The sequence below is a fragment of the Oryx dammah genome, unplaced genomic scaffold (assembly GCF_014754425.2).
Source record: "Oryx dammah isolate SB20612 unplaced genomic scaffold, SCBI_Odam_1.1 HiC_scaffold_15, whole genome shotgun sequence".
Lineage (NCBI taxonomy): Eukaryota > Metazoa > Chordata > Mammalia > Artiodactyla > Bovidae > Oryx > Oryx dammah.
In genome coordinates, this window is record NW_024070199.1 from 37,750,451 (window position 1) to 37,811,398 (window position 60,948).

Genomic DNA, 60,948 nt, shown 5'->3' on the forward strand with positions numbered 1-60,948 from the left:
TAGGCTGGACCTGGCATTGGGTAGTTGATGCCGTTGATTGTGAAGATAATAGAGGGCAGGGTATTGACCGCAGAACATGAAACGTAGTACTGTTAGAGAGAGAGAGATGGTTGGCCATGGTGATCCTTGTTGTGTGTGGAGACCGGGAGTGACCCTGGGGCATGACCCTTCACCTTGTTATGCCGTCGCCTGGCACCGATGAGCTTCTGTATGTTATTGACCAGTGTTCTTGGGCCTTCGATAAATGCTGCCCCAGTGTCAACAACGGCCTCGCAGCCTCCAGAACAAGCAATAACCTTTCTTTCAACGGAGATGCTGAGAGACAATGGAAGAAAGCGGGCATCAAGGTCAGTGTGAGTCTGCCCAGAGTTGTCCCCTTCCTGACTGTCTCATAGACAGCCCTATGTCTCTCACCCTCTTTTCCTTTGCTCTCAATACAGCACCTTTTTTGACATCCTCTAATGCAGTACTTGAATACACCAGGATATTTTGTACCTTGACACAAGCTGGTCTTCCTTCCTAGAAGACTCCATTCCACTTTGACTAGCAAATTTCTTCTCATCATCCAGATTTCACCTTAATTGTATTGTTTTCGGGAAGTCTTTCCCCTGGTGGTTATCAGTCTCCTGTCTTGGTAACTCTCTGTAGACCCTTTCTCATGTCTGCTGCTACTGCTCCTAACTCACTTCAGTTGTGTCCGACTCTGTGCGACCTCATAGAGGGCAGACCACCAGGCTCTGCAGTCCCTGGGATTTTCCAGGCAAGAGTACTGGAGTAGGTTGCCATTGCCTTCTCCTCCTCATGTTTAGCATGTACCAAAGTCACAATTCACTATGTGAGCGAGTCACTTCTTGTACATCTGCCTTCTTAGATGTGAGGGCGAGTTTTATTTTCCTTGCCTCCCTAAAGTGCCTGGCACACAGTGGATGCCCGGTGCTTGTCTGTTCAATGAATGAAAGAAGACTGAGAAAACAATAAGAAACATCCAGAAAGCTGTATCTGGTGGGAAACAAATAACAGGTCTCACACAGAGTGAAGATTGAGATTCACAAGGGCAGCAGATTCTAATAGTAGGGGGAGAGAGGGGCTGCTCTGGGAGAGGGTGTCTCCCAGTACTGCTCCTACAACCAGCTCAGAACTTGAGACCCTAGCCAGGAAATACATGACTAGCCCACAGAAACTCCAAAGGACAGGTCAGCTTTTGTCTGAGGGTATCACACAGAATCCTATCAATTATGCCTCTTGTCCTCAGGTCACTCCTGGATCCCATCTTCTTGATTCTCTGTTATATCCCCTGTCCCACTGTGTGCCCAAGAATGTGGGGTGTCTTTTTTATTAGTTGCTTTTGCATCTTAAGACTGCAGCATTCATCTCTCCACTGCTGGGTAGCTGCTCCCTAAGGCCAGTTTTCCCCATTTTCTCAGGACTGTCCCTGTTTTTTAACTGACATTTATCTGTACTGAGAACTTCCTATGTCCTAGGTAGCCCTGGATTGTTGGTCATCTTATCATAACTCTGTTCTGGCTGGAGAAATTTTCCCTGATCCTCTGTTCACCACACTGCAGGGTCCTCTAACCATGCTCCCCTCCTCAAAGGGCAGTGGGTACAGCCCTTTCCCAGCTGCACAGACCTCTGTGGTGCCTTTTAGGACCCTGGTCAGAGCCATGCTCAGAAGGCCTGCGGATTATGAACCCATGGCTTGTTTGTGTATCTATGTGCTTGTGTATTTGTTTGTATGTGTATTTGTTTGCATGTCTGTGTGTGCTTGTGTGTCTCTGACTAGCTATGCATGTATTTATGTGTTGCTGTGTATGTTAATATGTGTCCTCATGTGTGTTTCCATGTGTCTGTGTGTCTGTCTCTGTCGTTGAAGGTGGTGTATATGTCTGTGTGACTGTGTTTCTGAGAATGTATTTATGTGTGTCTGCCTGTGTCCATGTACAGTAGTGGGAGAATCACTTGGGCTGATCTCAGAGGGAGAGGCTTACCGGTCCAGGCGTACAATCCAGTCACCTGCTTTGATCAGTGGTATCCAGTTGAGCTCTCCCTTGTAGTAGCGGTGGTCCACCCCACCAAACATCACCACACTGCCCTCCTGCTCATCTCTGTAGAGAGAAGAGAGGGTGGGATCCTTGGAGGACAGTAACAACAGCACTACCTGAGAGCTGTGCTTGTCCACCCATCAAGGCCCTAATAAGGTCCCATGTACAGATGCAGAAATCAAATCTAGGAGAGATTGAGATCCAGACTGACGCCTGTTACTGGCATATGGGTGGCACAGAGGAGGTTAGAAGCTGAGTCACCTGGCTGGGCTCTACCCACTATGTCTTCTGAGACGCCCTGGACCTCCAGTGACCTGAGTGCTCAGACACCCTCAAAGGACAGGGTTTTGAAACGTTTGGCTTTCCCCTTGTCCACCTTGTCATTTTTCAGGAAAATCAAGGCCTGGGAGTTCTAAAGGTGTGGGTTCAGGTCACCCAGAGTTCGCTCCAATGGCCTGTGACCTCTACTGTCCAAAGAACCCCACAATCAGAAGGGACCCCACCTCTGCTCTCCCTGTCTTGAAATACCTCATATTTCTTGAACAATGGGTCCCACACTTTTGTGTCCCACACTTTCGTGTCCCAAACTTTCGTTTCCCACTGGTTTCTACAAATTGGGTAGCTGGTCCTGGGCTCCCTGTGAAATGCTAACAAGGAAGGAAATATATCCACCATCCTTCTTCTTCCTTCCTGATCAAATTGATAAGCAAATCCTAATGCCTTTCCTTCAACTTGTTTCCTGTTGCCTTCCATCAGCCTTCTTCCTCACTCACCCCCCCCCCAGACCAAGTTACTGGTCTTGAGCCCAGGAGTAGGGTTGTGTTCCAGAAATTTTTATATATAAAAGCCAAGGGTGAAGCCGGGTAGGGTCCTGGGGCCATAGTTATCCTGGATTAAATTATCCCTCAGGATACTTCTTTATCAAAATTTCTATAATTTTTGTGCACGTCAAATCATCTTACAGCTAATTCAGAGAAAGGGATTGTCCATCTCAGACTTACTTGCTCATGTAGAAGGCAAAAACAGGCTCAGAAATGGCACCTTCATTCTTCAGCTTGTCAAAGATGGGTAAGGCTCCAGAGAGGGATACGTTGGGGTAGTTCAAGCCCAAGACGCCATCAAAAGTTATATCATCAAACCCGTATTCCTTCACGCTTAGACCAAACGGCTGGTCAGTACTTACAAGATTCCCAATCTGTGGAAGAGAAAAGTATTCCCACTTACAGATACATGAAGTAGGGCTAGGACTGGGCTGGGGTGCATTGACATTAGATCCTCAGAGAAGCATTGAGGCTGGGATCTGTCTTCAGTGGCCCACAGATGGTTTGACCAAGTTGGGAGGGAAATTTGGGTTCTATTTGAGATAGGCTGTGAATTTTATAACATCTGTCCCTCTGAAAAACACCACCTGAGTGAGTCAAATTGGCCTTGTGGCTTCTGTTCAGGTGGGGCAACCAAGAGTCAGGACAGGTCCCATTGGTGCCACCTTATGGACAAAATGATCGAGAGCAAGATAGCCTCTTTGGCATCACTGTGACCTAATGACAGGAATGGACTGCATTCTCTGTAATGTACTGTGGATCCTGCATCTGTCCAGGAATACAGGAGCTGAAAACACAATATTGCTTGCAGGGTTCTATGAAATTGCTGACTGGGGAATTCACTTTTGGGGATATGTGTATATTTCTGTGATTGTGTATGAAAGAGAAGGGAACTACTCAAGTATTTTGGAGGAGGCAGGTCATTGGTTTCTTAGACTCTCAAGGGTCCTCTAGAGTGAGAACTCATTTATCAGGCCCTTTGCCTTCTCAGGCCCCCAGTTTCCCACTCTGGATACCTGAAGCCTTTGACTGACCCCAGGGTCCCCAGATCAGTCTTATCCTGTCCCCAATCACCCCACAGCAACTTCAGTCCTGAAAAACCAGCCTAACTCCACCTTTTCCCACGTGTGTGCCCTCAGCAAGGCCCTTGCTGTCTGCACCTCAGTTTCCTCATATGTCTCATGAGCTAGTCAGAGTATCTGCTGTGTGGGGTTGTTTCAGGATTAAACCAATTATCACCTGAAAGTGCTTGGAACAGTGATTTTAAAAGTGGGTGCTTTTTTCCCTTCTTCTCGCTCCCAGTAAAATGAATCATGAACTGCTCATGGGCAGAGCAGCATCAAGTCCATACCTCAAACCACTCTCTAGATTAGCTAATTTGTTTTCTCATGTGTCACCATGGCACTGCCTCCCCAGAGACATGACCCTGTGGATAAGATGGCCAATATCTATGGGAGTTAGGCTGGAAGGGTCCTTCCAGATGGTCCTGCATCTGTTTTGCAAGCAGTGGTCACTCCATAGCCAGTCCTGACAGCATTTGTTACACTGTTACCCGAACTGTGTCATAAGCAACAACTCCTTTCAGGCCCCCAGATCCATAGGTGATGTGGAAGGTCCTATTGGTAAGCTGGAAGGTGGAAGACTGACGATGTCTGAACCTAGCCTGTGTACCTGCAGACACAAGAGATGAGTGTCACCAGGTGCCAAGGGTCGAAACAGGGCAGCAGGGCAAGTGAAGGATGCTCTGGGCACAGGGTGTCTATACTCACAACAGGCTGGTCTGGTGCAAAAGTCGGAGGGCACCCACAAGTCAGATGAGCCTGTGTCAAAGATAACATGGAATTTCTGAGGGGGTGTTCCAATGGTGATTTTACCCATGTAGAGTATCTACAGGGAGAAGCAGAGAGTAGGTTAGTGCAGAACTGGCTACCATCTATTCCCACACTGATGCCTCCCTCTGGTGTCACATGTCTCTTGAGATCACTTTCTAACCACCGTGAAGCTCACAGACTTTGGTCACAGAGGTATCTGCATTTCATATATTTGTCCTGTGCTACATTGTATGCAGGATATTGATTCTATGACCAGGCTTTGAAGTGGTACCTCCTGCATGGGAAGCCCAGAGGCAAAACCACTGGACCTCCAGGACCGCTGGACACCAAGGAAGTCCTGGTGCCTTCTTTTGAGAAGCTCTGGAGTCTCTTCAAACTCAGCCTTAGCACACACTTCTCCAGGAGGTCCTTCTTGATCAACCCCAGCCACTCCCTCTAAACTCAGAGGACACCCAATAAACACCACACAAGTGACCCTTTCATTTGACATGTATTTACTCTTTGCCTATCTCTCAGGTTGGCATGGGCATTCTTGAAGACAAAATAAGCCCTTTGTCTAATCTAAAAACAGTAACCACAGTGATTCTTATGGCCCTACATGGAATACAGGTTCAGTAACTTTTTACTGCTGTCATTCTTGCATCTGTGTAAACTGAGTTCCTCTGCCTGGGGTTTCACAATTGTTTTGCAGTTGGTTCTACTTTTTGATCAGTGATGGTTTACTCTTCATCTATAATTGAGTGGCTCACTTCACTTAGAAGGAACAATCACTCTCAAACAAATGACACATCTTTGACACAGAAGTGGATATTTACCTGCCACCTGGTAATTGACGGGCCCAGTCACAAAGACCAACAGTTGAGAATGAGAGTGCCTTCTCCTCTGGTTGGGGGTCCCTGTTTTCCAGTGTCTCTGCCTCCTGCAGGAACCCCAACCCCAACATCCCACCTGCACCTCCAGATGAGCCCCAGTGCTAGGCTAGAGCACCAGGGGGCTCTGTGGAGCACCATCCTCCCAAAATACTCACATCCATGTAGTTGCTAAGTGGATGAGTTAGATTTGAGCCACGAAAAGAAATCTGGGACAGTCTGTAAGCATGCTCCTTCAGGAAATTGTTCAGCATGTTTTTTCCACTGGGGTTTTTTCTCATGGTCCTCACTCTCCTTAGAGGTATTCTTTCACCATGCATTTGACAAAGAAAACAAAGAAGATGTCACAATTAGCTGTCAGTGTTAAAGTATAATGGTCATTGTAATGGCACTGTGTATTTTCTAATCATTTTTATGAGGCACATTATTATCAGAATTTTATGTATATACCATGGCAAATACATAGATTGGAATACAGGTTCTGTTCTTCAATCTTGTGTAAACAATATGACCATGTGGTGTCTCAGGCTCCCCTTCGGTAAAATGGTGGAATGTAACATTACAAACCCTCCAAATAGAATATCTTGGGTATAAGTGAAGTGATGGATATAAGGTACCTGATAAATAAGAATTCTCAACAATGACAGCCATTAGCATTCCTGTTGCCATGACACTCATTCCTTCTCATAGAACCTCAAGGAAGGAGTTGGAAGGGGGACTCATCCTCTTTTACAAGGGAGCGATTTGAAATGCAAGAGGATTCTGAGTTGGCTGTGGTCACACTGCTTGTCAGATATAAAACAGTGTATATAAAACAGTGTATCTTTCTCCAAGTTGACAGAGAGGAGAGAGTTGAAAAAAGAATCCAAGATATAGGGTACAAGTAAGGGAAATTCAGTGGCTTGAGAAGGAAGTAAGAATCAAATGAAAAATTAACAGAAATCAACACAGAGAGAAATACACACCCAGTGACTTCCAAAGAGATGGAGAGATAAATGACAGTGATACAGAGATGCAGACATAGACATATACACACTGAAGTAGACAGGGAAAAAAGAGGACATGTTGAATAAAATGTAGAAAAGTGCTATTCCACAGGACCATATTGACATCTGCATAGACTGTGCACTTAACAGTTCCAAGGAGTTGCATTTTCAACAAGTCATGACATGACTGGACCCCAAGATTTGTGAAACCCAAATCTACACCAAGACCTTGGAATCCACAGTTCCTATAGCAAGTTACGTATCAATAAGTAAGAGTGGAGCTTTAAGACTCAGGAAAATATTCCATTCCCTTCTAAACCTGATGGGTGGAAGAATAATCAGATGAAAAGAAAAGTCCAAGAAAGGAATATGATGTGACTTACAGTCCCCATACTTACTTGACTATACACTCTGAGAAGGCCACCAGCCCAAGGAGCACAAGCCACTTCATGTTTCTTTCCTGGCTCCAAGCACTCAGGGAAGTTTGGTTTCTTAGCATGTAGTGGTGACCAGGAGCCCCTAGTTATATATGCTCTGAACTACCCAACTTTTCCCCTTTAGGCCACTAAAAGATATGAAAAAAACACAAAGCTCTTGATAAGATCTTTACTTTCATCAGTGTCCTTGGTGAGTAGCCTTTGATGCTTCTCAGAATACAGAGAATTGAACTGTAATGTCTTCCTTGAAGCTTGGCTGGAAAATCAAACTAATCTGCATGGACATCTAAGAAGACAGAGAACCTTGCCTACTTGAAGAAAAAACTGCTAAGAACATCATGAAAATGGATACTATGGGCCATGCTCGACATTCATGGTTTAATATCATCTTCCTAGGCACTTCATGAGATATGTAATGCAGTCTTCATTGGAGAGGAGATTGCTAGGAGGATAAATTGTCTAATGGCAAAGTGAAGACTCCAGGGACAGCCCAGGGACATACAACTGGCTTTAGCTAATTAATGGTCTAATGGCAGACATCAGGGACACCTATGATACCAGGCTGCGTCAAAGATTTAGGGCAGAGCAGTACTTCAATTGCATGGTTTCAGTATTGGAAGAAATGCCATATGCATCCATAAGATATTGTATAGCATCCAAAAACAACACAAGGAAAAACTGTGTGCTATGTTCTGGGTTAAAGGCTTCAAGGCCAAAGTTGATCAAGGCAAAAGTAGTCTTTATCTTTAGAGAGCTAGAAGTCTAGTTCTCACAAACTCATGGCCCCAGGAGGCAGGAGATATGATGGTAGGACTAGGTGGCCATGTTGGAATCTGGGCAGCACAGGCCTTACACCCTGGAGCAGCCTTTCCTCCACTTCACCCATGGTGGAAAGTAGGCCAGTTGGCCATGTTTTCAAGAGAATCAGAATTTTGGATATTTATGTACAGTCTACTGATTTTAATGTTAGCAACTATTTTTTTTTTCCTCCCAGAAAAAAAGTGGCAATGAAATATCCACAGTGATGTGCTGGAATCAGCCTTCAGTTTCTGCAATTTTTTGTTTCTGGCCTAGAGTTGGGAGTACATTAGGGACAGAGAGGAACTTAATTCATGTTGGCTGATTTAAAAAGAGACTGAATGCATACTAAACATGCTGATTCATTGGAAAAGACCCTGATATAGGGTCTTAGGAAAGATTGAAGGCAGGAGGAGAAGCAGAAGACAGGATGAGATGTTTGGTTGGCATCACCAAGTCAATGGACATGAGCTTCAGCAAGCTCTGGGAGTGGTGATGGATAGGGAAGACGGGCATGCTGCAGTCTATGGTGTTGCAAAGAGACGGACACAACTGAAGGACTGAACTGAACCGAACAAATTGAGAACAAAGACTAATAAATCTAATTTCATCAGGTTGTTGACTAGCTACCTATAAAAACACATTACTTAAGTGGCTTTAAAATTCAGACTTATGACTCTACATTCAGAGTGGAGTATCTTCTAAGGAAAAACAAAAATACTGCCCATCAAAAACAAAACAAAAGAAAACCAAAAGAAAAAAAGGAAAGAAATCTGACACTATATTCAAAACCTTCAGTTCAGTTCAGTTGCTCAGTCGTGTCTAACTCTGTGAGCCCGTGAACAGCAACTCGCAAGGTGTCCTTGTCCATCACCAACTCCTGGAGTCCACATGTACTCATGTCCATTGAGTTGGTGATGCCATGCAACCATCTCATCCTCTGTCATCCCCTTCTCCTCCTGCCCTCAATCTTTCCCAACATCCGGGTCTTTTGAAATGAGTCAGCTCTTTGCATCAGGTGGCCAAAGCATTGGAGTTGCAGCTTCAGAATCAGTCCTTCCAGTGAACATTCAGGAATGATTTCCTTTAGGATGGACTGGTTGGATCTCCTTCTCCAACACCACAGCTCAAAAGCATCAATTCTTTGGGGCTCAGCTTTCTTTATAGTCCAACTCTCACATCCATACATGTCGACTGGAAAAACAATAGCCTTGACTACATGGACCTTTGTTGACAGAGTAATGTCTCTTCTTTTCAATATGCTGTCTAGATTGGTCTCAACTTTCCTTCCAGATGTGTCTTTTAATTTCATGGCTGCAATCACCATCTGCAGTGATTTTGGAGCCCAGAAAAATGAAGTCAACTACTGTCTCCACTGTTTCCCCATCTATTAGCCATGAAGTGATGGGACCAGATGCCATGATCTTACTTTTCTAAATATTGAGCTTAAAGCCAACTTTTTCACTCTCCTCTTTCACCTTCATCAAGAGGTTCTTTATTCTTCTTCACTTTCTGCAATAGGGTTGTGTCATCTGCATATCTGAGGCTATGGATATTTCTCCCAGCAATCTTGATTCCAGCCTGTGCTTCTTCCAGCCCAGCGTTTTCATGCTGTACACTGCATATAAGTTAAATAAGCAGGGTGACAATATAAAGCCTTGGCATACTCCTTTCCTATTTGGAACCAGTCTGTTGTTCCATGTCCAGTTCTAACTGTTACTTCCTGACCTGCATACAGGTTTATCAAGAGGCAGGTCAGGTGGTCTGGTATTCCCATCTCTTTCAGAATTTTCCACATTTAATGTGATCCACATAATCAAAGGCTTTGGCATAGTCAGTAAAGCAGAAGTAGGTGTTTTTCTGGAATTCTTTTGCTGTTTTGAGAATCCATCCGATGTTGGTAATATGATCTCTGGTTCCTCTGCCTTTTCTAAAACCAGGTTGATCATCTGGAAGTTCATGTTCATGTATTGCTGAAGCCTGGCTTGGAGAATTTTAAGCATTACTTTACTAGCACGTGTGATGAGTGCAATTTTGCGGTAGTTTGAGCATTGTTCGGCACTGCCTTTCTTTGCAATTGGAATGAAAAGTGACCTTTTCCAGTCCTGTGGCCACTGCTGTTTTCCAAATTTGCTGACATATTGAGTGCAGCACTTTCACAGCATCATCTTTCAGGATTTGAAATAGCTCAACTAGAATTCCATCACCTCCACTAGCTTTGTTCGTAGTGATGCTTCATAAGGCCCATTTGACTTCACATTCCAGGAAGTCTGGCTCTAGGTGAGTGATCACACCATCGTGATTATCTGGGTCGTGAAGATCTTTTTCGTACAGTTCCTCTGTGTATTCTTGCCACCTCTTTTTAATATCTTTTGCTTCTGTTAGATCCATATCATTTCTGTCCTTTACTGAGCTCATCTTTGCATGAAATATTCCCTTGGTATCTCAAATTTTCTTGAAGAGATCTCTAGTCTTTCCCATTCTATTGTTTCCCTCTATTTCTTTGCATTGATCACTGAGGAAGGCTTTCTTATCTATCTTTGGAAGTCTGCATTCAAATGGGTATATCATTGCTTTTCTCCTTTGCTTTTTGCTTCCCTTCTTTTCACAGCTCTCTGTAAGGCCTCCTCAGACAGCCATTTTGCTTTTTTGCATTTCTTTTTCTTGGGGATGGTCTTGATTCCCATCTCCTGTACAATGTCATGAACTTCTGTCCATCATTCACCAGGCACTCTGTCTATTAGATTTAGTCCCGTAAATCTATTTCTCACTTCCACTGTATAGTCATAAGGGATTTAATTTAGGTCATACCTGAATGGTCTAGTGCTTTTCTCCACTTTCTTCAATTTCACTCTGAATTTGGCCAAAAGGAGTTCATGATATGAGCCACTGTAAGCTCCCCATCTTGTTTTTGCTGACTGTATAGAGCTTCTCTATCTTTGGCTGCAAAGAATATAATCAGTCTTATTTTGGTTCCAACTATCTGGTGATATCCATGTGTAGAGTCTTCTCTTGTGTTGTCGGAAGAGGGTGTTTGCTATGACCAGTGCATTCTCTTGGCAGAACTCTATTAGCTGTTGCCCTGCTTCATTCTGTACTCCAAGGCCAAATTTGTGTGTTACTCCTGGTGTTTCTTGACTCCTTCTTTGGGATTCCAGTCCCCTATAATGAAAATGACATCTTTTGGGGGTGTTTTCTAGAAGGTCTTTTAGGTCTTCATAGAACTGTTCAGCTTCTTCAGTGTTACTGATGGAGGCATAGACTTGGATTACCATGATATTGAATGGTTTCCCTTGGAAACAAACAGAGGTCATACTGTCATTTTTGAGATTGCATCCAAGTACTGCATTTCAGACTCTTTCGTTGACTATGATGTCTACTCCATTTCTTCTAAGGGAGTCTTGCCCAAAGTTGTAGATATAATGGTCATGTGAGTTAAATTCACCCATTCTAGTCCATCTTAGTTCACTGATTCCTAGAATGTCTATGTTCACTCTTGTCCTCTCCTGTTTGACCACTTCCAATTTACCTTGATTCATGGACCTAACAATCCAGGTTCCTATGCAATATTGCTCTCTACAGCATGAAATCTTGCTTCTATCACCAGTCCCATCCACAGCTGGGTGTTGTCTTTGCTTTGGCCCCATCACTTCATTATTTCTGGAGTTATTTCTCCACTGATCTCCAGTAGCATATTGGGCACCTACTGACCTGGGAAGTTCATCTTTCAGTGTCCTATCTTTTTGCCTTATCATACTGTTCATGGGGTTCTCAAGGCAAGAATACTGAAGTGGTTTGCCATTCCCTTCTCCACTGGACCACATTCGGTCAGATCTCTCCACCATGACCCATCCATCTTGGGGGGCCCCACATGGCATGGCTTAGTTTCACTGAGTTAGACAAGGCTGTATTCCATGTGACAGACTGGCTAGTTGCCTGTGACTGTGGTTTCTGTCTGTCTGCCCTCTGATGACCTCTCTCAGTGCCTACCATCTTACTTGGGTTTCTCTTACCTTGGACGTGGGGTATCTCTTCATGGCTCTTCCAGCAACGCACAGCCGCTGCTCCTTACCTTGGAAGTAGGGTAGCTCCTCTCGGGTGCCTCCCCTGATTTGGACGTGGGGTAGTTCCTCTCCACCATGCTTCTGGGCTGCCGTTGCAGCCGCCATGCATCTGCACCGCCATTGCAGCTGATGCGAGCAATAATTCAAAAACTTATTGTTCCTCCTATTGTTTCTGTTATTGTGAAAGAATTGTATGTATGTTAAGAGGTAAAAGCAAGACAATAATTAAAACTAACGTTCTGAAGTATGCCTTTCAGTGGTTAGAAAAAGTGGTTCACACATAACATATAGAAGTTTAATTCAGACCCTGCTGTTTTAAATCTTGAACTGCAAGCATAAGTTTGTACCAACTAATTATATTTCTTTTTATTTTAATTTATAAGGACAATGTGTACTTCCTCCTCCAACCACTGTAAAGCCTAGAAGTAGTGACAACTTGATAACAGTGACTTATCTGAGGTCTAACATCTAGCTTCTAAAAACATTTCTCATCAAACGATCTTAAAGAGATGGCTATTTCAGGGCTGGGTAAAGAAGTGCACAAAATAATCTTGGGAATCGTGAAGGACCAGAAAGCTGAGGGAATTCAAAGACCAATGGGGACTGGACAGAAAGTTTAGGAATCCAAATGAAAAGGCCAACATCTATCAGTTTTTTGGGCAGAATGATGTTTCTGCTTCTCAACACACTGTTTATGTTTCTCCTAGCTTTCCTGACAAGAAGCAAATGCCTTCTGATTTCATGGCTGCAGGAACATCTCCTTCTATTTGCCATGAAGGATGAGGCTGGATCCCATGATCTTAGTTTTTTAATATTTAAATTTAAGCTGGCCGAATGTCTCCAAATGTTAATAGGCAACATCTAATTTGTCACTGTGTTAGACTGCTAGGGCACCAACTCACCATTCTGAGTACTGAGAAAGGAAAATAATCATCAATATTTATGCTATTTTTGTTTCTATTAAGCATAAGTTATGTAACTACAAACAGTTCCAGAAAAACAAGCTAGACTGTCCCTTCTGGGGGTGATGAGAGAGTGATGGGGAGCAGCAATAATACAAATGAAGCCTCACTCACTGGCCTGCAGCTCACCTACTGCTGTGGAGGTTTGGTTCCTAATAGACCAAGGACTGATTCTGGGCTTGACCTACTGTGCTGGTATTGTGGACTCGTCTAAAACCAATACTGGGGCATTCTGTAGGAAAAACCACCCTGCTTCCTCCCTGTTTCTGAACAAATAAATATCATTAAAATTGGGAGAGAAACAGTTATTTAGTCCTAAAGGAGAACAAGCAAGTGCAACATATGACTACATTCTTTCAATAAACTGTGAAAAGACATTTCCTTTTTGAGAATCAGGGAAATTTGTACATGGACTGGATAGTAAATGTTCATTTTATTGGGAACAAAAGGGCATTTTTTTTCATATCCTATCATTCTACCATGAATACTTGTTATGTACATTTTGTGAAATGTTCGTCTTGTTCCTAAAATACCTCAGGAAAAATGAATAAGGAATAAAAGAGAGAATAAAGTGATGGTCTGTTTTGATTTAAAAACAGATAGTTGCTATGCTATACATAGCTGCTATGGATTCAATTGTGTCCACCTTTGACTCCCAATGTGATGGTATTAGGAAGTAGGCCCTTTGGGAGGTACCCAGGTTGACACAGGGTTTTGATGGTCATTCCTCATGATGGGATTAGCCTCTTGCTCTTTTCCTCTTTTATTCTCCCTCTTCTCCTTCCTTTTGACCACCACGTGAGAACATAGCAAGAAGAGAAAGCCTGAGGCAAATCAAGAATGTCTTTGCTGGGAACTCAATTGGCCACCACTTTGATGTTGCATAGTCTCCAGCCTATGACAACCTGTGGCACTAAGACGTTAGTTTTGTAGTTATTGATGCCAAATAATGAAATATAGGGTTCATGACACTCGTCTTTCTTATATTTGTTATGTTTGAAATTGTTTTGCAGGAAGAAGTTTATAGAAAGTCAGTTTTGAAGCTTGTATTAGTAATACCCTGAGAAGCCCAAGATAACAGATTCAGGCAGGTCACCTATGAATGAGTGTTTGGAGGACCACATGCTCCTTCATCCACCTCATCACTTGTCATCTAAAAACTGTCGCCCACATATGACACCCTTATCGCCCCCCTCCCCCATGTGCATCTCCATTCTTCTGCTAAGCTGAGTCATCTAGCTGGAGCTATTGATGATTCAGGACAGGGTCTGGAAGTAGAAAATGCAGACATTTTTTAGAAAGAATGAACTTGGAAGACCCGTCTTGGTTTTCCCTTCTTTAGTGCAATCTGCAGGTGAGGGATTGGGCCTTGGTAGGGAGGAAGCCACAAATGGAACTGCACGGATATTTGCAGAAGGGAGGAGGAATTCAGAACCCAATAACCAGGAGGTGGGCAGCTTGCACAGGACCCAGGAAGGAAGGAAGAAGCACTGGGAAAGGAATAGTGCCTACCTGAGTCCCAGACCTTCTTAAGTTTTCCAGTTAAACTTGAAGGTCACGTCCTTCATGCTGGAATTCCTGCTCCAGAGGTGGAGGGGAGAGAGCTGTCCTCACTGCTAATGAGTCACAGGGAGAGTGACAGCCTCCCCTAGAGGCCCTTTGATTCCACTCTAAGTGTGGGTATCATCCCAAGCCAGAGAAAAAATGACAGATCATCCAAAAGATGACCTACTTTAAATGATATTTAAAATATGCCAAAATTTGTCCAAGAGTCCTGGCATATCTAGTTCACAGAGTTTTTCTTGAGAGATGGTTCATCAGCCTAATTTGGGTTTCTGATGAGGAATCTACAAGCTTCCCCATTGGTAACTTCTGACTTATAACTACCTGATCTCATCCCACAGAACTCAAATGATGGTAAGTTCCAGTGCTCAAGACCTGTAAGGTCCTCAGTGTCACAGCAGCTGTGTGCAGTGGTCTACCACGCCCAGTCCTGAGCCCAGGACCCATGAACATCACCAGACAGTTACATCCCCCCGCCCACCAGAGGCAACCTCAGCATCCTCAGCAATACGCACGTCTGAGTTGCTTGTCTACTGATTGGCATTGAGCCTCAGTCTGGAACAAGTGTACTGGAGCAAGTATAGTCTCCCTCATCCAAGAGATTGGAAACTAAACCCTGGCGTGTATGACTCACCTTAGATGCAGGTACGTTAGTCAACACTTGGGACCCAGGAACTCTGGTTACCAGGCTAGGAGACTTCCAGGAAGGGAAAGATGAAGAAAGCTCAATTGCATCCACTGCTCAGTAACTGTCAGATGTCGCAAGCACCAGAGTGGAAGTTTCTTTCCCTTTGCCCGTCAAGTCTGTTTCCAATTTTATCAGCAGACCTGCCTCCATGTAGCAGCAAGAAAGCAATATTCAGTGCTGTTTCTTCTGGGTTCCAGGCACAGTGGGGGAGCCCCAGTTGTAGTGACCCTTGGAGGCAGTCGTGCAGGCAGTGATTGACTCACTGCAAACTCAGATCCCCAGAGCTTCTGCTCCTCATTCACACAAGACAGACCCTTGGCTGACTGGGTAACATGAACCTGTATTCACAGCGAGAAGCATTCTCTTCTCAGCCTTCTGGCAACTTAGATATGTGCTTATGTTTCCTCAGGGAACCACTGGCTGAGCGAGTTTGGGGTCTGAGACTAGCCTGGATTCATGGGATGTGTTCCCTCTTTGATGCTCCAATTAGACCTTGGAGATTCAAAGGCCTTGAGAGAATTACAATCACCCTTATTTATTTTAGGGACTTTGCTTTATGAATCTGGTTGGAGAAAAAGGACAGAAACACAGGACAGGGTTGGACATCTCTGAGTCCCAGCTGATGGTGAGTTGAATTCCAGCCACCAGGCTTCACAGTCAGGTGCTGATGTAATTCACAAGCCACCTTTGAAGAAGGAATAGAGGAAAGAGTTTTTGGTCAGAGAGCAGTGTGGTCAAAGGGCCGTGGGAATCACATGGGGCAAGATGAAACAAGAGTCATTACTTGTTTCTTTGCTCTATCACTTTCTTGGCATTTCTACTTCTGAGAACAAGTACATGGAGATAGTCAGAGGCATTGGTGGTGCCCCTGGCACCTGATACTCCTGGTGATACTCTGAACCAGTTTGTCCAGAATATATTCAGTCTTGTGATAGCCCCAGGTCCTCCCTTCTTGGGAAGGCTGACATGGCTCATTGCTGCTAACTCACAACTGAAGCATGGGGTGAGGTCATGGTGATTGATCTGTAGGCCAAGTTCCAAGAAAGGAAGGAATATTGGCAGTTGAAGGGTAGCCATTTATTAAACTTTGTTACCTTGGTCCTTAGCAGGGTCTACTTCCCACATCTACAATATTTTTCTCCCAACATCTTGCATGGCAAGGTCCTTCTCAACATTTACCATCATCGCAAATGAGTCTCTCTCAGGCTTGCTTTCCCTGGCCTCTGCACTCTCACAAGCACAGACTCTCATCCAAAAAATGCCTAGACCCTTACCTCTGGGAAAACAATAATTATAGTTAGCAAAGTGGAAAGGTGGGAGAGGGATAAATTGAGAGTTTCAGATTAATATATGTACACTACTTTATTTAATAGATAAGCAACAAAAACCTACTGTACAGCACTGGAATTCTGCTCAATAGTCTGTAATATCCTGTATGGGAAAAGAATCTAAGAAACAATGGATATATGATGTATAAGGGAATTAATTTCCCATACAACTAATATTAATACAATGCTGTAAATCAACTATGCTCCTATACAAATTAACACCTGATTTTTTTTTTTTAATGCTTACATTTGGAGACCCATGGAGTTCTTTAGACTTGCAGGATTTCAGATATGGTGTTGGAGATGGCAGAACGGGTGCAGAAATCTAGACATTATTTGAGGTTGCATTTTCCTGAGCTTTGATGTCTTTTGCTTCTAGTGTCACCTTTGATTTGTCTTTGAATGATCTAATACAAGGTCTTGGAGATACCAGCTTGGTGTTAGTTGGAAGATGGGAGGGAGGCGCTAGTGGGAGAGTGAAATCCCAGCTCCCTAGCCTTGGGATTGGTCATGTTTGAGGCACAACTTACATCCCAAGTTTCCTGTGAAAACAGGCTGTAGCTTCCCTCTCCATGACTTGCATGATATCAGACACAGACTGGTTTCATCCTTTACATTTCCTGCTTCCTCTGAGACCTCACTGGCTTCTCTGGGAAATTTTTTTTTTTTTTTAATTTTAACAACACTAGGTCTTCATTGTGAAGACGGCAATGGCACCCCACTCCAGTACTCTTGCCTGGAAAATCCCATAAATGGAGGAGCCTGGAAGGCTGCAGTCCATGGGGTTGATGACGGTAGAACACGACTGAGCAGCCTCACTTTCACTTTTCACTTTCATTAGTTGGAGAAGAAAATGGCAACAGACTCCACTGTTCTTGCCTGAAGAATCCCAGGGACGTGGGGGCCTGGTGAGCTGGCGTCTATTTGGTCGCACAGTCGGGCACAACTGAAGTGACTTAGCAGCAGCAGCAGCTCTTCAGTGCTGCTCAGGACTTCTCTATTTGCAGGGAGCAGGGACTACTCTGTAATTGCAATGTACTGGCTTTTCAATCCTGTGCATCTGTTGATGTATATCACAGGCACTAGGGCACTCAGGCTCAGTTGTGGCCCACCGGCTTACTTGCCCTGGGGCATTTGCAATCTTCCCAAACCAGGTCTTAAGCACTGGATCAAAAGGGAAAACACTCTGGAAGGAATTTGAAATAAATCACTTTTACATGAAACTTGGCACCATGGCCTATTTATGAGGAGACTGAAAGAGGATTGTCCCTGCTTCAAGCAACCTCCTGAGATCAGGACTGATTGAGGTTCCCCTCTCAAGTGTTCCTAGAGAATCTTGAAGCTATCCTGCCATGTGGCTTTGTTCTTACTTGAGTTTCTGAATCCCACAATAGAGCACAGCTTCCAGAGAGCACGGCTGTCACTTGACTCACTTCTAAGTACACGTCAGTAGATACCATCTCATTCAGACCCTAATGTCAAGACAAGGCTAACACAAAGATCAGTTATTTTATTATGAGTGTTAGGTTACAGGTTCAATGACTGTAATCAAACCCTAAATAACATTATCAAAAATACAATACAATTTCAATTATCTGTCGTATAATGCTAGTGCAGGTCTCTCCACAGAGATGAGGGCCCACTTCTTTCTTGTCACATCTTCAGCCTGTGCTACTTACCTCTAGTTTAACATGGCTGCTCCAGCTCCTGTCATTATATCTGCATTACAGCTAGTGGGACAAAAAATAATATTTCCATTTTGAAGTGACGTATCACCTCTACTCAAATTCCACTTACCAAAGTATCTTCCATGGTCATGGCAAACCTGGAGTTTGGTGAGAACACAGAAGGGCAGGGGAATGTGGTCCACTTCAGAACATTCATGATGAGTAACAAGGGCCACTATCCTTCATTCATGTCTCTGTAATTCATTCTTCTTTGGTTCTCCCCACACATCTCTCAGTCTGTTATGGCCTGTAGATCTGGATATGGATGAGGTTATAAGAGAGGACATGGCCCAGGCTGTACAAATATGGAGAAAACAAGAATGGAAAGAAGATAAGAAAATATAACAATGCAAAATCTAAATGAAAGAATGTTTATGGTCATAATTTTGCATTTATACAATTTAGATATAATGGTTGATAAATCAATTTATAAAATAAAAAATAGAGCAATGTAAAATATAAATATATTCACTAAACCCAACTAAACAATAAGGCTATATCATATTAAACACATAGTAGTATCAGGATTAAGTTTGGATGCACATTGAAAAAACCTAAAACAACCATAACTTTAACAAGATAAAGTTGATTTTGCTCTCCCACTGAAACAAAGCTGGAGTTGGGCCAGCCAGAGCTTGGGCTGTATCCATCTCCAAGGTTACATGATTCTCAAATACAACTACAGGAGTTCCAGCTATCACAACTGAAATCCAGACAACAGTTAGGAAGAAAGTAGGGAAAGGAAGAGTCCCATCTCTCAGCTAAATCAGCTCCTTGAAAGCAGTCTTCCAAGAAATCCCTCTTACAGATTTGCTTGCATCTCTGAATCACCAGTCATGACTAAGAGCATGGGTGGGCAGGAAACGCAGTCCTGTAGCTACTGTGCTCATGGCTATATAACAAACTATTTTCAGTTTTCAAAGAGAAGCAGGGAATAGATCATTTTGTGGGCAGCCTGCATCGCCTGGCTTAAAGAACAGCAACAACAACAGAAAAGAATGGAATAGGCTGAATGTCTGGGCACAGTGTGGGAGCCAAGTCAGGAACAAGACAAGGGTTCCCACTTTCACTGCTACTATTCAACATTGTTCTGGAAGTATTGGCCACTCAGAGTAATCAGAGCAGAAAAAGAAATAAAATGAATCCAAATTGGAAAAGAAGTAGTAAAATTCTCACTGTTTGCAGATGACATGATCCTCTACCTAGAAAACCCTAAAGTATCCACCAGAAAATTACTAGAGCTAATCAATGAATATAGCAAAGTTGCAGGATATAAAATCAACACACAGAAATCCCTTGCGTTCCTATACACTAATAATGAGAAATTAAGGAAACAATTCCATTCACCATTGCAACGAAAAGAATAAAATACTTAGGAATATATCTACCTAAAGAAACTAAAGACCTATATATAGAAAATTATTAAACACTGGTGAAAGAAATCAAAGAGGACACTAATAGATGGAGAAATATACCATGTTCATGAATCGGAAGAATCAATATAGTGAAAATGAGTATACTACCCAAAGTAATCTACAGATTCAATGCAATCCTTGTCAAGCTACCAGCAGTATTTTTGATAGAGCTAGAACAAATAATTTCACAATTTGTATGGAAATACAAAAAACCTCAAATAGCCAAAGCAATCTTGAGAAAGAAGAATAGAACTGGAGGAATCAACCTGCCTGACTTCAGGCTCTACTACAAAGCCACAGTCATCAAGACAGTATGGTACTGGCACAAAGACAGAAATATAGATAAATGGAACAAAATAGAAAGCCCAGAGATAAATCCACACACCTATGGACACCTTATCTTCGACAAAGAAGGCAATAATATACAGTGGATTAAAGACACTCTTCAACGAGTGGTGCTGGGAAAACTGATCAACCACTTGTAAGAGAATGAAACTAGAACACTTTCTAATACCATACACAAAAATAAACTCACAATGGATTAAAGATCTAAAAGTAAGACCAGAAACTATAAGACTCCTAGAGGAGAACATAGGCAAAACACTCTCCGTCATAAATCACAGCAGCATCCTCTATGATTCACCTCCCAGAATACTGGAAATAAAACCAACAATAAACAAATTGGATCTAACTAAACTTAAAAGTTTCTGCACAACAAAGGAAACTATAAGCAAGGTGAAAAGACAACCTTCAGAATGGGAGAAAATAATAGCAAATGAAGCAACTGACAAACAACTAATCTCAAATGTATACAAGCAACTTATGCAGCTCAATTCCAGAAAAATAAACTACCCAATCAAAAAATGGGCCAAAAAACTAAACAGACATTTCTCGAAAGAAGACATACAGATGCCTAATAAACACATGGAAAGATGCTCAACATCACTCATTATCAGAGAAATGCAAATCAAAACCACAATGAGGTACCATTTCACACCAGTCAGAATGGCTGTGATCCAAAAGTCTTCAAGCAATAAATGCTGGAGAGGGTGTGGAGAAAAGGGAACCCTCTTACACTGTTGGTGGGAATGCAAACTAGTACAGCCATTATGGAGAAGAGTGTGGAGATTCCTTAAAAAACTGGAAATAGAACTGCCTTATGACCCAGCAATCCCACTGCTGGGCATACACACCGAGGAAACCAGAATTGAAAGAGACACGTGTACCCCAATGTTCATTGCAGCACTGTTTATAATAGCCAGTACATGGAAGCAGCCTAGATGTCCATCAGCAGATGAATGGATAAGGAAACTGTGGTACATATACACAATGGAGTATTACTCAGCCATTAAAAAGAAAACATTTGAATCAGTTCTAATGAGGTGGATGAAACTGGAGCCTATTATACAGAGTGAAGTAAGCCAGAAAGAAAAACACCAATAGAGTATACTAACACATATATATGGGATTTAGAAAGATGGTAATGATAACCCTGTATACATGAAAGCAAAAGAGACACAGATGTATAGAACAGACTTCTGGACTCTGTGGGAGAGGGAGAGGGTGGGATGATTTGGGAGAATGGCAATGAAACATGAATTGTATCATGTAAGAAACGAATCGCCAGTCTAGGTTTGATAAAGGATGCTAGGGGCTGATGCACTGGGATGACCCAGAGAGATGATATGCGGAGGGAGGTGGGAGGAGCTTCAGGATTGGGAACTCATGTACAACCGTGGTGGATTCATGTCAATGTATAGCAAAACCAATACAGCATTGTAAAGTAAAATAAAGCAAAAAAAGAAAAAGAAAGAAAGAAAGAAAGGAGCAACAATGAGAAACAGCTAGGTGGGTCTGAACTGTGCATCAGAAAATAGAGGCAGACTGGTCAGTAGAGATATTCTAAAGAATGACGTGAGGATTGCACATACCACATGACCCAGTTTGTTTTGAAAACAGCTTTTCCAAACCAGGTCCCAAATCTCTTTCAATTCTTCAGCTTCTAAATACCTTGTCTTTATTACCTCGCATTCTTACCTACCTGTCTCATCTTCTTTATTTCTGTTCACATCACTTCTCCATCTAGTCCACCAGCATTATAAGATCCAGTATTGAGAACTTAGCAACAATTTCTAGAAGTGGGTAGAAACACAATGACTATTTCTACTTTAGTATTTGTTTGTCTTGATCAAGGTCTTTTGAAAAGACTGAAATCGCTAGTTATGGAGATCTCACATTTCCTCTAAAATCCCAATCAAGAATGTGACTTCCTTGGACCCGGAGGGGATGCTCACTTTTGGATCCACAGGTCTTAGCAGAACAGTAAGTCCCGTGTATATGAACAAGTTACATTTGAAAAGGGTGTTCAAAAATCCCAATTTCTTCATAAATCCAGCAAAGTTACTCAGGTAGCCAACGAAGACAATTGCTATATATTACTGTAGTTTCATAGCTTTATGATATTTTTCACACAAATAATACATTAAAAACAAACACAAACAATAAAAGAAACATTTTTAATCTTGTAATACCTGGATAGGGCTTGGCAACCCACTCCAGTATTCTTGTCTGGAGAATCTCCATGGCAAGAGGACCCTGCCGGACTGCAGTCCATATGTTGAAAATTCAGACACAGCTGAGCATCTAAGCACACCTTTAAAAATAGAATAGTAGTACCATCTACATTACCACTGCATTTATGCTTCCTTTCAGACATAAAAGTCTTGCATTATTGTACTCCATACAGCTCTGTACAGTAAAGTACACAAATGTACACCAACTTGTCTTGCATGTGCCCATGACAGTGTGTGTCAGATCTGTGAACTAAGTGATGTGATTGCACATGCAAATGTACTTTTACATGTTTGAAAGTTTTCAACTTGAATGTTTGTATGTAACAAACTTGCTACACAGGTTTTCAGTGAATGTATGTAGTGAAGGAACAAGAGATGAAAGTAAGGAGCTCCCTGTTCTTTCCATTTTTGCATGTATTATGGCCACTATGAATAGGAATTTCATTGGGTGTAATTGAGGCCCCGTGTATGGGAACATGGCTGCAAGTGACAGAGGACCAGGAACCCAGGAGGTAGGATAAGAGCTGTGGTTGGTTGAAAAGAGCCAAGAGTATGAAACAGGAGGAAAGTTTTCACTAGTTTATGTGAAAGACTCGGCAAATATCATCCAGATTTGTATGTACTGATTGAGCTGTGGTTTAGAGGAGCAGTCCCTGTTGCCCAGGATGAGCAAGAGAGGAGAAGAGAGAGGAGACTAAACTGTGAAAATCAAACATGTATGTCTAGTATTATCTATGTATGTCAAGTATGTCTAGTATTGAAGAGATGTAAGGCCTGTCAATTTATTTGGTCCCTCCGGAGAAGAATTAGAGTTGTAAAAGAGGGAAGGTCCTCACTATGCTAGCACCTTCTTCTTTTTCTGTCCAGTGAACATTGATTCTAATGCCATTTCTTTATAAACAGAGGATGTACTCTGCATGATTAAAGTCTTCTAATTTACTGTTCCATATAAACTTTTGGTGCTGTTCTGTGCTCAGGCACGTGGGGCCCTGGGGCCTGGCAGGCTCTCTTTTGGCTGCAATATGCAGTGTATGTGGATCTGCTGTCGTCTGGGCCCTGGGTTATATCTTCAGTCTGGGTTCACATCTGAGGGGTTAACTCTAGTTGGGTTTAATTCGATCATCTTGCTCTTTATCTTCAGTTTGTCCCATTTTCTTTCTTTCCATGTCTCTTTTTATCCCTGACTTCTTTGTGACTGAGTAGTTTTTATAATTCCCTTTTATAGACTTTGCCATTTTATTAACTGTAACTGTTTTTAAGTAGTTTTAAGACCCATGGTATGCATCTTTAACTTGCCAGTCTATCATTATTAATTATGATATTATTAAATTGTTTATTTATTTATCATTTCTTTATTTGTACTGGATCTTAGTGTGGCATGCAAAATCTTCCTTGTAGTAGGGACTCTCTATTTGAGGAGGGCAAGCTAAGTACTTGCAGCATGTAAACTCTATTTGAGACATGCAGGCTTAGTTGCTCAGTGGCATGTGGGAGCTTAGTTCTCTGGCAAAGCAACAAACCTTTGCCTTTTGCAAGTGCTTTGCATTGCAAACCAGATCCTTAACCACGGGACCACCAAGGAAGTCCCTATATTTACAATTTAATACATATTACATGTTTATCATTTGGATTATGTTCATTCCCTCTGTAGATCCAGATTTTCACTTTGTTTTAAATTCCTTCTGACTTGAGACCTTTTATAAAAGGCCTGTTGGTGGTGATGCAGTCTTGTAGTTGTTGTATGTCTGAGAAAGCATTTTATCTTATTTTTGATTTGTATTTTTCTTGGGTATAGAATTCTGAGTCAATTATGTTTCTCTCAGCATTTAAGATGTGGTGCCAGTGTCCCCTGGCTAACATTGTTTCATTTGCCTAATCTGCTGTCATCCCCATTTTTTGTTCTACTGTGTCTGTTTTTCCTTCAGGTTACATTTCTTTGGTTGATTGCCTAAAACCATGAATTATGATGTGCCTTTCTATAGTTGTCATATTTCTTGTCCTTGAATTAATTGAACATCTGTGTTAATGAGTTTAAAGCTTTCATTATACCTGGACATTTTTCAGCCAGTAATTATGAAGTTCTTTGCTCTATTATCCGGTCTTTCATTTCCTGTGGGATTCTATTCACATATATTTTAGCACTCTTAAACTTACTTCAAATCTCTGTGATGCACAATTTATTTTTCCCCCACAGTCTTTGCATTTCTATTTTACATGTCTCTATTTAACATACTCAATATTCTTCAGCTTCCTGAATAGAAGTATTATTGATATAGTGAGCATTTTAATGCCCTTCACTGCTAATTATATAATATATATTTTACTTGTGTTTTTACTAATTGATTTTTCCCTCATTATGGATATTTTCTTGCTTCTTTACACATCTGGAGTTTTTTTCTTTTTAAATTCATTTATTTATCTTAGTCAGAGGATGATTACCTTACAATATTGAGATGAAACTAAAACAAATATTTTCACAATTTATATGGAAATTTTAAATTGGTTTGTGGATGTGGTCACTTTACCTTTGGATGCTGGATATTTTTTTAATTTTTATAAATTATTCCTTTCACTGTTCGCAAACACTGTTAATTTCTTGGAAACAATTGCATGTTTTGAAGGCTTGCTGTAAAGTTTTTTCAGCTGGAGATGAAACCAGCCTTTAGACCAGGTTTATTATTCCCCACTAGCAAGGCAATATTGTCTTCAGGGCCCTATTTATCTCATGGGAATTAAGAGTAATTTCGGGGGCAGTCAGAAGATAACGGAGGAATAGGACAGGGAGACCACTTTCTCCCCAACAAATTCATTAAAAGAACATTTGAACTGAAAAAGAACATTTGAGCCATTTTGTGGCTGAGTAAATACCACAAAACAACTTCTGAAAACAGGCAGAGGACATCAGGCACCCAGAAAAGCAGCCCACTGTTTTTGAAAGGATGTAGGAAAAAATGTAAAAGATAAAAAAGAGAGACAAAAGAGGTGGGGACGAAGATCCGCCTCAGGAAGGGAGTCTTAAAAAAAAGAGAGGTTTCCAAACACCAGGAAACACTCTCACTGGTGAGTCTGTGGCGAGCCTTGGAACCTCAGAGGGCAACATAACTGGGAGGAAAAATAAATAAATAATTTAAACCCACAGATTACATGCCCAACGATAACTGCCAGCAGAGAAGCAGTGCAGACACCTGCATCTGCCACTAGCAAGCGGGGGCTGGGCATGGAGATGTGGGCTGCATTGCTTAATGTAAGGACTGGGCCTGAATTCCCCGAAGGCAATCTGAGGGAACTAAGTTGAGATAGCAAACCAGACCCTGGGATAGCTACTCTGGCGAAAAGCCCTAAACTAAGACACCACCAGGCCTGCTCACAGAACAAAGGACTGAGCCAGAGCTAGCCTGCTGTGGACTGGCCCATCCCCTGCTAGAGACAGGCAGGTGAGGGCAGCCAGAGCCAGAAGGGGGCAATCGCGGCTCCAGAGAGGCATCATCTACCAAACTGCAAGGAGGCTTTGTTGCTAACAAAGACTTCTTGGGATTATGGATGGTCAACATCCGCTTGAGAAGGTGCGCCCATTGTACACCCAGAAAACCGAGCAGCAGGGATGGGAGAAGAGATAAGTGGCAGCGACCACGCTCGACAAACACCTGGTCCCCTGAGCAGTTCAGACCTGGGAAGGGCACACAAGGCAGGCTCAACTGAGTCTGCACTTTCGAGGAGTACCCGAGTACCTGAATCTGAGTGGCTTAGACCTGGGAAGTGCATGCAATCCAGGGCTGGACTCAGACAGTGCCTGGCAGAACAACCTAGAGCCTGAGCAGTGTAGTCTGTGAAAGCACACATGCTGTGAGTGGGGGCAAACCCAGTGTGCCTGAGACACTGGGAGCACTCCCCACACACACCAGTGATATTTGTTTGATGTGTTCCTCCCTCCCCACAGCACGACTGAACAAGTGAGCCTAAAAATTTTCCACCACCACCCCCTTGGGTCAGGGCAGAAATTCGACACTGAAGAGACCAGTAAACAGAAGCTAAAACAGAGGGAACCACCCTGGAAGAGACAGGTGCAATAGATTAAAACCCTGCAGTTAGCACCGACTACACAGATCTTGAGAAGTATAAGCTGGATGAAGGAACTATTTGAAAGTGAACTGACCCCACACTGTTCACAATGACAAGTCCTAGATATATTTTTACTACTTTCATTCTTTAAATTTATTTTTTTAATTTTTAAGTCCTCTACTACTCCTTTAATTTTCATTTATATAACCTACTATTACTTTGAAAAACAGACTATATATATATATATATATATATATGCATATATATAATAGTAATTTTTGTAACTTTTTTCCTTTTTTTTTTCATTGAAACATGTATAATATCATATATGAAATGAGTCACCAGTCCAGGCTTGATGCATGATACTGGATGCTTGGGGCTGGTACACTGAGATGATCCAGAGGGATGGTATGGGGAGGGAGGACGGAGGGGTGTTCAGGATGGGAAACACGTGTTCTTTTTCCTTTAATATTGTATTTTTGAGAATCCAATCTCTACTCTAGATTTTTAATTTTTGCTTTTTGGTATTTGTTAGCAATTTTCTACCTTTAAGAACCCAGTCTTCAGTAACCATTTTTACTTGGGAGCGAGATCACTGGCCTGATTTCTCTCTCCCACTTTGGATCTCCTTTTTCTCCACCAGGTTGCCTCTATTTCCTCCCTCCCCCTTCTCTTCTCTACCCAACTCTGTGAGTCTCTTTGTGTGTTCCAGACTGTGGAGAGCACTTAGGGAACTGATTACTGGCTGGATCTGTCTCTCTCCTTTTGATGCCCCCCTTTATCCGCCTGACCACCTCTGTCTCCTTCCTCCCTCTTCTCTCCTCTCTGTAACTCTGTGAACATCTCTGAGGGATCAAGACTGTGGAAAGCACATCAGTTCAGTTCAGTTCAGTCGCTCAGTTATCTCCGACTCTGTGACCCCATGAACTGCAGCAAGCCAAGCCTTCCTGTGAATCACCAACTCCCAGGGTTTACTCAAACTCATGTCCATCGAGTAGGTGATGCCATCCAGCCATCTCATCCTCTGTTATCCCCTTCTCCTCCAGACCCCAAATCCTCCTCCCAGCTTCAGAGTGTTTTCCAGTGAGTCAACTCTTCACATGAGGTGGCAAAAGTACTGGAGTTTCAGCTTTAGCATCATTCCTTCCAAAGAACACCCAGGGATGATCTCCTTCAGGAAGGACTGGTTGGATCTCCTTGCAGTCCAAGGGACTTTCAAGAATATTCTCCAATTCCACAGTTCAAAAGCATCAATTCTTCTGCAGTCAGCTTTCTTCACAGTCCAAATCTCACATCCATACATGACTACAGGAAAAACCATAGCCTTGACTAGACGGACCTTTGTTGGCAAAGTAGTGTCTCTGCTTTTCAATATGTTATATATGTTGGTCATAACTTTCCTCCCAAGGAGTAAGCATCTTTTAATTTCATGGCTGCAATCACCATCTGCAGTGATTTTGGAGCCCCTATAAACAAGTCTGACACTGTTTCCACTGTTTCCCCATCTATTTCCCATGAAGTGATGGGGCCAGATGCCATGATCTTCGTTTTCTGAATGTTGAGCTTCAATCCAACATTTTCACTCTCCTCTTTCATGTTCATCAAGAGGCTTTTTCGTTCCTCTTCACTTTCTGCCATAAGGGTAGTGTCATCTGCATATCTGAGGTTATTGATATTTCTCCTGGCAATCTTGATTCCAGCTTGTGCTTCTTCCAGCCCAGCGTTTCTCATGATGTACTCTGCATATAAGTGAAATAATCCGGGTGACAATATGCAGCCTTGACATACTCCTTTTTTAGGGAAGTGACTACTGGTTAGCTTGCTCTCTCTCCTTTTGATTCCCTCCTTTATCCCCCTGGACACCTCTGTCTCCTTCCTCCCTCTTCTCTTCTCTGTGTAACCCCTGTGAAAATCTCTGAGAGATCCAGACTGTGGAGAGCACATAGGGAAGTGATTACTGACTAGCTTGCTGTCTCCTCTTTTGATTCCCCCTCTTCTACTCCTGGTCACCTCTATCTCTTACCTCCCTCTTCTCTTCTCCATGTAACTGTGAACCTCTCTGGGTGCCCCTCACTGTAGAGAAACTTTTCATTTTTAACCTAGATGCTTTATCATATGTGCTGTATAGATGAAGAAGTCTTGAGGCTACTGTAATTATAAGACTGAACACCAGAGGCAGGAGGCTTAAGTCCAAATCCTGAGAACACCAGAGAACTCCTGACTCCAGGGAACATTAATTGATAGGAGCTCATCAAATGCTTCCATACCTACACTGAATTCAAATACCACCCAAGGGCCAACAATTCCAGAGCAGAGCATACCACACAAAATTTCCAGCAACATAGGATCATAGACCTGGGTTTCAATATAAAGGCTGCCCAAAGTCACTCCAAACCCATTGACATCTCATAACTAATTACTGGACATTTCATTGAACTTCAGAGAGAAGAAATCCAGTTCCACCCACCAGAACAACGACACAAGCTTTCCTAACCAGGAAACTTTGACAAGCCACCCATCCAACCCCACCCACAGTGAGGAAATGCCACAATAAATAGAACTCCACAAACTGACAGAATATGGAAAGGTGACCCCCCAAATAGCCATATAAACAAGATGAAGAGGCAGAGAAATACCCAGCAGGTAAAGGAACAGGATAAATGTCCAGCAAACCAAACAAAAGAGGAAGAGATAAGGAATCTACCTGAAAAAGAATACCCAATAATGATAGTGAAAATGATCCAAAATCTTGAAAACAAAAAGGAATTACAGATAAATAGCCTGGAGACAAGGATTGAGAAGATGCAAGAAAGGTTTTACAAGGACCTAGAAGAAATAAAAAAGAGTCAATATATAATCAATAATGCAATAAATGTGATCAAAAACACGCTGAAGGAAACTAAGAGTAGAATAACAGAAGCAGAAGATAGGATAAGTGAGGTAGAAGATAGAATGTTAGAAATCAATGAAACAGAGAGGAAAAACAAAAAACGGATTAAAAGAAATGAAGACAATTTCAGAGACCTCTGGGACAATGTTAAATGCCCCAACATTCGAATCATAGGAGTCTCAGAAAAAGAAGACCAAAAGAAAGACATGAGAAAATACTTGAGATAATAGTTTAAAACTTCCCTAAATTGGGGACGGAAATAATCACTCAAGTCCAAGAAACCCAGAGAGTCCCAAAAAGGATAAACACAAGGCTAAACACACCAAGACACATATTAATCAAATTAACAAAGATTAAACACAAAGAACAAATATTAAAAGCAACAAGTGAAAAACAACAAATAGCACACAATAGGATTCCCATAAGGATAACAGTTGATCTTTGAAAAGAAACTCTCCAGGCCAGGAGGGAATGGCAAGACATACTTAAAGTGGTGAAAGGAAAAAAACCTACAGCCCAGATTACTGTACCTAGCAAGGATTTCATTCAAATATGAAGGAAAAATCAAAAGCTTTACAGACAAGCAAAAGCTGAGAGAATTCAGCACCACCAAACCAGCTCTCCAACAAATACTAAAGGATCTTCTCTAGACTGGGAACACAGAAAGGTTGTATAATCTCAAACCTCAAATAATAAAGTAAATGGCAATGGGATCATACTTATAAATAATTACATTAAATGTAGATGGGTTGAATGCCCCAAACAAAAGACAAAGACTGGCTGAATGGATACAAAAACCAGACCACTATATAAGTTGTCTACAAGAGACCCACCTCAAAACAAGGGACACATACAGACTGAAAGTGAAGGGCTGGAAATAGATATCTGACACAAATAGAGATCAAAAGAAAGCAGGATGAGCAATACTCATATGAGATAAAATAGACTTTAAAATAAAGGCTGTGAAGAGAGACAAAGAAGGAGACTACATAATGATCAAAGGATCAATCCAAGAAGAAGATATAACAATTATAAATATAAATGTACCCAACATAAGAGCACTGCAATATGTAAGACAAATGCTAACAAGTATGAAAGAGGAAATAAACAATAATACATAATAGTGGGAGACTTTAATTCCCCACTCACACCTATGGACAGATCAACTAAACAGAAAATTAACAAGGAAACACAAACTTTAAATGATACAATAGACCTGTTAGACCTAATTGATATTTATAGGACATTTCACCCCAAAAGAATGAATTTGATCTTTTTCTCAAGTGCTCACGAAACCTTCTCCAAGATAGATCACATCCTGGGCCATAATCTAGCCTTGGTAAATTCAAAAAAAATTTAAATCCTTCTAAGCATCTTTTCTGACCACAAGCAGTAAGATTAGATCTCAATTACAGGAGGAAAACTATTAAAAATTCCAATATATGGAGGCTGAACAACACAATGATGAATAACCAACAAATCACAGAAGAAATCAAAAAAGAAATCAAAATATGCATAGAAATGAATGAAAATTAAAACACAACAGCCCAAACCCTGTGGGGCACTGTAAAAGCAGTGCTAAGGGGAAGGTTCATAGCAATACAGGCTTACCTCAAGAAACAAGAAATAAGTCAAATAAATAACCTAACTCTACACCTAAAGCAACTAGAAAAGGAAGAAATGAAGAACCCCAGGGTTAGTAGAAGAAAATAAATCTTTAAAAATCGGGCAGAAATAAATGTAAACAAAACAAACAGAACATAACAAAAATCAACAAAGCCAAAAACTGGTCCTTTGGGAAGATAAATAAAATTGGCAAACCATTAACCAGACTCATCAAGAAACAAAGGGAGAAAAATCAAATTAACCAAATTAGAAATGAAATGGAGAGATCACAACAGACAAAACAGAAATACAAAGGATCATAAGAGACTACTATCAGCAACTATCTGCCAATAAAATGGACAACTTAGAAGAAATGGACAAATTTTTAGAAAAGTACAACTTGCTAAAACTGAAAGGAAGAAATAGAAAATCTTAACAGACATATCACAAGTACAGAAACTGAAACTGTAATCAGAAATCTTTCAGCAAACAAAAGCCCAGGACCAGACAGCTTCACAGCTGAATTCTACCAAAAATTTAGAGAAGAGCTAACACCTATCCTACTCAAACTCTTCCAGAAAATTGCAGAGGAAGGTAAACTTCCAAACTCATTCTATGAGGCCACCATCACCCTAATAACAACACCTGAAAAATATGCCACATAAAAAATAAAACTACAGGCCAATATCACTGATGAACATAGATGCAAAAATCTTGAACAAAATTCTAGCAATCAGAATCCAGCACACATTAAAAAGATTATACATCATGACCAAGTGGGCTTTATCCCAGAGATGCAAGGATTCTTCTGCATGGGCAAATCAATCAATGTAATACACCACAATAACAAATTGAAAAATAAAAGACATATGATTATCTCAATAGAAGCAGAGAAAGCCTTTGTCAAAATTCAACATCCATTTATGATAAAACCCTCCAGAATGCAGGAATAGAAGAAACATACCTCAACATAATCAAAGCTATATATGACAAACCCACAGCATACATTATCCTCAATGGGGAAAAATTGAAAGCATTTCCCCTAAAGTCAGGAACAAGACAAGGTTGCCCACTTCACCACTACTATTAAACATAGTTTGGGAAGTATTGGCCACAGCAATTAGAACAGAAAAAGAAATAAAAGGAATCCAAACTGGGAAAGATGATGTAAAACTCTCACTGTTTGCAGATGACATGATCCTCTACATAGAAAACCCTAGAGAATCCACTGGAAAATTACTAGATATAATCAATTAATATAGTAAAGTTGCAAGATATAAAATCAAGACACAGAAATCCCTTGCATTCTTATACACTAATAACGAGCAAATAAAAAGAGAAATTAAGGAAACAATTACATTCACCATTGCAACGAAAAGGATAAAATACTTAGGAGTATATCTACCTAAAAAAACTACAAACCTATATATAGAAAACTATAAAACACTGGTGAAAGATATCAAAGAAGACACTAATAGATGGAGAAACATACCGTGTCCATGGATTGGAAAAATCAATGGAGTGGAAATGAATATACTAACCAAAACAATCTATAGATTCAATGCAAACCTTATAAAGATATCAATGGTGTTTTCCACAGAGCTAGAACAAATAATTTCACAATTTGTATGGAAATAGTAAAAACCTTGAATAGCAGAAGCAATCTTGAGAAATAAGAATGGAACTGGAGGAATCTACCTGACCGATTTCAGGCTCTACTACAAAGCCACAGTCATCAAGACAGTATGGTACTGGCACAAAGACAGGAATATAGATAAAAGGAACAAAATAGAAAACCCAGAGGTAAATCCACACACCTATGGACAACTTATATTTGACAAAGGAGGAAAGAATATACAATGGAGAAAAGACAATCTCTTTAACAAGAATTGCTGGAAAAACTGGTCAACCACTTGTAAAAGAATGAAACTAGAACACTTTCTAACACCATACAAAAAAATAAACTCAAAATGAATTAAAGATCTAAACGTAGAACCAGAAACTATAAAACTCTTAAGTGGAGAACATAGGCAAAACACTCTACAACATAAATCACAGCAGGATCCTGTATGATCCACCTCACAGAATATTGGAAATAAAAGCAAAAAGAAAACAAGTGGGACCTAATTAAAATTAAAAGTTTCTGCACAACAAAGGAAACCATAAGCAACGTGAAAAGACAGCCTTCAGAATGGGAGAAAATAATAGCAAATGAAGTAACTGACAAATAATTAATCTCAAAAATATACAAGCAACTCCTGCAGCTCAATTCCAGAAAAATAAACGACCCAATCAAAAAAAAAAAGGTGGGGGGGCAAAGAACTAAACAAACATTTCTCCAAATAAGACATACAGATGGCCAACAAACACATGAAAAGTTGCTCAACATCACTCATTATCAGAGAAATGCAAATCAAAACCACAATGAAGTACCATTTCACGCCAGATTGGTTGCTATCCAAAAGCATACTAGCAGTAAATGCTGGAGAGGGTGTGGAGAAAAGGTAACCCTCTTACACTGTTGGTGGGAATGCAGACTAGTACAGTCACTATGGAGAACAGTGTGGAGATTTCTTAAAAACCTGGAAATTGAACTGCCATACAACCCAGCAATCCCACTGCTGGGCATACACACCAGGGAAACCAGAACTGAAACAGACACGTGTACCCCAATGTTCATCACAGCACTGTTTATAATAGCCAGGACATGGAAGCAACCTAGATGCCCATCAGCAGACGAATGGATAACAAAGCTTTGGTACATATACACAATGGAGTATTACTTAGCCATTTAAAAGAATACATTTGAATCAGTTCTAATGAGGTGGATGAAACTGGAGCCTATTATACAGAGTGAAGTAAGCCAGAAAGAAAAACACCAATACAGTATACTAACACATATATATGGAATTTAGAAAGATGGTAACAATAACCCTGTATGCGAGACAGCAAAAGAGAGACAGATGTGTAGAACAGTCTTCTGGACTCTGTGGTAGAGGGCGAGGGTGGGATGATTTGGGAGAATTGCATTGAAACATGTATATTATCATATGTGAAATGAATTGCCAGTCCAAGTTCGATGCATGATACAGGATGCTCAGGCCTGGTGCACTGAGGGATGACCCAGAGGGATGGTACAGGGAGGGAGGTGGGAGGGGGTTCAGGATGGGGAAGACATGTACACCCATGGTGGATTCATGTCAATATATGACAAAATCAACACAATATTGTAATTAGCCTCCAATTAAAATAAATAAATTTATATTGAAAATGGGTAATTTTAACGCTGGTGGGTGGGGACATAATTAGACTTGGTGCAACTTGAGACTCGAGGATTGTTCCCTATAATTCAGACAAGTATTATCAACTCTTTGCTAAAAACTGGAAGGGTATCACCTGAACCTTGCCACTGTTCTCTGTATGTAGCTTTCTCCTATGAACTCTAAATATGTAGAGTCATAAATTTCTCTTCCTGGGGAAACTGTCTCTGCCTAGGTACACTTTCCATGTATGTGTTGGAAACTACTTCTAGAGTTGGGGCAATTGTAGAATTCTCCTTGCTTGCTCCTCGCCTCAGGAATCCATTCTCTGCTGCCAGATGTTTGATGTAAAGCAATGCTCTTTCATTTATCTTTTCTATTTAGGAGTTACTTGAGACAGGAGGATAAATGTGTCCTTTACTCCTTTATGCCGACGAAAATAGAGGTCCCCCCTGCAATCAGAACTCACTGAAAGTCTTGTGAATGCTAGGCTCTGACTTCTGTGCATGGGTGCAAACTTGATTGGGGATACTTGTTGGGGCCTTAGGGAGCCCCAGTCTTGCTAAGAAACATGCCCATTTCAAATAGTATTTTCTATGTGGTATGTTCAGTTCAGTTCAGTCGCTCAGTCATGTCCGACTTTTTGCAACTCCATGGACTGCAGCACGCCAGGGCTTGCTGTTCACCAACTCCTGGAGCTTGGGCAAACTCAGGTCCATTGAGTGGGTGATTCCATCCAACCATCTCATCCTCTGTCATCCTCTTCTTCTACCTTCAATCTTTTTCAGTAACAGGGTCTTTTGTAATGAGTCAGTTCTTCACATTCAGTTCAGTTCTGTTCAGTTCAGTTCAGTCGCTCAGTCGTATCTGACTCTTTGCGACCCCATGAATCACAAGCCGCCAGGCCTCCCTGTTCATCACCATCTCCCGGAGTTCACTCAGACTCACGCCCATCGAGCCCGTGATGCCATCCAGCCATCTCATCCTCAGTCGTCCCTTTCTCCTCCTGCCCCCAATCCCTCCCAGCATCAGAGTCTTTTCCAATGAGTCAACTCTTCGCATGAGGTGGCCAAACTACTGGAGTTTCAGCTTTAGCATCATTCCTTCCAAAGAAATCCCAGGCTGATCTCCTTCAGAATGGACTGGTTGGATCTCCTTCTGGTCTAAGGGACTCTCAAGAGTCTTCTCCAATACCACAGTTCAAAAGCATCAATTCTTAAGTGCTCAGCCTTCTTCACAGTCCAACTCTCACATCCATACATGGCCACAGGAAAAACCATAGCCTTGACTAGACAGACCTTAGTCGGCAAAGTAATGTCTCTGCTTTTGAATATACTATCTAGGTTGGTCACAACTTTTCTTCCAAGGAGTAAGCGTCTTTTAATTTCGTGGCTGCAGTCACCATCTGCACTGATTTTGAAGCCCCAAAAAATAAAGTCTGACACTGTTTCCAGTTTCCCCATCTATTTCCCATGAAGTGATGGGACTGGATGCCATGATCTTCGTTTTCTGAACGTTGAACTTTAAGCCAACTTTTTCACTCTCCTCTTTCACTTTCATCAAGAGGATTTTGAGTTCCTCTTCACTTTCTGCCGTAAGGGTAGTGTCATCTGCATATCTGAGGTGATTGATATTTTTACTGGCAATCTTGATTCCAGCTTGTGTTTCTTCCAGTCCAGCGTTTCTCATGATGTACTCTGCATATAAGTTAAATAAGCATGGTGACAATATACAGCCTTGATGTACTCCTTTTCCTATTTGGAACCAGTCTGTTGTTCCATGTCCAGTTCTAACTGTTGCTTCCTGACCTGCATACAGATTTCTCAAGAGGCAGGTTAGTGGTCTGGTATTCCCATCTCTCTCAGAATTTTCCACAGTTTATTGTGATTCACACAGTCAAAGGCTTTGGCATAGTCAATAAAGCAGAAATAGATGTTATTCTGGAACTCTCTTTCTTTTTCCATGATCCAGAGGATGTTGGCAATTTGATCTCTGGTTCCTCTGCCTTTTCTAAAACCAGCTTGAACATCAGGGAGTTCACGGTTCACGTATTGCTGAAGCCTGGCTTGGAGAATTTTGAGCATTACTTTATTAGCATGTGAAATGAATGCAATTGTGTGGTAGTTTGAGCATTCTTTGGCATTGCCTTTCTTTGTGATTGGAATGAAAACTGACCTTTTCCAGTCCTATGGCCACTGCTGAGTTTTCCAAATTTGCTGGCATATTGAGTGCAGCACTTTCACAGCATCATCTTTCAGGATTTGAAACAGCTCAACTGGAATTCCATCACCTCCACTAGCTTTGTTCATAGTGATGCTTTCTAAGGCCCACTTGACTTCACTTTCCAAGATGTCTGGCTCTAGATGAGTGATCACATCATCATGATTATCTGGGTCATGAAGATCTTGTTTGTACAGTTCTTCCGTGTATTCTTGCCACCTCTTCTTAATATCTTCTGCTTCTGTTAGGTCCAGACAATTTCTGTCCTTGATCGAGCCCATCTTTGCATGAAATGTTCCCTTGGTATCTCTAATTTTCTTGAAGAGATCTCTAGTCTTTCCCATTCTGTTGTTTTCCTCTATTTCTTTGCATTGATTGCTGAAGAAGGCTTTATCTCTTCTTGCTATTCTTTGGAACTCTGCATTCAGATGCTTATAGCTTTCCTTTTCTCCTTTGCTTTTTGCCTCTCTTCTTTTCACAGCTATTTGTAAGGCCTCCCCAGACAGCCATTTTGCTTTTTTGCATTTCTTTTCTATGGGGATGGTCTTGATCCCTGTCTCCTGTACAATGTCACGAACCTTATTCCATAGTTCATCAGGCACTCTATCTATCAGATCTAGGCCCTTAAATCTATTTCTCACTTCCACTGTATAATCGTAAGGGATTTGATTTAGGTCATATCTGAATGGTCTAGCGGTTTTCCCTATTTTCTTAAATTTAAGTCTGAATTTGGTAATAAGGAGTTCATGATCTGAGCCACAGTCAGCTCCCGGTCTTGTTTTGGTTGACTGTATAGAGCTTCTCCATCATTGGCTGCATAGAATATAATCAATCTGATTTCGGTGTTGACCATCTGGTGATGTCCATGTGTAGAGTCTTCTCTTGTGTTGTTGGAAGAGGGTGTTTGCTATGACCAGTGCATTTTCTTGGCAAAACTCTATTAGCCTTTGCCCTGCCTCATTCTGTATTCCAAGGCCAAATTTGCCTGTTACTCCAGGTGTTTCTTGACTTCCTAATTTTGCACTCCAGTCCCCTATATTGAAAAGGACATCTTTTGGGGGTGTTAGTTCTAAAAGGTCTTTTAGGTCTTCATAAAACCGTTCAAGTTCAGCTTCTTCAGCATTACTGGTTGGGTCATAGACTTGGATAACTGTGATATTGAATGGTTTGCCTTGGAGATGAACAGAGATCATTCTGTTGTTTTTGAGATTGCATCCAAGTACTGCATTTTGGACTCCTTTGTTGACCATGATGGCTACTCCATTTCTTCTGAAGGATTCCTGCCCAAAGTAGTAGATATAATGGTTATCTGAGTTAAATTCACCCATTCCAGTCCATTTTAGTTCGCTGATTCCTAGAATGTCGACGTTCACTCTTGCCATCCCTTGTTTGACCACTTCCAATTTGCCTTGATTCATGGACCTGACATTCCAGGTTCCTATGCAATATTGCTCTTTACAGCATTGGATCTTGCTTCTATCACCAGTCACATCCACAACTGGATATTGTTTTTGCTTTGGCTCCATCCCTTCATTCTCTCTGGAGTTACTTCTCCACTGATCTCCAGTAGCATATTGGGCACCTAATGACCTGGGGAATTCCTCTTTTGGTATCCTATCATTTTGCCTTTTCATACTGTTCATGGGGTTCTCAAGGCAAGAATACTGAAGTGGCTTGCCATTCCCTTCTCCAGTGGACCGCGTTCTGTCAGACCTCTCCACCATGACCTGCCTGTCTTGGGTTGCCCTGCAGGCATGGCTTGGTTTCATTGAGTTCGACAAGGCTGTGGTCCTAGTGTGATTAGATTGACTAGTTTTCTGTGAGTATGGTTTCAGTGTGTCTGCCCTCTGATGCCCTCTTGCAACACCTACCATCTTACTTGGGTTTCTCTTACCTTGGGTTTCTCTTCACATTAGTTGGCCAAAATATTGGAGGTTCAATTTCAGCATCCGTCCTTCCAATGAATATTCAGGTTTGATATCCTTTAGGATGACTGGGTGGATCTCCTTGCAGTCCAAGGGACTCTCAAGAGTCTTGCCCAACACCACAGTTGAAAACTATCAATTCCTCATCACTCACCATTCTTTATGGTGCAACTGTCATATCCATACATGACAACTGGAAAAATAATAGCTTTGATTATACTGAAATTTTCAGCAAAGTAATGTCTCTACTTTTTTAAAATGTGTATAGATTTGTCATAATTTTTCTTCAAAGCAGCAAGCATCTTTTAAATTCATGGCTGCACTCATCAGCAGCAGTGATTTTGGAACCCCTAAAAATAAAGTCTCTCACTGTTTCCATTGATTCCCCATCTATTTGCCATGAAGTGATGGGACCAAATGCCATGATCTTCATTTTCTGAATGTGAAGTGTAAACCAGATGTTTCACTCTCCTCTTTCATTTTATCAAGAGGCTCTTTAATTCCTCTTCAATTACTTCCATGAGGGTGGTGTCTTCTGCATATCTGAGGCTATTGATATTTCTCCCAGCAACCTTGATTCCAGCTTGTGCTTCATCTAGTTGGGCATTTCACATTATGTACTCTGCATATAAGTTAAATAAGCAAGGTGACAATATACAGCCTTTATGTACTCCTTTCCCTATTTGGAACCAGTCTGTTGTTCCATGTTCAGTTCTAACTGTTGCTTCTTGACCTGCATACAGATTTCTCAGAAGGCAGGTAAGATGGTCTGGTATTCCCATCTCTGTAAGTTTTCCACAGTTTATTGTGATCCACATAGTCAAAGGCTTTTTCATGGTCAATAAAGTGGAAGTAGGTGTTTTTGTAGAATTCTCGCTTTTTCTATGATCCAATGAATGTTGACAGTTTGATCTCTTCTTCCTCTGCCTTTTCTAAATCCAGCTTGAATATATGGAATTTCACAGTTTATGTACTTTTGAAGACTTACTTGGAGAAATAACTTTGGTAGCATGAGAGATGAGTGAAACTGTGTGGTAGTTGAACATTCTTTGAAATCACCTTTCTTGGGATTGCAAGGAAAACGACCTATCCAACCCTGTGGCCACTGCTGAGTTTTCCACATTTGCTGGCATTTTGAATGCAGCACTTTAACAGCATCAACTTTTAGGATCTGATATAGCTCTACTGCAATGCCATCCCCTCCACTAGCTTTGCTCTTAGTGATACTTCTGAAGACCCATTTAACTTCACATTTCAGGATTGTTTAGCTCTAGGTGAGTGATCACACCATCGTGGTTGTCTGTGTCATTAATATAGTTTTTGTGCAGTTCTTCTATGTAGACATTACTATGTAGACATACTTCTAAGAGACATTACTTTACCAGAAAAGATTAGGAGATCCAACTACTCCATGCTAAAGGATATAAGTCCTGAATATTCATTGGAAGGACCGATGCTGAAGCTGAACCCCCAATACTTTGGCCACCTGATGGGAAGTACTGACTCATTAGAAAAGACCCTGATGCAGGGAAATATTAAAGGCAGAAGGCAAAGGGAAAGACCAGAAGATGAAATTGTTGGGTGGCATCACCAGCCTGATGAACATGTGTTTGAGCAAGCTCCGGGAGTTTATGGTGGACAGGGAAACCTGGCACGTGGCACCCCATGATATAGCAAAGAGTTGGACATGAGTGAGAGACTGAACTGAACTTATGTAGAGAGGACATCAGGGAGTAGGCAGAAGTCTCTGGGGTCCAGTCAAGCCTGTGGCCCTGGTGTGAGTGGTGAAAGACTTAGGTGGAAGGGGAGGCTTCCCATCCTCTGGTGCAGGTTCTTGAATCCAAGGCAAGGAGCACAAGATTTTGAATGTGTTACCAAATATTGTTTTCTAAAAAAAAAAAAAAAAAACTGTTTTCTGCAGGAGTGAGAACTTTGACTGAGTCTGTTCTCTAGATTTTACTGAGGGATGTGGAAGGGATCTGGAGTGTGCTGAGTCTGAATAAATTAAGTGACCAGCTGCTGGAGGCAAGGCTTATGATTGACATTCTGCACTAGATGGAAAACAAATCCAGAGAAAAATTGTCCCTTCTGTAGAGTACATGCCAATGTATCACATTGTTTCAGCAGATCACTTCAATGGTGTTTTGGGACAAGCAAGAAATGCATAATGGGTGGTTTTGTTTTGTCAATTCCTTTGGGTAGTTAGATGACTAAATGTTTGGTTACTTAAATGCATGGTTGGAATTATGTTTGGGAAAGAAAACTAGATGAGGTCCACACATATTTCAATATTAAACAGCAAGCATATGAAGGTTACTAAGGCAACTATAGGTAATTTAAACATGAGGGGCCAAATGGGGAAAGATTCAATTATCAGGCTGAGAGTGGACTGTACAGGTTGCCATAGCTGTTGGTATGACAAGTATCCATAATAGCTACTTGTTTCTATGCTGGAAATGTGGGAAACTGACAAGACATCAAGAGCCTTTATGACTCTCCCTGCAGTGTGATTTCAGGGGAGAAGTAGTTGACAAGGAAAGGCTGACTGGTAAGGCTAAGGAAGAGAGTAATCTGAACCAGTAATCATTAGCTCTTGTGGGAGCCCATAAAACAGAAGCATCGGCTCAGTCAGAGTTCTGGGTCAGGGTTCTGAAATAGATGTCATTTGGCTTGAATCAATATTTAGCCTTGGGTATGGCAGCCATAACCTCTATACAGAAGATTTCCTTCTCCCCATGTGGCAGGATAATTCATATTTGTTCCAGACTCAGGAACACAGAAAGCCCTCTCAGTGCCACTTGCCCCTTGCAGGCACACATGCAATCTAGAATGTGGAATTATCATCATGGTGCCCATTACCCAGATAAGAAAACAGAGGTTAAGAGACTTGATCAAGCTTACACAACTAAGCATGTTAAAAGCCAAGCACAAACCCAGGGTAACAGTCCTTAAATTGTGTGTTTTTGCTCCAAACCCATTGGGAGTGGTGGGTGGTGATCTGGAAGCAATGCTTAGGCAGAAGCAAACAATATTTATGTTTAAATAGAAGAAAGTAAAGAAAACCACTAGGACATTCAGCTATGACCTAAATCAAATCCCTTATCATAATATATTGGAGGTGAAAAATAGATTCAATGGATTAGGTCCGGTAGCCTGAAAAACTTTGGATGGAAGTTTGTAACATTGTACGGGAGGTGGTCATCAAAACCATCCTCAAGAAAAACAAATGTCAGAAGGCAAAGTGGTTACCTGAGGAGCCTTAAAAATAGCTGAGAAAATAGGAAAAGTAAAAGGCAAAGGAGAAAGGGAAAGTTATACCCAATGGAATGCAGACTTCCAGATAATAACAAGGAGAGATAAGAAAGTCTTCATAAGTAAATAGTGCAAGAATCAGAGGAAAATAATAGAATTGTAAATAGTATATATTGCTTCAAGAATAGTGGAGATACCAGTGGAACACTTCATCCAAAGATGGGCACAATAAAGGACAGAAAAGTCAAAGACCTAACAGAAGCAGATGAGATTAAGAAGAGGTGGCAAGCAAGCACAGAAGAACTATACAAACATGGTCATAGTGACCTGGATAGGGATGATGTGGGAGTCACTCACATAAAGCCAGATATACTGGAGTATGAAGTCAAGTGCGCTTCAGGAAGCATCAAAACAAGAAAATGTAGGGAAGGTGATGAAATTTCAGCTGAAGAATGAAGCTGTATGGTGAAGACCAGAAACTATAAAACTCCTAGAGGAGAACATAGGCAAAACACTCTCCGACATAAATCACAGCAGGATCCTCTATGATCCGCCTCCCAGAATACTGGAAATAGAAGCAAAAATAAACAAATGGGATCTAATTAAAGTTAAAAGCTTCTGCACAACAAAGGAAACTATAAGCAAGGTGAAAAGACAACCTTTGGAATGGGAGAAAATAATAGCAAATGAAGCAACTGACAAACAACTAATCTCAAAAATATACAAGCAACTTATGCAGCTCAATTCCAGAAATATAAACGACCCAATCAAAAAATGGGCCAAAAAACTAAATAGACATTTCTCGAAAGAAGACATATGGATGGCTAACAAACAAATGAAAACATGCTCAACATCACTCATTATCAGATAAATGCAAATCAAAACCACAATGAGGTACCATTTTGCACCAGTCAGAATGGCAGCGATCCAAAAGTCGACAAGAAATAAATTCTGGAGAGGATGTGGAGAAAAGGGAACCCTCTTACACTGTTGGTGGAAATGCAAACTAGTACAGCCACTGTGGCGAACAGTGTAGAGATTCCTTAAAAAGCTGGAAATAGAACTTTCTTATGACCCAGCAATCCCACTGCTGGGCATACACACCCAGGAAACCAGAATTGAAAGAGACACGTGTACCCCAATGTTCATCGCAGCACTGTTTATAATAGCCAGGACATGGAAACAACCTAGATGTCCATCAGCAGATGAGTGGATAAGAAAGCTGTGGTACATATACACAATGGAATATTACTCAGCCATTATAAATAATACATTTGAATCAGTTCTAATGAGGTGGATGAAACTGGAGCCTATTATACAGAGTGAAGTAGGCCAGAAAGAAAAACACCAATACAGTATACTAACACATATATATGGAATTTAGAAGAATGGTAATGATAACCCTCTATGAGAAACAGCAAAAGAGAAACAGATGTATAGAATGGACTTTTACACTCAGTGGGAGAGGGAGAGGGTGGGATGATTTGAGAAAATGGCATTGAACCATGTATACTATCAGGTAAGAAACAAATCACCAGTCTATGTTTGATACAGGATACAGGACGCTTGGGGCTGTTGCATGGGGATGATCCAGAGAGATGATATGGGGTGGGAGGTGGGAAGGGGGTTCAGGATTGGGAACTCATGTACACCTGTAGCTGATTCATGTCATTGTATGGCAAAACCAATACAGTATTGTAAAGCAAAATAAAGTAAAAATTAAAATTAAAAAAAAGCAAATGTGAAAAAAAATGAAGCTATAAATGTGCTGCATTCAATATGTCAGCAAATTTAGAAAACCCAATAGTGGCCACAGTCCTGGGAAAGGGCAGTTTTCATTGAAATCCAAACGAAAAGCAATTCCAAAGAATGTTCATCCTATTATGCCATTGTGCTCATCACTTGCTAGCAAGATAATGCTCAAAATCGTTCAGGCTAAGTTTCAGCAGTACATGAAGTGGGAACCTCCAGATATACAAACTGGTTTGAGGAACAGAGATCAAATTGCCAACATCCATTGGATCATAGAGAAAGCAAGGGAATCCCAGAAAAACATTTCCAGCTGCTTCACTGACTATTCTGAAGCATTTCACTGTGTGGACAACAACAAACTGTGGGAAATTCTTAAGGAAATGGGAATACCAGATCACCTTACCTTTCTCCTAAGAAGTCTGTATGTAGGTGAAAAAGAAGCACTTACAATCAAACATGGAACAACTGAAATATTTAAAATTGGGAAAGGAGAATGACAAGGTATACATTGTCACTCTGGTTATTTCACTTATATGTAGGATACATCTCTCAATATGCTTGTCTGGATAAATCCCAAGCTGGAATCAAGATTGCTGGGAGAAGTATCAACATCCATAGATATGAAGATGACACTGCCTTAACAGCATGAAGCAAAAAAGAGCTAAAGAGCCTATCGATGAGGAGAGGAGATGAAAAAACTAGCTTAAACTCAACATTCAAAAAACTATTCACAAAAAGATACTCAACATTCATGACATCCAGTCCCACCACTTCATGACATATAGATGAGGGAAAAGTGGAAACAATGGCATATTTTATTTTCTTGGGCTCCAAAATCACTATGAACCTTGAATGCAGCCACAAAATTAGAGCACACTTGCTCCTTGGAAGGAAGAAAGGCTATGAAAAACCTGCACAGTGTATTAAAAAGCAGAGACTCACTTTGTTACAGAGGTCTGTAGTGTCAAAGCTATGGTTTTTCCAGCAATCAGGTAGAGATATGATATTGAACCATAAGAAATAGTGAATGCCAAAGAAATGATCTTTTGAACTGTGGTGCTTGAGATGATTCTTGAGAGTCCCTTATACAACAAGGAGATCCTCCCGCTGGAACGAATGGATGCTTCCACTGCAAAAGTGCCTAACCATGGCAGCTCCAAGCAAATCATTTGTAGCCTCACCCATGGAGGAGCTCAGAAAGGCTGAATGCTCTGTGTACCTTGGGTCTCCCAATACATGTATTACATTCTCCCCAGCAGCACTGGATACCAAGGAAGGGGCATTCTGTGCCCTGTAGGAGGGTGATGGATCAGGGATCCACTGGGGTCATCACTTACCAAGTAGGACTGTAAAGGACAGAGCAGGTATATATGACAGAGACCTAGTGACTAGGTGTGGGACAAAGGGGAACCAGCTCGTCATGAAGGACCTCACCCAAACTCCCCTGGAGGAGAAGCCCACTGATAAGTTCATCTGAGATGGGATGAAGTGCCAGGGGCCAGCATGAGGACCTCCGCCCATGGCAAAGGTCATGAGGAAGGAGGCTTGGCATACGCAAAGGCATGATCAAGCCTCAGGAAACCCCCTGTTCCAGAGCATCTACCCCCAAACCAGCTTTTTTGCTCTCACCTATACCTCTGACTTTACAGGGGGCTCTCCCGCATAACCGTTTCTCTCAGAGAAGGAGTAAAAGTGCAGCTCCAAAGCAATAAAAATTCCTGGGCGTGGCAAGAGTGTTTCAGCTTACGGACTCCTAGCCCACCTGTATAAGTTCTTCCGGCCACATGTGATTGTTTACAGCCTCCCAATCTGAGAGGCACGAGATGTTTTAGACATACACTAAAGGCAAATTCTCTTGGGGAGTTGGAAATTATTAGTATAATGGGTTGGTTAGGAATTATATTGGTGAAGGGTTTTTTCATTTGTTGTGTCAATAATTGCTGCTAATTCCCTGCTCTGGGTGGGACAAGGATGTCTCAGGTCAAACCTCTCTGCTGACAGACTAGCTTGTGTGATAGGATTATCCTTACTCCTGCCACTAGCACATGATTGTTTACTACCTCTCAACCATAAACAGCACAGAGAGTTTTGGAGTATTTTGAGAGTTTTAATTAGCATAGGGCTTTTCTCATTGTTGAGTCAATGATTGCTGCCAGGCCTCCATATCCTTAGGCACCTGGGAACATATTAATCAGTATATTTGGAATATAGAAAAGGAAATATAGCAGTTTTTGATGTTAGCAAAACTAGACTTTCTGAGTTAATGAATTTTCTCTTTTGTAATAGATCACTGTACTTTGTTATAAATCACTGTGTCCTTGCTATGTAAAAATGTAACTTTATCACTATCTTAAGACTAAATAGATCTTAAGGGGAACATTGGTGAAAGGATTTTCATTTGTTGGGCTGATATTTGCTGCTAAATCTCCATGTTCCCTGCCTTTATAATGAATATAACTAGCATATAGGAGAAATAAGTATTAACCTTTAACATTAATCATGTTAACCTTGGGTTAAATAAATTCCTTTCTTGATTGTAACTCACTACACCCTCACCCTATAGGAATGTAACTTTATTTGGAGGGTGGTGTCTGGTTTAAGAAGAAACACCCTTGGAAAAAATAAGTTTTTGCTTATCAGAAAGAAAGGATCATAAAATGTCAGCAGGTCTCATGGCCATAAGATGATGTAAAATCCCTAAGACCTTTATATGTGAAGCACCTGATTTTGATAAAGGTCAGGACTGCTGACCCCCGCGTGACTCTGTATTCATCCCTATATGTAACAAAAGGTATATAAGCAAACCCAAAAATAAAGAAATCAGATCAGTTTCTGGAAAGACTGACTCCCCCATGTCGCTTCTTTCTTGCTCCCCGTTTCTCTGGCTGAATTACCATCTGGATTGAGCCTCCTTTTCTCTACTAATTTTCCTACTACACTATCCATTTCTAATCTCTCTATATATCTGTAATTAAATATATATTTTTCCAAGGACGCTGACTCCGTCCCCACCTTCGAATCACCCTGGATCCACCGGGGCTGGACCCCGGCAATGAAGAGCATCTATTTCATTATCCCTTATATTTCCTCTGAATGAGGAAGTGGTGGAGTTGGTGGGTTATCACAAACTCTTCCATGGCCTAGACTATCTCCCAGTCACTTTCTTTGGGGCTGCCTCTCCCCAGCTTCAGTCATGTAGTTCTGGAGGAAATTGACAATCATGTGTGCTGCTGGGTGAGGGCCACAAAACCATGTAAAGCCAATCATAGGACCCCATGGCCCTGCCAGGATGGCTGATCTAGGACTGTACATGTGATATGAGGTGGGTCATTCAGAGAACACCCTTGAACTCTGATGTCAGCAATATTTTCTGTCCATATTGGTGATGCCTTCAGGATATAAAACCCTAGGGCAGATAGCTTGGACTCCCTTACTGGGTGTAAAAGCCTTAAGGAAGAAAGTTGTGAGGCTAAGACCATCAAAGAAGAGGGAATGAAAGAGTGAGTGTGTGAAATAGAGAATTGATGACTTCTGATTCCTTGGGTCCAGTCACTGAGATCTTTGTATTTGCTCTGAGTCTTGTGTCCTGGATTCCCAGAATCATTTCAATGAGTCTCCCCTTCCCTTGAAGCCAGCTGGAGGTGGGCTACTCTCAACTGTGATTCAGACTTTGTTCTAGATCCTTCCCGATCATTGTACACCTCCCAGACACAAACAGAGGCACCCGGTTGTTTCAGCACCATTACGAGTGAAAAACTTTATTCTTTATTGAGAATAAGGTGTATAGACCACCAAATACAGTTCACCAGCATCCTGGGCAGGAGTACCCTAAGTGATTTAGTGTTTGCTTGGAGCAGCCTTACTGATTCATGAACCACTCCAAGCACTTACACTGCCTGTGCCAGGCCAATCCTGTCATTTCCTTGATACAAGACTGAGAAATACAGCCTCAGGAAGATGTCACCCAGGATCCAGGTGTCTCTAGATGTCCTCACTGTGTTTTCTTTAAAGGAGGTATAGCAGTGGCCTCTAGAATCCTGGGGGAGTCAGAGACACACACCAGTCAGCCTGAGCCTTATGTGCAACTCCCACAAATATCCAGACCCAGCACATTTCTTGGCTTTATTTCCCTCTTTTGGTAAGTATCAAGGGATTTTCTCATTAGCGTGGGATATGAGAGTTCATCCACAACCAAATAAGGCCAAGACATGAGGTTTCCATGAGGAAGGTGGGGGAGGAAAGGACTGGGTGTTGGGGATACAGAGGAATGATAAACAACAAAGTCCTATTGAAGAGCATAAGAAAATATGTTAAATATCCAGTGATAAACCACATGAAAAAGAATAAGAAAAAGAATATATATTTCTGTATGCTTATACTGAGTCACATTGCTGTGTAACAGAACTTAACATAACACTGAAGATTAGCCACACTTCAATAAAATTTTTAGAAAAGAATAAGTATTTCCATAGTTCTCCTCTCTCCCTGTATCTTTCCTTCTGACTCCTGCTCATGGTTTTCTCTGCAGAGAATGCTGGTTCTCCTCTTGCATCCCCACAATCCATACTTTATTTTAAAACTTTATTTTGTATTGGAGTATAGCTGATTAACAATATTCTGAGCTTCACATGGGCAGTAAACAGACTCAACCATATATATCCATGTATCCTGGTCCCAAAAAACCCCTCCCATCCAGGTTGTCATATAATTAAGCAGAGTTCTCCATCTACACAGTAATCCATTGCTGGTTATCCATCTTAAATAGAGCAGTGCCCACAACACGTTCTTGAAGACTTAACTTAGAAACTCTGGGAAGCCTCCTTCGGCCCGCACTCACCCTTTTTGGCCAATCCAGGCTTGGTTGGGTAACTTACTCTGGTTCCCCAACCCCACTGGTCAGTTCGTAGCCCTCATCACCCCAAGTAAGTCTCCAGTGCCCCAATGCAGAGCATCTTGGGATACCATTTGCATGGAATCCAGTGCAGTTTTGCCTAGAACCAAGCTACCCTCCATATGGCTCCATGAGTTTTCAGTTTTAGAATTCCTGAAATTCCCTCCCTTCCTCAAAGTCTTCTTTGAGCCCATCAGCCAGCTCTGAACTCCCACAGGGAGCTGACATGCAGCCTCCACCCTGCGCTGGGGCTGAGCAGTCACTGTGCACACTTTATTCACATTAGCATACAGCCTCCCCACAGAGGGGTAGATAGCCTTACTCACAAAGAGGGCACCCGGCCAGAGCTATGGGAAGATGCATCCAAGAACTAGGGTGACCATGTAATTTATCATCCAAACCAGGAAAACTGCGAGAAGGGAAGGAAGACTGTTAATCCCTATGGTGGGACAGCACACTGGGACTGTCCCCAGCCATTCTTGCCACATGACTTATTTCAAGGACTTCTAGAGCTGACTTTCCGTGTTCACCCATTTGAGGGTTCAGATTGAACTGAAGCTCTTTGAGGACTGAGGACCTAAGTGTTCTCCTCTCCTTGTGACTCTCACCATTACAGCATGGTGTGGTGTCTCCACATTTATTTCAGGATAGTCAGTGTCCCAAATGGCCCTTTACTTTCAAGTGGTTCATCTTGTGGGAGTCTCTGGCCAGGCACAGGGCTCAGCAGCATCTGCAATAGTGTGTGTTGGCCTGCAGAGGGTGCCCTCTTCCCAGAAGCAGCCCAAGGGTTCCTGCAAGTTCTTATTTGAGAACCACCCCTCAGGGTTCTTCCCTCACCTTGAGGATGTAGGCTTGAGCTGGGACTGGGTAGTTGATGCCACTGATGGTGAAGATAATAGAGGACAGGGTATTGACCAGAAAGCATGAAACGTAGTGCTGTTAGATAGAGAGGGAGAGAGGTTGGCCCTGGAGATGCTTCTTGTGTGTGGAGACTGGGAGTGACTCCGGGGCATGACCCTTCACCTCGGAACCCCGTGGTGTGGCGCCGATGAGCTTCAGGAGGTTATTGACCAGTCTTCTTGGGCCATGGATCAGTGATGTCCTGGTATCCACAAGGGCCTCACAGCTGCCAGAAGAAGCAATAGCCTTTCTTTTCATGGAGATACTGAGAGACAGTGTGACAAAGCAGGCATCACGGTCACTCTGAGTCTCCCCAGAGCTGCCCCCTTCCCGACTGTCTTTTAAACAGCCCTTTGTCTCTTGCCCTCTTTTCCTTTGCTCCAAACATGGCATCTTCCTTGACATTCTTGAAGGCAGTACTTGAATACACCAGGCTCTTTTGCACCTTGACACAAGCTGGTCTTCCTTCCTAGAGGAGCCCCCTCCTCTTTGACTAGCAAATGTCTTCTCATCGTCCAGAATCTAGCTTAATTGTCATGGTTTCAAAGAAGTCTTTCCCCTGGTATTTATCAGTCTCTTTTCTTGACAGACTGTAGACACTTCCTCATGTCTAGCATGTACCAAAGTCACAATTCACTATGTGTGTGTCTCATTCCCTGTGATTCTGCCTTCTTAGATGTGAGGGTGAGTTTTATTCTCATTGCCTCCGTAAAGTGCCTGGCACACAGTGGATGCCCAAGGCTTGTCTGTTTACAGAGTAAAGGAAGACTGTGAAAATAATGAATGAGAAACATCCAGAGAGCTGTATCTGGTGGGGAACAAATAAATGGGTCAATCGCAGATTAAAGATGGAGATTCGTGAGGGCAGCAGATTCTCATAGTGGTGGGAGAGAGGGGCTCCTCTGGGAGAGGGTGTCTGCCAGCACTGCTCCTACAACCAACTCAGACCCTGAGACCCTGGCCAGGAAATACATGACTAGCCCACAGAAACTCCAAGGACGGGTCAGGTTTTGTTTGAGGGTATCACACAGAATCCTATCAATTGTGCCTCTTGTCCTCAGGTCACTCCTGGATCCCACCTTCCTGATTCTCTGTTATAGCCCCTGCCCCAATGAGTGCCCATGAACGTGGGGTGTCCTTTTTATTAGTTGCTTTTACGTCTTATGACTTCAGTAAATCTCTCTACACTGCTCAGTAGTTGCCCCCTTAGGAGACCAGTTCTCCCCATTTGCTCAGGACTTTCCCTGTTTTAAAACTGACATTTATCTGTACTGAGAACATCCTTGGTCCCCGGTACCCCAGACAGTTGGTCATCTTATACCTCTGTTCAGGCTGGAGAAATTCTCCCTGATCCTCTGTTCACCACACTGTAGAGTTCTCTAACCATGCTCCACGCCTCACAGGGCAGTGGGTGCAATCCGCTCCCAGCTGCACAGACCTCTCTGGACCCTTTCAGGACCCTGGTCAGAGCCCTGGTCAGAAGGCCTGGTGATTATGAACCCACTGGTTGTTTGCATGTCTATCTGCTTGTGTGTTTGTTTGTATGTGTGCTTGTATGTGTCTCTGTGAGTGCTTTTGTGTCTCTGACTAGCTATGCATGTTTTTATGTGTCTCTGTGTATGTTTATATTTGTCTGCTGTGTGTTTCTATGTGTCTGTGGGTCTGTCTATGTGTCTGTGTGTCTGTCTGTGTCATTGTAGGTGGTGTATATGTATATGTCTATGTGACTGTGTGTCTGAGAATGTATTTGTGTGTGTCTGCCTGTGTCCATGTACAGTAGTGGGAGCATCACTTGGGCTGACTCTCAGAGGGAGAGGTTACTGGTCCATGTGTATACTCCAGTCACTCGCTTGGATCAATGGTACCCAGTTGAGTGCTCCCTAGTAGTAGGATTTATCCACCCCAACAAACATCACCACACTGCCTTTCGCCCTGCATGTGTAGAGAGAAGAGAGGGTGGGATCCTTGGAGGACAGTAACAACAGCACTGACTGAGAGCTGTGCTGGTCCACCCATCAAGGCCCTAATAAGTTCCCCCATGTACAGATGCAGAAATCGAGTCTAGGAGCACTTGAGGTCCAGACTGAGGTCAGTTACTGGCTTTTGAGTGGCACAGATGAGGTTAGAAACTGAGTCACCTGGCTGGGCTCCACCCACTCTATCTTCCAAAGATGCCCTACTTCCTGTGACCTGAGTGCTCAGACACACTCAGAGGGCACGGTGCTGAAGCATAATGGCTTTCTCTTTGTCCAGCTTGTCATTTTTCAGGAAAATCAAATCCTGGGAGTTCTAAGGGTGTGGGTTCAAGTCACCCAGAATTGGCACCACTGGCCTGTGACCTCTACAGCTCAAAAGGCCCCTCACTCAAAAAGGACCCCACCTCTGCTCTCCCTGTCTTGAAATGCCTCATATTTCTTGAACAAGGGGTCCCACATGTTTGTTTTATATCCACACATTCACTTTTCACTGGCTCCTGCTAATTGGATAGCTGGCCCTGGGCTCCCAGTGGAATGGTAATGAGGAAGGAAACATATCCGCCATCCTTCTCCTTCCTTCCTGATCAAATTGATAAGCAAATCATATTGCTTTTTCCTCCAACTTGTTTCCTGTTGCCTTCCATTAGTCTTCCTCCTCACTCAGCCCCCTAGACCAAGTTACTGGTTTTGAGCCCAGCAGCAGGGTTGTGTTCCAATAAAACGTTATTTATAAAAGCCAGGGGTGAAGGCAGGTACAGCCCTGGGGCTATATTTATCCTGGGTTAGATTATCTCTCAGGATTTTTCTTTATCAAGTGTTCTATAATTTTCGTGCACCTGAAAGCATCTTGTAGCTAATTTGGAGAAAGGAATTGTCCATCTCAGACTTACTTGCTCAAGTAGAAGGCAAAAACAGGCTCAGCAATGGCACCTTGATTCTTCAGGTTGGCAAAGATGGGGATAGCTCCAAAGACGGATATGTTGGGGTAGTTCAAACCCAAGACACCATCAAAAGGTGCACCCTCACACTCGTATTCCACAACGCTTAGACTTAACAGCTGGTCAGTACTTACAAGGTCCCCAATCTGTGGGAGAGAAGAGTGTTCCCACTTACAGATACAAGAAGTGGGGCTAGGACTGGGTTGGGGTGCATTGCCATTAAATCCTCAGAGAAGAAATGAGGTTGGGCTGTGTCTTTGGTGGACCTCAGACGGTTAGACCATGCTGGGAGAAAAATTTGTGTTTAATTTCTGAGAGGCTGTGAATTTTAAAACACCCTTCTGAAAAACACCACCTGAGTGAGTCAAATTGGCCTTGTGGCTTCTGTCCAGGTGGGGCAACCAAGAGTCAGGCCAGGACCCATTGGTGCCCCCTTGTGGACAAAATGAGTTGAGAGCAAGATAGCCTTCTCTGGAATAACTATGACCTAATGACAGGAATGGACTGAATTCTCTGTAAAGTACTGTGGATTCTGCATCTGTCCAGGCAGACAGAAGCCAAAAACACAATCTTGCTTGCAGGATCTATGAAACTACAGCCTGGGAAATTCACTTTTGGGGATATTGTGTATTTGTGTGAGTGTGTATGAGAGAGAAAGAGAGAGAGGGGAACTACTCAAGCACTTTGAGGAGGCAGGCCATACATTTTATTAGATTCTCAAAGTCACCCTAGAGTGAGAACACATTTATCAGGCCCTCTGAATTCTCTGGCCTCCAGTTACCCACTATGGATATCTGAAGCCCTTGACTGCCCTCAGGGTCCCCAGATCAGTTTTATCCTGTCCCTAAACACCCTACAGCAACTTCAGTCTTGAAAAGCCAACCCAGCTCCATCGTTTACCACATGTATGACCTCAGCAACCCTTGCTGTCTGCACCTCAGTCCTCATATGTCTCATGAACTAACCACCTGCTGTTGTGGGGTAGTTGCAGGATTAAACAAATTATTACCTGAAAGTGCCTGGAACAGTCTGTGAATATAAAAGTGGGTGCTTTTTTCCCCTCTTCTCACTCCCAGGAAATGAACCTTGAACTGCTCATGGCCAGAGGAGCTGCAAGTTCACAACTCAAGACACTATCTGGGTTAACTAACTCATTTGCTCATGTGTCACCACGGGCACTACCTCCCCAGGGACAGGATCCTGTGGGTAAGATGGGCAATGTCTATGGGAGTTAGGGTAGAAAGAGTCCTGCCTGATGGTCCTGCATCTGTTTTGCAAGCAGGGGTTACTCCATAGCCAGTCCTGACTCAGCTTCTCTTTACACATTACCCGAATGGTGTCATAAGCAAGAAATCCCTTCATGGTCCCAGGTCCATAGGTGATCCAGAAGGTCTTTTGGGTAGGCTAGAAGGTGGAAGACTTGTAATGTCTGAACCTAACTTGTGTAGCTTCAGACACAAGAGATGAGTGTCATCAAGTGTCAAGGGTGGAAACAGGGTGACAGGGCCAGTGAAGGATGGTCTGGGTATGGGGTCTGTACTCACAAGAGGCTGGACTGGGGCAAAAGAGGGAGGTCACCCACAAGTCAGATGAGCCTGTCAAAGATAACCTGCAATTCCTGAGGGGGTGTTCCAGTGGTGATGTTACCCATATAGAGCATCTACAGTGAGAAAGAGGGAGTGGGTTAGTGCAGAGCTGGCTACCCTCTCTTCCCACACTGATGTCTCCCTCTGGGTGTCATATATCTCTTGAGACAACTTTCCAACCACTGTGAAGCTCACAGCCTTTGACCACAGAGGTGCTTGCCTTTGATATTTTTTCCTGTGCTACACTGTATGCAGGATATTGATTCTATGACCAGGTGTTGAAGTGGTACCTCCTGCATTGGAAGCACAGAAGCATAATCACTGGACCTCCAGGATCACTGGACATCCAGGAAAGTCCTGGTGCCTTCATTTGAGAAATTCTAGAGTCTCTTCAAACCGAGCTTTGGCACCCCCTTCTCCAGGAGATCCTTCTTGATCAAACCCAGCCACTCCCTCTAAACTCAGACCACATCCAATCAACACCACACAAGTGACCCTTTCATTTGACATGTATTTACACTTTGCCTATCTCTCAAGATGGCATGAGCATTCTTGAAGACAAAATAAGCCCTTTTTCTAATCTAAAAACAGTAAGCACTGTGTTAGATTCTGATGGCCTAACACGGAATATGGGTTCACTAACTTTTTACTGCTTTGGTTCTCGTATCTGTCCAAACTGAATTACTCTGCCTGATTATTCAAAATTGTTTTGCAGTGGGTTCTACCTACTGATCAGAGATGGTTCACTTTCATCTATAAATATTTGACTGCCTTAGTTCAGAAGAAGCTGCTGCTGCTTCTGCTAAGTCGCTTTAGTTGTGTCTGATTCTGTGCAACCCCATAGACAGCAGCCAACCAGGCTCCACTGTCCCTGGAATTCGCCAGACAAGAACACTGGAGTGGGTTGCAATTTCCTTCTCCAATTTCAGGAAAGTGAAAAGTGAAAGTGAAGTCGCTCAGTCATGTCCGACTCTTAGCGACCCCGTGGACGGCAGCTCCGTTTTGGAGTATTTCCAGGCAAGAGTACTGTAGTGGGTCGTCATTGCCTTCTGTTCAGAAGGAACAATCTCCCTCAAACTAATGACACATCTTTGACACAGAAATGGATGTTTGCTTGCCACCAGGCAGGCCCAGTCACCAAAACAAGAGTTGAGGATGATAGTGCCTTCCCCTCTGCGTGGGGCCCCTTTTGCCTAGTGTTTCTGCCTCCTGCAGGCGTCCCAGCCCCAACATCCCACGTGGCATCTCCAGATAAGCCCCAGTGCTAGGCTAGAGCAGCAGGGGACGCTGTGGAGCACCATCATTCCAAAATTCACATCCATGATGATGCTCAGGGGGTGAATAGTTATATTTGAGCCACGAGAAGAAATCTGAGACAATCTGTAAGCATGTTCCCTGAGGAAATTGTTCAGCATGTTTTTTTTTTTTTTTCACTGCAGGTATTTCTCATGATCTTCACTTTCCTTAGAAGTATTCTTTCACTGAACATTTGACAAAGAAAACAAAGAAGATGCTCCAATTAGCTGTCAGTGTTAAGGTATAACTGTCATTGTAATGGCACTGTGTATTTTCTAATCATTTTTATGAGTCACCTTATTATAAGAATTTTATGCATATTCCATGGCAAAGATATAGGTTTGAATAAAGCTTCTGTTCTGTAATGTTGGGTAAGCTATATGACCATGTGAGGTCTCAGTCTCCCCTTCGGTAAAATGGTGGAATGTAGTGATTGAAACACTCCAAATAGGATATCTTGGGGATAGTGAAGTGATAGATATAAGATGCCTGATAAATAGGAAGTCTCAACAATGACAGCCACTAGCACTGCTGTTGCCGTCCCACTGTATCCTTCTCATAGAAGCTCAGGGAAGGAGGTAGAAGGGGGATTCCTATCCTCTTTTACAAGGGAAGAATTTGAAATGCAAGAGGCTTGTGAATTGGCTGTGGTCACACTGCTTGTCAGATATAAAACAGTGTATAATTAGCTCTCCCAATCTTTCTCCAAGTTGAAAGAGAAGAGAGTTGAAAGAAGAAACCAGGAGATAGGGGAAATTTTCAGGAAATATAGAAAACTAAGAGAAAAGTTAAAAGAAAACACCACAGAGAGAAATACACTCACAAAGACTTTAAAGAGATGGAGAGATAAATGATAGTGATACAGAGATGCAGACATAGACATATACACACTGAAGTAGAGAGGGAACAAAGAGGACACATAAATAAGATGAAGAAAAGTGCTATTCCACAGGACCACACCTACATCTGCATTGACTATGCACTGAACAATTGCAAAGATTTCCAATTTCAATAGGTCATGACATGACTGGACCCCAGAGTTGTGCAACTATGTAAATCTACACCAAGAACCTTGGGTCCCACAGTTCCTATAACAAGGTACTTATCAATAAGTAAGGGTTGAACTTTAAGACTGTCAGGGAAATATTCCATTCCATTCTAAACCTGATGAGTAGAAGAATAATCAGATGGAAAGAAAAATCACAGAAAGGAAGATGACGTGGCTTACAGTCTCCATAGTTACATGACTCTGCAATCTGAGAAGGCCACTAGGTCGAGGGGCACAAGCCACTTCATGCCTCTTTCCTGGCTCCAAGGACTCAGGGAAGTTCAGGTTCTTAGCATGTAGTGGTGACTGGGAGCCCCTAGTTAAATATGCTCTGACATGCCCTAGTTTAGCCCTTTAGGTCAGTAATAGGTCTGAAAAAAATTTTAAAAAGGTCTCAATAAAATCTTTACCTTCATCAGTGTCCTTGGCAAGTGGACTTTGAAGCTCCACAGAATACAGAGAAGAACTGTAATCTCTTCCTTGAAGCTTGGCTGGAAAATCAAACTGATCTGCATGGACATATAAGAATATGGAGAACCTTGCCTACTTGGAGAAAAAATCTGCTAAAAACATCATAAAAATGGATACAAAGGGCCATGCTCGACATTCATGTTTTCATGTCATCTTCCTAGCCACTTCATGAGATAGGCATTGCTGTCTTCATTGGAGAGGAGATTGCTAGGAGGATAAGTTGTCAAATGGCAAAGTGAAGACTTCAGGAACATACAGCTGGCTTTAGGTAGTGGGTCTAATGGCAGACATCAGGGGAACCTATGATGCCAGGCTGCATCAAAGATTTAGGGCAGTGCAGTACTTCAGTTGCATGGTTTCAGTATTGGAAGAAATGTCATATGCATCCACAAGATATTTTATATCATCCAACAACTGTACAAGGAAGAACTGTGTGCTAGGTTCTGGGTTAAAAGCTTCAAAGTCAAAGCTGATGAAGACAAAAGTAGTCTTTTTATTGAGAGCTAGCAGTCTAGTTCTCACAAAATCATGGCCCAGGAGGCAGGGGATATGATACTAGGACTAGGTGGCTATGTTGAACCTTGGGCCACACAGGCCTTATCTCTGGGAGCAGCCTTTCTTCCACTTCACCCATGCTGGAAAGCAGGCCAGTTGGCCATGTTTTCAAGCGAATCAGAAGTTTGGATATTTATGTACAATCTACTGATTTTAATGTTAGCAACTAATTTTTTCCCAAAAAACAGTGTGAACGAAATCTCCACAGCAATGTGCTGGAATCAGCCTTCAGTCTCTGCAGGTTTTTATTTCTCGCCTAGAATTGGGAGTGCAGTGGGGACAGAGAGGAATTTAAGTCATGTCGGTTGATTTAAAAAGAGACTGAATGCATACTGAACATGTGTGTTTCTTTTCTATTTATAAAGACCATCAGGGACATACAAACCAACAAAATTTAACTGCTGAAGATAAATGGATATATTTCTGATATAATTTCCCCATAGGGTCTATGTCATGAAAAATTTTGTCTGCAAAACCAAACATACAAAAAAATAATTTTGAAATGTCTTTCCAATCATAGAAGACAAAACAACTGTGGCAGCCAATGTAAAGACAATCCTGTTTAATGATTCATCCAGGACTCCCAGGGCCTATTCCTGCTTGGGATCTTTCCATGCCTGTCCCTTGAATACAACAGGAGCCTCTCCTGTTTCCAGGTGTGTTTAGATGGAGCACTGTGACTTAATCCTCATTTTTGCATGTTGTTTAGATTCAGTTCTGGTGGTTAAATCCCAACAGGGGGAATATGACATCACTGACAAAGGATACACATATATACCTTTTGAACTATGGTGTTAAAGAAGACCCTTGAGAGTCCCTTGGACTGCAAGGAGATCAAACCAGTCCATCCTAAAAAAAAAAAAAAAAAAAAAAACCAGCTCTGAGTATTCACTGGAAGGACTGATGCTGAAGCTGAAGCTCCAATTATTTGCTCACCTGATGGGAAGAACCGACTCATTGGAAAAGACCTTGATGTAGGAAACACTGAAGGCATGAAGAGAAGGAGAAAACAGGATGACATGGTTGGGTGGCATCACAAAGTCGATGGACCTGAGCTTGAGTAAGCTCTGGGAGTTGGTGATGGATAGGGAAGCCTGGCATGCTGCAGCCCATGGCACTGTAAACAGATGGACATGACTGAAAGGACTGAACTGAACTCAACAAATTGAGAACAAAGAGACTGATAAATCTAATTACATCAAGTTGGTGACTTGCTGCCCATAACAACACATTATTTAAGTGGCTTTAAAATTCAGAATTATGACTGCATTCAACGTGGAATATCTTCTAAGGAAAAACAAAAGTACTGCCCATCCAAAACAAAACCAAAGAAAATCAAAAGAAAAACAGGAAAGAAATCTGAAACTATATTCAAAAACTTATTGTTCTTCATAACTTCTCTTATTGTGACAGCATCATATGCATGTTAACAGGTAAAAGAAAGACAATAATTAAAACTAATGTTCTGAAGTAAGCCTTTCAATGGCTAGAAAAAGAGGTTCACACATAACATAAAGAAGTTTAATTCAAACCCTGCTGTCTTAAATCTTGAACTGAAAGCATAAGTTTGTACCAACTAATTATATTTATTTTTATTTTATTTTTTAAGGAAAATGTGTACTTCCTACTCTGACCAATGGAAAGCTTACAAGCAATGACAACTTTATAACAGTGACTATTCTGAGGTCTAACATGTGGATTTTAAATACATTTCCCATCAGATGATGCATGGATTCTTAAAGAGATGGCTGATTTCAGGACTGAGTAAAGAACTGCACAAAATAATCTTGGAAATCGTGAAGGACCAGAAAGCTAAGGCACTTCACCAGTGGGGACTGGATAGAAAGTTTATGAATCCAAATGAAAAGGCCAAACATCTACCGGTTTGTTGGGCAGAATGATCTTTCTGCTTCTCAACACACTGTTTATGTTTGTCATAGCTTTCCTGCCAAGAAGCAAACATCCTCTGATTTCATGGCTGTAGGCACCATCCACAGTGATTTTAGAAAGTAAGATGAAATCTGTCACTACTTCCACCTTTTCTCCTTCTATTTGCCTTGAAGGATGGGGCTGGATCCCATGATCTTAGTTTTTTAATATTCAGTTTTAAGCTGGCTGAATGTGTCCAAATGTTAGTAGGCAACATCTAATTTGTCACTGTGATAGATTGTTAGGGCAACAACTCATTCTGAGCACTGAGAAAGGAAAATAATCATCAATATTTATGCTATTTTTGTTTCTATTAAGCATAGGTTATGTAACTACAAACAATTCCAGGAAAACAAGCTATACTGTCCCTTCTCGGGGTGATGAGAGAGTGATGGAGAGCAGCTATAATACAGATGAAGCCTCACTCACTGGCCTGCAGCTCACCTCCTGCTTTGGAGGTCTTGTTCCTAATAGACCAAGGAATGGTAGTGGTCCTGACCCCTGTGCTGGTATTGTGGACTTCTGCTCTAAACCCAGTAGTGGGACATTGTGTAAGACAAACCATCCTGCTTCTGCCCAGTTTCTGTACAAATAAATGGCATTAAAATTGGGAGAGGAACAGCTGTTTAATCTTAACGAACAACCCAGTGCAACATATGACTACATTCCTTCAATAAACTGTGAAAACTGCTTTCTGAGAATCAGGGAAATTTGTACATGGACTGAATATTAGATGTTAATTTTATTGGGAACAAATAAGCATTTGTTTCACACCCTATCATTTTACTCCAAATACTCATTATGTATATTTTGTGAAATGTTCATCTTGTCCCTAAAACACTTTAGGAAAAATGAATAAGGAGTAAAAGAGAGAATGAAATGAGGGTCAGTCTTGATTTAAAAACATAACTGCATAGCTGCTATGGATTGCATTGTGTCCACCCTTGACTGCCAATGTGATGGTATTAGGAAGTAGGGCCTTTGAGAGGTACGCAAGTTGACATTGGGTTTTGATAGTGGTCCCTCATGATGGGAGTATCCGCTCCCTCTTTTTCTCTCTTATTCTCCATCTTCCTCCTTCCCTTCCCCCACCACAAATGAGAACATAGCAAGAAGAGAAAGACCTGATGAAAGTCAAGAATGTCTTCCCTGGGAACTCAATTGGTCACCACCTTGATGTTGCACAGTCTCCGGTCTATGACAACCTGTGGGACTAAGAGGTTAGTTTTGTAGTTATTGATGCTGAATGATGAAATATAGGGTTCATGACCCTCTTCTTTCTTATATTTGTTATGTTTTAAATCGTTTTGTAGTAATAAGCTTATAGAATGAAGTCTCTGTCTTAGTGACACCCAGAGGGGACCAAGATAGCAGATTGAGACAAGTCTCTGATGAGTGAGTTTTTGGAGGACCACATGCTCCTTACTCCAACTCTTCTCTTGTCATCTGAAAACCATCCCTGCCATACCTGACAACCTTAACTCCAACCCTAACTGCATCTCCACTCCCCTGCTAAGCTACTGAGTCATCTAGTTGGAGATATAGATGATTCAGGACAGGGTCTGGAAGGAGAAGGAATGCAGGCATTTTTATAAAGAATAATCTGGGCAAACCTCTCCTTGGTTTTCCCTTCTTTATTGCCATCTGCTGGTGAGCGATAAAGCCTGGGTTGAAAGGAAGCCACAAGTGAGACTGCATGTATATTTGCAAGAGAAGGGAGGAAGAATTCACAACCCAATGACCAGGAGGTTGGCAGCTTGCACAGGACCCAAGAGGGAAGGAAGAAGCACTGGGAAAAGAATAGTGCCTACCTGAGGGCCACACCTATCTGACTCTTCCTGTTAAACTTGGAAGTCACATCCTTCCTGCTTCAATTTCTGCTCCAGATGTGGAAGGGATAGAGCTGTACTCTCTGCTAATGAGTCACAGGGAGAGGGAAAGGCTCCCCAAGCAGCCCTTGGATTCCACTCTAACTGTGGGTATCATCACAAGCCAGAGAGAAAATGGCAGGTCATCCAAAAGATGACCTACTTTAAATGGTATGTCAAATGCTACAAAATTTGTCTAAGAGTCCTGGCATATCTTGTTCCCAGTGTTTTTTTGGAGAGATGATTAGTTAGCCTAATTTGGGTTCTGTTGAGGATTCTACAAAATTCCCCTGTGGTAACCTCTGACTTATAACTACCTGATCTTATCCCACAGAACCCAAATGATGCTAAGTTCCAGTGGACAAGGCTTCTAAGGTCCTCGGTGTAACAGCAGCTGTGTGCCAAGTGGTCTACCACTCTCA

The 60,948-nt window shown here is 42.0% G+C and overlaps 1 protein-coding gene, 1 long non-coding RNA gene and 1 pseudogene across 2 annotated transcripts in view; 1 reads left to right on the top strand and 2 right to left on the bottom strand.

Annotated features, from left to right (window-relative positions):
• The window catches only part of LOC120874515 (pregnancy-associated glycoprotein 1-like), an 8,982-nt gene extending 1,933 nt beyond the window's left edge, over positions 1 to 7,049 (bottom strand). Inside the window, exons 1-8 of the mRNA XM_040255939.1 lie at positions 6,949 to 7,049; positions 5,723 to 5,870; positions 4,633 to 4,750; positions 4,416 to 4,534; positions 3,044 to 3,237; positions 1,989 to 2,105; positions 174 to 315; positions 1 to 89 (exon numbers count right to left, since the gene is read on the bottom strand). The exon at positions 1 to 89 is cut by the window's left edge and continues 10 nt beyond it. Of these exons, the coding sequence (XP_040111873.1) occupies positions 1 to 89; positions 174 to 315; positions 1,989 to 2,105; positions 3,044 to 3,237; positions 4,416 to 4,534; positions 4,633 to 4,750; positions 5,723 to 5,870; positions 6,949 to 7,049 (1,028 nt within the window). The remainder of the gene's footprint in view (positions 90 to 173; positions 316 to 1,988; positions 2,106 to 3,043; positions 3,238 to 4,415; positions 4,535 to 4,632; positions 4,751 to 5,722; positions 5,871 to 6,948) is intronic.
• Positions 7,050 to 28,610: 21,561 nt separating this feature from the next.
• Positions 28,611 to 31,981, top strand: LOC120874516. Its single transcript, XR_005723660.1, has 3 exons — positions 28,611 to 28,620; positions 31,756 to 31,763; positions 31,822 to 31,981. It is a non-coding gene; the product is annotated as an uncharacterized LOC120874516 (long non-coding RNA).
• Positions 31,982 to 46,955: 14,974 nt separating this feature from the next.
• Positions 46,956 to 55,951, bottom strand: LOC120874518 (annotated as a pseudogene).
• Positions 55,952 to 60,948: the final 4,997 nt, after the last annotated feature.